We start from the raw sequence: 72,089 nt of genomic DNA, 5'->3' as shown, positions 1-72,089 counted from the left end.
AGTTGTCCTATATATACAATTGTTTTTCTTTTAATAATATTCTAGTTTATCATAGTGTGAATTCATAAATGGGAAACAATATCATGATTGGGTGAAAAATGACATATTTATTTATAGATACATAATGAAATTGATGGATGTGTAGGGTGCATGCAATGGATGTGTGGGATGGGTGAAAAATGACATATTTATTTATAGAAACATAATGATATTGATGGATGTGTAGGGTGCATGCAATGGATGTGTGGGATGCATGTTGGGTGAATGAAAAATGAGAAATTTATTTAGAGAAGTTATAAACATAATGCCTGTAAGTTTTTAATAGAGTGAGTTATCTTTAGTAGTACTATGATTATAAAAAATTATTGTGAAAATTATTAGAATATTATAAAACTTGGAGTATTGGAGGAAATTAAACTAGATCAATTTAAACTCCAAATGGTGATATAACATCATCTTGCTTTCCTTATATTTTGTTAATGCTTTTTTATTCTATTAGTGGCTTGGTTTTATAATTTCTACTTATAAATTACCATATATGCCTTAGTTTATGGTTTTATAATTTCTACTTATAAATTACCATATATGCCTTAGTTTATGGTTTTATAATTTCTACTTATAAATTACCATATATGCCTTAGTTTATAATTATAATTTTTTTTAACTAACTACTTTTTGTAATTGTTTTATCGCAGTGAAGCATGGGTTTATCCTAAATAAATAGTAGAAATATGAGTTACCCTAAATAAATTAATTAGATGAAGAAAACAAATTAAATGACAAGACTCAGATCACTATCCCTATCAAAGTATATGGATGCATAAGTTTCATATAGAATTTTTTTTTTTTTGTCAATTTCAAAATTCAATGTTGCATGGTAACATAATTTTTTTATTTGTGTTTTTAATATATTAACATGTTATATCGTAACATAACATAACACAACTAACCCGTGGTATCATATTGTGTAAAATTAAATAGGGCTTCAATATGAGAATTAACATTAAAGTATTTCATAAAATGCAAAACCTTACTAATTAATCATTAAACTTTGTTTAGTTATTGTTCTCTGTTTCTAGTTTTAAAAACAAAGTAAAATAGATAACAACTTTTAGAAAATAAATATCAATTATTTTCAATCATTTTTAAAAACAATACAAAAACACATGAGTCTATTATTTTTTTTCTTTTTTTTCTTTATATATATATATATATATATATATATATATATATATATAATCATTATTTTTTTCACTAGGCAAGTTAATTCTAAATTAAACAAAATTTAATGCATTAGATTTATTAACAAATCTATTAATTTTTAAAAATAATTTAAAACTTAAATAATAAACTCATTAATACCATAAATTTATGAACAAAAATTAGTTTAAAACAACTTATAACATCATCTTGCTTTCCTTTTTTTTTTTTGTTAATACTTTTTTATTATATCATTCACTTTGTTTTATAATTTCTACTTATAAATTATCATATATGCCTTAGCTAATAATTATAAATTTTTTTTAACTAACTAGTTTTTGTAATTGTTTTATTCCAGTGAAACATGGGTTTATCCTAAATAAATAGTGGAAATATGAGTAACCTCACTATCCGGCTTTGAAGTAGCCCTTCAGCAAGATAGCCCACCCTTTATAGGGCTAACTTCTACTAAACTCACATCCTTCTCTTCCAAAAACCATAGCCCAATTGATAAAGGAATGTTGAACTCTGCTTGAAACTCTTCTACAAAACTTGATGACTTCATCTTCTTCCCTTTTTCTTTTCGACATGATTAAAACAAACATAGATATAAGAACCCTAATAACTATAAATGTAAAACAAATGTAGAGTAAAGAAGGTCTTACCAGACCGGAACCACAACGGTTAAGAAGCAAACGGTCACTAGATGGAAGAGAGAAAGATGGAGAGATAATTAAAGCAAAAAATGGCGGCTTTCATTGGGGCCTGATCTATCAGATGACGTGGCAACATCTTGACCATTTGACATGGTACACCCCATTAATTATCAGGAGAATTGTGTTTTGAGCCCAACTAAGCCGAAAAAAATGATATAAGATGTTAAAAGACCAATATATCCTTCAAATTTCTATATATTACCTTTTAAGAATATAAAATAGTGATGGACTAAAATACCCGATGACCTTTCACATAAGCTTTTTTTTTTTGTCTTTATTGCACCACTATTTATGCAACCATAATAATTCTATTTGAACAATTTGGATTTTTCATTGCTTTAAAAAAAAATTTATAAATAATTGAAAATCAGCATTATTTTCTATTTCAAAATTATAAATAAAGAAAAATTATATTAAAAAACTATTTTAAAAAATAATTTCTAAAGAAATGGTAATATGATTTATGTTTTTTATATTTTCTTTTTGAAAAAAACATTTAATTAAAAAATGAAAACTATTTTTTAAAAAAAATTGAAAACCTTGTTTAGTACTATTTTTTATATGAATTAATAAAAAGAATTAAATTTCATTCATTGATTATCCATTTTTATTTTTTTTCCATTAGTTATTTTAATAAAAAAATAAAAAAATAGTATGTTTACAATTAAAGAAAGAAATTGATCAATTATGTGTTTTTTTGTCATCAACGACTCAAGAATCTTTTCAACGACCAAAACATCCTCCTTGTCCTCATGAATCTGCATCTGATTGACAATTGCCATTGTCTGATCCTTGAGAAGAAATCATCAATTGATTCTCCCAACTTCATGTGCAAAGCAGCGAACTCCTCACGAAGTGCTTGAAGTTGTACCCATTTTGACCTCGCGTTCCTCTGATACTTCCTTCTCATTGAATCCCGGATATGCTTGGAGGCATCTTTGCAAAGAACTGTCTTCAAGATTGATCTGTCAATGCTACTAATTCAGCTTTCTACCTCTGATGCGAACAGCTGGTAAACGACACCGTGAGGAGAACCATGTTAGTGATGCGGTGCGTTTTATGCGAAAGGAATGGATAGGCACGCCAGCTAGCACTTATTTCATTTCTTTCTGTCATTTCCTTATCTTTTCCTTTCTTTATTTCTGTTATTCCTGTGAGAAGCGGCTTAGCGATATTCTCGGGAGTTTGTTAGAGAAGTTGTTGCAATTTGTTATAGAGATAGTATATGAGTGTGAGAGAGATGAAGGGTCAGGGATGTTGTGGGAATTGTGTGAATTGCTCATCTCCTCTCTGCTCTGTTATCTTTCATATTGTCATCAATAAGATTGCCTATTCTCTCTCCATCCGCCTCTCTTCTTCTTCTTATGTCGCATTTCATTTAAGTTTGCATCAGTTGGTATCAGAGCCGACGTTTCTTCGCCTGTGGAAGGAATGATGGCAGAAGCAACTCGTTCACAGGAAGTCAGACGCGAAATGCTTGAGATGATGAAAGAGTTCGAAAGGAAACAGGAGTTGTGGCGTCGCGAATCAGAAGAAAAAGCTGTCAAATCTTTTGCTGATCTCAAAAGTTTGATCGGAGGCTTGAGCCTTCAGAACCAGGAGGTGATGACCAATAGGGGAGAAGAACGTAGGTGGGAGAATCAACTCGGTCATTCGACCAAGGTGGACTTTCCAAAGTTTAATGGAGGTGGATTAGATGGTTGGTTACTTCGGGTGGAGTATTTCTTCGAAGTCGATCGGACTCCTCCGGAAGCTAGAGTGCGCCTGGCAGCTCTTCACTTAGAGGGAAAAGCGATCCAGTGGCATCAGGGTTATATTAAGACTAGAGGTAATGAAGCCTACCTTGATTGGTCTGAATATGTCATTGCTTTGAATGTTAGATTTGGGCAACATGTTTTTGATGATCCGATTGCGGATCTGCGCAATTTAAGGCAAACAGGTTCACTGCAGAGCTATATGGATGAATTTGATGAATTGTATCCTAGAGCTGATATCAAAGAATCCCATGCCTTAAGTTTTTTCTTGTCTAGTTTGATTGATGAACTCCAGATGCCCGTTCGAATGTTCAAACCACAAACACTTGCTGATGCTTACTCTCTGGCCAGATTACAAGAAATAGCAGTAGCCGCTTTGCAGAACAAACCAAAACCAGTCTCCAAAGGACCTAGCCTATACTCACCCACCACTAACCATTACCACAAAGCCACGCCAATCACCTCTATTTCCCAAAATGCTACCAACCTCAGTAACACCACTTTCCCGAAAACTACAAATGCCGGACTGCTACCCTTACCACCATCAACCAATATACCTAAAACCAATCCTGGAATCACCACTAGAAACCATCGAAATTTCTCTAACAGAGACCTAGACGAGCGTCGGGCTAAGGGTTTATGTTTCTGGTGTGATGAGAAATTTACTCCTGGCCATAAATGCAAAAGGAAACAACTGTATGTTATGCAGATTCAGGTGGAGACAGATGGTGAGGGGCCTGAAGGGAATTTACAAATGGAAGGCTTGGGTGAGGAGGATGAACAGATTCAGCTGTCTCTTAATACTCTTATGAGGAATGAAGACTCTCAAACTATGACCTTGAATGGAAATTACAAGGGGCGCTCCTTATTTGTGCTAATAGACTCAGGAAGCTCTCATAATTTCCTGAGTTCTAAGGTGGCAAAAAGGGTTGACTGTTGTTGGCAGAAGGCTAGAGGGATAAGGGTGACCGTAGCAAATGGGCACGAACTTCACTGTACAGCTTTATGTTCAGACTTCAGGTGGAGAATGCAAGGGCAAGAATTTATTGCGGAGGTTTATGTTCTGCCTCTGGAGACTTATGATCTTATCTTGGGAACTCAATGGCTTGCCACTCTGGGAGATATCTCGTGGAACTTTAATACATTGCAGATGGGTTTTGAATTAAATGGCAAACCATATCTCTTGCAGGGCAAAAATAAGCTTCAGGAAAGGATGTCACCTTGGGCAGATAAGCTAAAAGGCTTGGTAGAACAGCCTGGCTTGTTTGCAATACAGGACCTTTCAGATGCCACTCTCTGGGCTATTCAGGTGGCTGAAAACACTCATTTAGAGGAAACTCTCACCCCGCAACAGTAGGAGGAGTTGCAAAAAATGTTGCAGGCTTTTGCGGACGTCTTTGAAGAGCCCACAGGATTGCCCCCGGTCCGGGATTATGATCACCAGATTGATTTAAAGGATGAAGCGGGACCAATTAATTGCAGACCTTACAAGTATGCTGCAGTGCAGAAAGATGCTATTGAGAAACTGATTGGTGAAATGTTACATGCAGGAGTAATTAGACAAAGCAGGAGCCCTTACGCAAGTCTGGTGGTTCTAGTAAAAAAGAAGGATGGATCGTGGAGATTATGTGTTGATTACAGAGCTTTGAACCAAGTTACTGTCAAGGACAAATTTCCAATACCTGTTATTGAAGAACTTCTTGAAGAATTGGGAGGTTCAACAATTTTCTCCAAAATTGACCTACGCTCTGGCTATTGGCAAATCAGAATGCATGAACCTGATGTGCCAAAAACTGCCTTCAAGACACATGAGGGCCACTACGAATTTTTGGTGATGCCTTTTGGCCTCACGAATGCTCCATCCACCTTCCAGAGCCTTATGAACAATATCTTCCAACCCTATCTTCGGAAGTTCATTCTAGTGTTTTTTGATGACATTTTAATATACAGCAGAAGCTTCTTTGACCACATACATCATTTAAGTATTGCCTTGCAGGTCTTACGGGAGAATTTGCTTTATGCCAAGAGCAAAAAATGTTTCTTTGGCCACTCTAGTATTGAGTATCTGGGCCATGTGATTTCCAGCGGGGGAGTTTATACTGATCCTCAAAAAGTTGCTGCTGTTAGAGACTGGCCAACTCCCATTACACTTAAGCAACTTCGTGGCTTTCTCGGCCTCACGGGGTACTATAGGCGATTTGTAAAGGATTATGGAAAAATTGCAAAGCCACTGACAGATCTGCTTAAAAAGGACGCTTTTCACTGGACAGAGGGAAGTAATCAAGCTTTCATGGCTTTGAAACAGGTGATGATAACCGCACCAGTGCTTGCCCTGCCAAATTTTTCAAAGGAGTTCATAATAGAAACAGATGCTTCTGGTCAGGGTATTGGAGCAGTCCTAATGCAAGAAGGACATCCCATTGCATACATCAGCAAGGCCTTATCTGATAGGTTTCAAACCTTATCCACTTATGAAAAAGAGATGTTGGCTATTCTTATGGCCATCAAAAAGTGGGAGTCATATCTGGTAGATCGCCATTTTGTAATCAAAACAGACCACCAGAGTCTGAAATATCTTCTTGAACAGCGAGTAACTACACCTACTCAGCAAGCTTGGGTTGCCAAGCTTATGCAATACGATTACGAAATTCGCTATAAGCAAGGAAAAGAGAATGTTGCTGCGGATGCTTTGTCTAGAATCCAACCAGCAGAGTTGTTTGTTCTATCTACAACAATTTTAAACACTCAGTTGTATGACTTGATCAAAGAATCTTGGGGTGTAGATCTTGAATTACAGAAGATCATTAAGGCTAAGGAAGCAGACCCCTCTGCTTATCCTAAATATTCTTGGCGAGGAGAGGAACTTCAGAGAAAGGGGAAATTGGTAGTTGGAGTCAATGAACAACTGCGACGAGAGATCTTAAACAGCTTTCATGATTCGCCAACTGGAGGCCATTCTGGCTTGTATGTGACTACAAAGCGAATATCTGCAGTAGTTTATTGGAAGGGTTTGAGGAAGTTTGTCCGAGAATATGTGAGAAATTGCTCTGTATGTCAGCGCTTCAAACCAGAAAATAAACCTTATTCTGGCTTACTGCAACCATTGCCTGTTCCAGAGGGAGTCTTCACAGACATCACAATGGACTTCATCGAAGGCCTCCCCAAATCTAATGGTAAAACGACAATTTTTGTTGTTGTGGACAGGCTTACCAAGTATGGTCACTTTATGCTGCTACCACACCCATATACAGCCAAGATGGTTGCCCAAGTGTTCCTTGACAGTGTATATAAACTTCATGGTCTTCCTCACTCCATCACATGTGACAGAGACCCTATTTTCACCAGTGTTTTTTGGCAGGAATTTTTCAAATTACGGGGCGTCTCATTGCAGCTATCTACTGCGTACCACCCTCAAACAGACGGTCAGACAGAAGTGGTGAATAGGTGTATTGAAACCTATCTTCGGTGCATGGCAGGCGATAACCCAGGCCAATGGGCAAACTGGATCTCATTAGCAGAGTTTTGGTATAATACTTCATACCATTCCTCTTTAAAGATGTCACCGTTTGAAGCTTTGTATGGTTATGCCCCTCCGCTAAAAATTCCCTATTTTCCAAAGGACTCAAATGTTGAAGCTGTTGATAGAGTGTTAAATGAAAGAGAGAGTTGGCTGCAACTGCTTAAACACCATCTCTCCAAGGCACAGCAGAGGATGAAAATTCAAGCCGATAAGAACAGGTTTGACAGAGAATTCAACATTGGAGATATGGTGTTACTAAAACTCCAGGCTTATAAGCAAGTCAGTATGCATTCAGGAGGTCCCAAACTCCAACCCCGCTATTATGGCCCGTTTAAGGTGATAGACAGAATTGGAACAGTGGCTTATCAGCTCCAGTTGCCTCCTGATGCTCAAATACACAACGTATTCCACGTGTCCCTTCTCAAGCCAGCTCATGCATCAATTCAAGCTTGCTCATCTTTACCTATCTCTAATACCAGCACCACCTTGCTCCCACAAGCTATTCTGGACCGTCGTTTAGTCAAAAGACACAATGTCCCAGCTGTTCAATTACTGATACATTGGGTTGATAAATCACCAGTTGATGCGTCTTGGGAATTTGCAGATGATCTGAAGAGGAGGTTTCCTGCTTTCTTCCTTGAGGACAAGGAAGTTTCTTAGAAGGGAGTATTGATGCGAACAGCTGGTAAACGACACCGTGAGGAGAACCATGTTAGTGATGCGGTGCGTTTTATGCGAAAGGAATGGATAGGCACGCCAGCTAGCACTTATTTCATTTCTTTCTGTCATTTCCTTATCTTTTCCTTTCTTCATTTCTGTTATTCCTGTGAGAAGCGGCTTAGCGATATTCTCGGGAGTTTGTTAGAGAAGTTGTTGCAATTTGTTATAGAGATAGTATATGAGTGTGAGAGAGATGAAGGGTCAGGGATGTTGTGGGAATTGTGTGAATTGCTCATCTCCTCTCTGCTCTGTTATCTTTCATATTGTCATCAATAAGATTGCCTATTCTCTCTCCATCCGCCTCTCTTCTTCTTCTTATGTCGCATTTCATTTAAGTTTGCATCAACCTCTCTGTCACTACGACACCACCAACTGGTTCTGCTACTCCAGAAACGTTGACTATCCAATACTCTTTGGACATGAGAATATTCTCCATCAAAATGCTTCAATGGTCATAGTGACCATCAAAGCGAGGAATGGTTGGTTGTACGAACGGTTCGGAGGCCATCTATTACTCATGACACGTACCAAACAAAATAAATAAATATAAGATTGTCAACGAGCATGGAAGGCATGCAAAATGGGAGAGGGGTGGATGACCGGTCAAACTCTCCACCATGCCTTTTGGTTTGCTAACTTCCTTTTTAAGTAAAAACGGATGTTTATGAAGGTTTTGAAAGTTGGTTTGTTATATCTTTAATTACATTGCAAAGAAAAACTTATCTTGAGTTGTCCTACATATACAATTGTTTATCATAGTGTGAATTCATAAATGGGCAACAATATCATGATTGGGTGAAAAATGAGATATTGTTTTTTATAGAAATGATGTGTAGGGTGCATGTAATGGAAGTGTGGGATGCATGTTGGGTGAAAGAAAAATGAGATATTTATTTAGAGAATTTATAAACATAAGGCCTATAAATTTTTAATAGAGTGAGTCTTGTCTTTACTATTGGTAGAGTACTATGATTATAAAAAATTATTGTGAAAATTATTAGAATATTATAAAACTTGGAGTATTGGAGGAAATTAAACTAGATCAATTTAAACTCCAAATGGTGATGCAACATCATCTTGCTTTCCTTATATTTTGTTAATGCTTTTTTATTCTATTAGTGGCTTGGTTTTATAATTTCTACTTATAAATTACCATATATGCCTTCGTTAATAATTATAATTTTTTTTAACTAACTAGTTTTTTGTAATTGTTTTATCCCAATGAAACATGGGTTTATCCCAAATAAATAGTAGAAATATGAGTGACCCTAAATAAATTAGATGAAGAAAACAAATTAAATGACAAGACTCGGATCACTATCCCTAGCTATCAAAGTATATGGATGCATGAGTTTCATATTGGAAATTATTTTTTTGTCAATTTCAAAATTCAGTGTTGCAGGGTAACATAATTTTTTTTATTTGTGTTTTTAATAGATTAACATGTTATATGGTAACATAACTTTTTTATTTGTTTTTATTTTTTATAATAGATTAACTAACCGGTGGTACCATATTGTGTAAAATTAAATAGGGCTTCAATATGAGAAGTAACATCAAAGTATTTCATAAAATGCAAAACCTTACTAATTAATCATTAAACTTTGTTTAGTTATTGTTCTTTATTTCTAGTTTTTTTAAAAACAAAGTGAAATAGATAACAACTTTTAGAAAATAAATAATAGTTATTTTCAACCGTTTTTAAAAACAATACAAAAACACATGCACTCTATTATATATATATATATATATATATATAAAATCATTATTTTTTTAATTTTTTTTACTAGGCAAATTAACTCCAAATTAAACAAGACTTAATGTATTGAATTTATTAACAAATCTATTAATTTTTAAAAATAATTTAAAACTTAAATAATAAACTTATTAATATCAGAATTTATGAACAAAAATTTGTTTAAAACAACTTTATTGTTTCCCTTCTATATAAAATTATAATTTCCCATTTTTTTTATTAGGAAAATGAACTCCAAATTAAATATGACTTAATATGTTAAATTCATTAACAAGTCTAACAATGTTTAAAAATAATTTAAAATTCAAATAATAAACTTATTAATACCATAAATTTATGGAACAAAATCGGTTTATAATAACTTCATTATTTCTTTTGTGCACATAATCATACTTTTATAAAATTTCTACTAGAAAAATGAACTTCAAATCAAGTGATATTTTTTTATTAAATTTATTAATGAGTTTAATAATTTTTAAAAATAATTTGGAGATGATAAATATATCTATTCATTGGAAAAAAATTTACAATAATTTTAATAATTTAAATTCTTTAATAAATTCTTTAATTTTAAAGAATAATTTACAATAAAAAAATCGATCTAATTAATTATAGATTAAATAAAAAAATTCTAAAATATTATGTTTGAAATTGTGTATTAAATATATGCATATATAAAAAAATATTGGCTTATTTATATGTTAAAAAATCTTTAATAAATTCTTTAATTTTTAAGAATAATTTACAATAAAAAAAAATTGATCTAATTAATTGTAGATTAAATCAAAACATTCTAAAATATTATGGTTAAAATTGAGTACTAAATATATACATATATAATAAAAATATTGGATTATTTATATGTTCAAAAAGTAAAACTTCATTCATTATTCATTTTAAATAAAATAATATCCACAATTAGTATTATTCAATTTTAATTAAAAAAAAAAGGCAAAGATGTTAATATCCTTTTTTTTTTTTTTTAACAAATAATAAAATAGTACATTTTCTACTAAAACTATAAATTATGATTTTATTATAATACTACTATTTATGTTTTACCAAAAAAATGATTTACTTTTTAATTTATTTATAATTATAAAATTATTTTCATTTTCAATAAAACTTCAATTAAATTTAATAATTAATATTATATAAATTGAATTTAAAATGCTTTTACAAAATCAAAACAATTTTCTTTAAAAAAAAAACAATTTATTCTAACAAATCTTTTTATTTTTTATTTTTAAAATCCTTTTATATAAACGACTTTCCAAATATCCTTATTTTTATAAAACATTTAAAAAAAATATTTGGTTCTTTAATTTAAAAACAATTTCTAAAAATAAGCATAAGAAATCATGGTCAAACAAGAATATTTTTTTTTAAAAAAATATTAAAGTACTTATTTGACTTGTATTAAAAATAAATATTAAAATTATTTTTATTTTATTATTTTTGTTTCACTAGAATAAAAAAAAATTATTTATCTTTAACTCATATATAATAGTAAATTTAATTTTTATTTTTTAATAAGATTTAACTTCAATTTGATTTCTTATTATTACAAATTAAATTTATAAAATTTTTATAAAATAAAAGCAAGACATCGTTTTAAAAACAAAACAAATTCTTTCATCCAAACAAGTTTTTTGTTTTTTATTTTTTCATTTTAAGAAACTATTTTTTTTTAAAAACATCTTGCCAAACATTCTTGTTTTTAAAAAATAAGTTTTTGTTCTCTATTTTAAAAACAATTTTTTTTAAAAACACAGCCAAACAAGCCCTTAGATTTTCAAAACTCAAAAACAAAAACAATACAAGATATAATACCAATATTGTCAAAACTTTGTTAAGAAAAGCGTGATATATATTTATATATCATCATAAAATAAATCTCAGACTTAAATTGGGAAACAAATATTTACATTCCAAAATCATGAATTTCAGAATTTCAGACTAAAAAGAAATCATGATTTCTTTTTGCAAACTAGTGTTTTAGGATTAATTTTTGACGAAAAACCTTTTTACCCTTATTAAATATGATTTTGAAAAATTATTTTCTCACTAAAGACAATTTACAAGAGTTCTATGGAAAAAGACTTTTCAAAATATGACACCTGAAGAAGCTTGGAATGGACATAGTCCTGCAGTTGATCATTTCAAAATTTTTGGGAGGATTGCATTTGCCCATATTCCAGACCAGAAGAGAATGAAAGTAGATGACAAAGGTGAGAAGTGCATTTTTCTTGGTGTGTGTTAGTGATCAATTAAAAGCCTACAAGTTGCACCATCCTATCACTAAGAAAATTATAATCAGTTGGGATGTCGTATTTGATGAAGAAACATTCGGGCCATGGAGTAACAATGAAATTGAAAAAGACTATGAAGTAAAACAAGAATCCAGAGCTTGGTATAATCGTATAGATGCATATTTCGTAAATGAAGGTTTTCAATAATGTCCATATGAGGATACTCTTTATACAAAAATTGGAAGAAAGTTGCTTGTGATATGTTTTGTTGAAGAGAAAATGAAGAGAACAGGGTTGTAGCAGAAAAATAGAGTATAACGAAGAGAAAACAGAGTATTGGAAATTTTGGAACTGAAATGTGTTCTTGCTTTCACTAACTCATCTGATTGATTTACATTTGTTTTTATATCAAAACTTTTGGAATTTAACTTTGGTTACCAACTGACTTTAGTTACTAACTGACCATAGTTACAGGTTAGCTAACTTCCTAACTGAATTTGGTTAGCTTAACACCCCCCCTCAAGCACAACCTGGAGAAACAGCAAGGTTGAGCTTGGTAAGCAGATATTGAAACCTAGGAATAGACAAGGGCTTAGTGAATAAGTCAGCCTCTTGTTCTGTAGAAGGAACACAAGATACCACTAGTTTTTGATCTAGCACTTGCTCATGAACATAATGGACATCTACTTCAATATGCTTAGTTCGGGAATGAAATACCGGATTTGCAGCTAAGGCACCAACACCTTGATTGTCACACCATATGACAAGCGTGTTGATAAGAGAAATTCCAAGTTCTGAAAAAAGAGAACGTAGCCATGCTACTTCAGTTGATGCATGAGCGAGGGCACGATACTCTGCTTCGGTTGAGGATCTTACAACCACAGACTGTTTACGGGAGCTCCATGTGAGAAGATTGGTGCCAAGAAATACACAGTAGCCAGTTATAGAGCGACGATCATCAATTGAACTTGCCCAATCTGCGTCGGTGTATACTTGAAGATGTAGAGATGAAGCCGAAGTGAAGTGTAGTCCACGATGAACTGTACCCTTGAGATATCGTAATACTCTTTTACATGTTGTCCAATGGAGCTCAGTAGGTTTCTGTAAGTATTAACTGAGTTTGTTTATAGCAAACACTATGTCCGGTCTTGTGTAAGTTAAATATTGGAGAGCACCAATGGTGCTTCTATAAAGTGTGGGATCAGAAAATGCAGGACCCGAGGCTGCATGAAGTTTGAGGGTTGCACTCATGGGAGTAGGAACTAGTTTAGCTGAATGCATTTTGGTCTTAATGAGGAGATCAGTCGTGTATTTTGATTGTGTAAGATGAAGACCAATTGTTGTGCGAAGAGCTTCAAATCCAAGAAAGTCTTTCACAAGACCCAGGTTTTTTAGTGCAAACCTATTCTGAAGATCCTGAATAAGAGTTTGAATAAGTGGAGCATTATTGCCTGTAATAAGTAGATCATCAACATAGACCAACAACAAAAGAAAATTGCCATTGTGCTTGTAGATGAATAGGGATGTATCTGATGTGGAGGAGATGAAGCCCCAGGTATGAAGAGCTTCCTTGAGCTTGTGGAACCAGGCACGTGGTGCTTGTTTAAGACCATATAACGCTTTCTGTAGCTTACAAACATGTTGGGGATGAGATGTGCTAACAAATCCAGCTGGTTGGGAAAGATAAACAATCTCAGCAATTTCTCCATTGAGAAATGCATTGTTGAAATCAATTTGTCGAATCTCCCAATTATATGTTACAGCCAATGTAAATATAACTCGAATAGTAGAGGCTTTGATCACTGGACTGAAAGTATCAGTAAACTCCACACCTGCATATTGCTGAAATCCTTTGGCTACTAGTCTGGCCTTGTAGCATTGGATGGTACCATCAGAATTATATTTGACACGAAAAATCCATTTTCTATCTATGACATTCATGGATGGATGAAAGGGAACCAAGGTCCAAGTATTGTTCTGGACTAAGGCTTGATATTCTTCAACCATAGCTGTGTGCCAGTTAGGATTTTTCAACGCTTGACTAACAGTGTTAGGAAGTTGGTCTGAGGGTGAAACAAAAGTAGACAGGAATGTGATGTGGTCTGGGAGTAGTTTGGGTTTGAATGTACCCACCTTTGAGCGAGTAGTCATGGGATGAAGGGAAGGAACTGAAATAGGAGGTGAGGGTATAGAAGGGGACATTGGTCTTGATACAATTGGACACATGGAAGGATGAGAAGAGGTCTATGACATGGTTTGTAAAAGGGGTATAGAGAAAGATGTGGAGGAAGTGTGTGGAGTAGGGCTGGAATCATTCATTGGTAGAGATGAGTAGGGAAATGTTTTTTCATCAAAAACAACACTTCTTGAAATGTAAACTTTCCCGGAAGGATGCAAACATAGGTATCCTTTATGGGAAAGACTATATCCAATAAATGTGCATTGAGTTGACTGATATTCTAGTTTATGGTTTTTGTAAGGTCGGAGATAAGGATAGCAAGCACAGCCAAAGGTCTTCAAGAATAAAAAATCAGGTGATGATTTAAACAAGAGTTCATAGGGAGTCTTACAATGGAGAACTGGAGTTGGTAGTCTATTGAGAAAGTAAGTTGCTGTAGAGAAGGCATGCCACCAGAAAGTAAATGGCAATTGAGACTTAGCTAACAAAGTCAATCCAATTTCTACAATGCTTCTATGTTTTCGCTCCACCTTCCCATTTTGTTGATGAACATGAGGACAAGGATGACGGAAGAGGATGCCTATCTTCTGTAGAAGAGATTGAAGGGGACGAACCTCTCCACCCCAGTATGTTTGTAGACACTTAAGTTTGGTGGGAAATTGTCGATCTACCAATGCTATGAACTGCAAGACAATTGATGTTGCTTGGGACTTTTGTTGCATGGGATAAATCCAAGTATAGTTTTTAAAAGCATCTACAAATGCAACGTAATATTTGTACCCATCACATGAAGTTGTATGTGCAGGTCCCTACACATCCGAAAAAACTAGTTCAAATGGAACTTGTGTTTTATTAATAGTGGTAGGGAGTGGAAACTATTTTGCCTTGCCTAAAGGACAAGCAGTACAAAAACTGAGTTCATTTTGGAGCTTGGATTTAATGCCCAATCTGTCAAGTACTAGAGACACAATTTTGTTGCATGGATGACCCAATCTTTGACGCCACAAGTGTCCAATACCCGTGTTGTTGTCTTCTACACATCTTGTAGACTCAATTTTATTTACTTGCAGGCTATATCCAACAGATGGAGCAACTGATTGTTTGTTGATAGTAGACGGAGTAGTAGCTAGATGAGGTAGGAACACATTTGTATCTTCAGAGAAACCTGCAAACTGCCGGTTAGATGAGACCTTGGAGATATCCAGCTGATATAGGCCTTCCTTAAGGTTGCCTTGGAGTAATATCTCTCTGGACTTCTTGTCCTTAACAAAACAATAGTGAGAGTCAAACTCAAGGATAACATCATTATCTTGAGTGAATTTAGCTACACTGATAAGATTTTTAGTGATCTGAGGTACATGAAGTACATTGGCAAGATGCAATGACTTGGAAGATTTATGTGAAGGAAAAGAAGTATGACCAATACTAGATATATCTAGTGTTTGTCCATTGCCCACCACAACATTACCTGTGCCAGAGTAGTGATCAAAGACATCAAAAGTATTGGAATCAGTGGTCATGTGGTGAGTAGCACCACTGTCAACAAACCATGAAGTGTTTGAATCAAGATCCTGAGCAACAATATAGGCATGAGGAGAAGTGTTTGTTGAATCAAGTTGTTGGTGTGAATTCTGAATTGGACGTGATGGTACCAGTGGCCCTGTGGAATAATATTGAGGCTGATGCAGTGGAGATGGCCGAAGTTGAGATTGTTGTGGTTGATGAATAGATGAAAACTGTTGATTTTGTGCACGTGGTGGAGATTGGAAGTACACATCAAAACGGTGGAAGCACTTCATAGCAGTATGTCCCATTTTTCCACACAATTGACAAACAATTCTTGAAGTTTGTCGATTACGTACATTTCTAGGACGAAAATTCTTCCTGCTTGAGCCTCTGAACTGTCCACCATTAGTGTTAGAGTTTTGAACACCTCCAACTGTAATATGTGTTGCTGGTGGAACATCAATAACAAATGTTGCTGAAAGTTGCTCAAGACGAATTTCATGACTTTGTAGTAGATAATGGACCTCTTGTAGAGATATTGCCTCAGATCTAGATGTAATATTCACAACAATTGTTTCAAATTCTAGTCCTAATCCACCTAAGATGTAAAAAATTAAATCTTCATCTGGTACAGGTTTTCCAGAGGCAGAGAGCATATCTGCTATGTTTCTCATTTTCAGCACATAATCATTTATGCTTAGAGCACCTTTCTTTAATGATTGTAGCATGAACCGTAGTTGAAGAGTTCTTGCTTTTGAATCCGAGACAAAAAGTTTTTCAAGAACACTCCATACTTCGGCTGATGTTTGACAATTAACCACATGACCATACATGGCTTCAGATATGGAAGCAAGAATCCAACTCAACAAGAATTGATCTAAAATCACCCACTGATCATATTCTGGATTGGATGCAGGTTGAGATGAATTAACTGATGTTGATTGAGAGAATCTTAGAGGTTTTGGTAGCTTACCAATGAGAATTTGATCCAGTCGATGTGCTCTAGCTGCTGGTAATACCTGAGATCGCCATATTGTGTAATTGTTCCTCTCTAGCTTCACCGAGATCGGATGAAGCGTAGAAGAAATTTGTCCCGCAAGAATTGAAGAAACTTCCGACGAGTTTCTTGCCGGAGATTGGAGTCCTTGTGAGGACATCTCTGGTATAGAGGAATCGATGTGATCAGTCACCATTTTGGACGTGTGTCAATGGAGCTCTGATACCATGTTTTGTTGAAGAGAAAATGAAGAGAACAGGGCTGTAGTAGAAAAACAGAGTATAACGAAGAGAAAACAGAGTATTGGAAATTTTGGAACTGAAATGTGTTCTTGCTTTCACTAACTCATCTGATTGATTTACATTTGTTTTTATATCAAAACTTTTGGAATTTAACTTTGGTTACCAACTGACTTTAGTTACTAACTGACCATAGTTACAGGTTAGCTAACTTCCTAACTGAATTTGGATAGCTTAACATGATACGTCTATATGTAGATGATCTGATTTACATATGAAATGGTAGGGCCATGCTTGAGAATTATGCTTGGGTTTGATATGTTTGATCTTAAAATGATGCATTATTTTCTAGGTATAGAAATTGTGCAATCTGCCATTGGAATTTTTCTTTGTTTGTCAAAAGAAATATGTGCAAGAAATCTTAGACAGGTTTGGGATGAGGACTATAACTTAGTAACACCACTAGCTAAAAAAAAGATTAAAGCTTGAGAAGAATCTTGCAGTAAGAAGAGTTATAGTATATATTTGTTGGGAGCTTAATGTATTTGATAGAAATATGACCTGATATAATGCCAACAGTAAGTCTTGTAGGTAGGTAAAAGGAGAGCCGAAAGGAGATTCATCTCTTAGCTACAAAGTGGACTCGTAGGTAGTTGTATGGTACTACAAAATATGGTTTATTCTATAAAAAGTGTGAAATTATATTTGTTTGGTTTTACTGATAGTGATCATGTTGGAGATTTGGATGATAGAAGCACTTTTAGGTATGTTTTTATGATGGGTTCTGCAACTGGTTATGTTATCAACCATTGAAGCTGAATTTGTTGCTGCAACATTTAGTGCATGTCAAGCTCTTTGGCTAAGAAATATTCTTGAAGTACTTCAATTCATGCAACAAGGTTCCACTAAGATTTTTTTGTGTCAAAAGTTCAACAATAAAACTCTCAAAGAATCCTTTTTTTTTTTTTTTTTTTTATGGAAAATGTAAGAATATAGATATAGTTTTTCTGTTATCATAAAACTATATTTGATGCAAAACATGTAAATGTTATCATAAAACTTTACCATACCAAACACATATTTACCTCGAATCGGTGACTCTTGATCCATGAAGTCCAAAGTTATCTACAGAGAGATAAGATTCAAGAAAGTAAGTTCTATCTAATTAATAAGAAATGAAATAAAATTCCCAATTAATACACAAACCATCTCCCATTGAAAATTTTGTAATAAAATGTAAAGATTACAATGAGACATCGAACTGGACATGACCTTGGGTTGAGGCAATTAGAGAAGGGATTGTTTGGTTGAGTGGTAGAGGTAGTTATACTAAACTTGCTGGCAAGAGGCATGCAAGGGAACATCAAATAGGCTTGTGGTTACATGCAACATGAGGAGACACCTTTAGCTGAATGAGTGTGATTAGTTAGGTAGTTATGGTGGTTGCATAACCACCACTCCAAGCTCCTATTTTGAATTCAAAGGTTTAAATTCAAAATTTAAATGGATTGGCATCATCTATAAAAACCTCTTCATTGCAGAGGGAGAGGGTGAATTAAATTGTCAACTTCAAATTGACATGAATTAAGTTAAAACAAAGCAAAATTTTAAACTTTTATAATTTATATAATGAATCAAAGACAACACTAAATAGAATTCAGATTTTTTGAACGAAATAAAAAAAAATACTGAATTAAACCTAAATTAAAAAGAGAACTCTAAAATTTTTAAACTACAGTAAATGATCAAAACTAAGTAAAACAAAAAAATAATAATAATAACAAAAATCAACTTTTCAATCTAATATTAAAAAACCAAACAAAATTAAACAAAGCCGAACTTCTTGTATCTCTGCATAGTGAAAAATACTAAAATGAAAGCAAAACAAATTGTTCCAACTTATATAAGAATTGACAACTAAAACAAAAGGAATTGAACTTTTCCATATAGGATTAATTATATTGATGAATCAAAACTAATCTAAAACACTTTAACTAAACAAAATAAATCAAATTTAACTCAAGGTAAACTAAAAGTATGGACTTTCAAACATGGAATTGAATTAAAAACTAAAGACTTTTAAGATAAGTAAACTAACACAAAATCTTTCAAGAATTATTAATTAATAAAAACAATAGATAAACTAATGGATCAAAATCTAATTAAAAAAAAACAACAAATCCAAATCAAGCGTCCTGAAAATAGGAACTCACCTTCAATCTCTTCGGTGATGTAGTTGGTTTTCCATCAAGGTGCATGTCATGTCCTAAAAGTGGCAGTGTGGTCTCTTTCCTTGAAGGGGCGAGCGGCTGATGATGAACTCCAATTGTGTACAGTTAACAAATAGCGCATCTATGGGATGGGTATGTTGCTGAATGGCATGTTGGTGGAGAGAAGTTTCTAATTAGCATGCACACATGTGCCCCTGGAGATGCAAGTGGTGATTCACCTCTCAAGTCATGGTGCGCTCTTGGAGATGATTAAGCTAGTGATGCCTCAAAATCGTCTAGATGCTCATGGTGATGTGCCCCTCCAGTTGTGGTGTTGCTGATCATGCACCAATCTAGACTTTGTTGATGATGCGTCCCTCTGAATGACACCCACGTTGGTGAGTCAAAGGAGTTGATGCAGATTTCTGATGTCCCAATGGAGATAATGGCGTGTTCTTAAAGTGGGGATGCTAATGGTGGGTTCTCAAAGTGACCCTCGATGATGCATCTTATGGTGCGTGGCAGCTCCTCCAGAATCCTATATTCTCCTATTCCATGTTGCATAGAATATCCCCTCATATATGCAGCCGTGTACATCAAGGATCTTCTCCAATGTGTGCATTCAAATCTCATGCCATAATGAAATAAGAATTAAAATAAGTAAAGGTCAACTAATTAAAATTAAGCAATTAAAAACATTATGTCTATTATAGGTACACAAAAAAATAAAAATATTAAGACATCAGTCTATGCAATTAATAACATCAATTTCATGCAATATTCTATAAAATAAATAACTAACCAAATAATAATAAATAAATAGATAAATAAATAAATAAGAAATCAAGTACATGTAAACGTTAAAAATGCAAATCATGCAAATTATGTAAGTCATATAGGAATTACCTAAAAGGTGACATAGGTGGGCCAGGATGCCTAAGTGGACCTAGCGAACCTAAGTGGGCCTAGATGTGCCTAAATGATCCTAGGTGAATCTAAGTGGGTCAAAGTGGACCTAAGTGGGCTAAGTGTGCCTCAATGGGCACCTAAACGGGCCTATTTGCACCTGAATAGGCTTAGGTGAACCTAAGTGGGTCTAGATGAACTTAAACGAGCCCATGTAAATTTGAGTGGTCCTAACTGAACCTAAGTGGGCCAAGGTGAACCTAAGTGGGCTAAGATAAACCTAGGTGAGCTTGAAAAGTGCATAAGTGACCTAAGGTGATCTAAAAAGTGGCTAAAATAATCATAAAGGTATCTAAGTGAATCTAGGTGAAGTGTAATGTGCCTAGGTGAATCTAGGTGAAGTGTAATGTGCCTAAATGACCTAAAGTGAGTGTGTATCATTTGGAAGGTACCTAGGTTACCTTGAGTGAGTGTGTGCAAGCTAGAAAGTGCCTAGGTGTGCCTAAGAAGTCTTTAAGTGAACCTAAATGATTTAGGATGCATGTATGTGTCCTAAAAAAGTGTGCCTAAATATGCCTAAGTATGCTATCTTAAAGGTGTACCTAAATGAGCTATCCTAAAAAAGGAAGGAAAATCCTAAGTCTGATTCGAGGCTACTAAAAGTCACAATTGGGCTAGATAAGTCCCTTAACAAGAATCTCCAAGGTGGCTAAAAAAGATGGGTTGTATAAGTAGTAATGGGCCACTAGGGATGTGCTAAATGGACAAAATTGAGGGTCTACACCTAGTAAGATCATCTCCCATGCCTAATGGCGTGTAACTAATCAAAAACCTAACCCGATGCACTATTTGACTTATTATTATTCCCAAACTCAAGCGGGTTAAAGGTTTGAATTCCTAGCTTCAGATGCTCTTCACTCCAACCGAGCACATACGCTTTGTTTTGGTTCTATTCATCACGGGCCAAGAGATCACTTGTTAATTAGTTTATATGGTCTAACACCACCATCGACATGATTAAGCGGACAATATTAACATAAAATTCATTTGTAGCCAATTGCAAATGATGAGTGAGATCTCTAAATAGCAGTGGGAAAGCCAACTTTAGCCCCGCTGCGAAGTAGCCCTTCGGCAAGACAACTCACCCTTTATAGGGCTAACTTCTACTAAACTCACATCCTTCTTTTCCAAAAACCATAACCTAATTGATAAAAGAATGTTGAACTCCGCTTGAAACTCTTCTACAAAACTTGATGACTTCATCTTCTTTCCTTTCTTTTTCGACATGATTAAAACAAACACAAATATAAGAACCCTAATAGAATAAATGCAAAACAAATATAGAGTAAAGAGGGTATTACCAAACCGGAACCACAACGATTAAGAAGAAAGCGGTCATTGGATGGAAGAGAGAAAGATGGAGAGATAATTAAAGCAAAAAATGGTGGCTTTCATTGGGGTCTGATCTATCAAATGACGTGGCGACATCTTGACCATTTGACATGGTGCACCCCATTAATTTCCTTGAGCCATGAAATCCATCAAGTGTCTTAAACTATCACAAAACCTTGGCAAAAAACCCAAGTCAAATGCTTACACTGAATACCGCACCACAAATCCCGAAAAAACTCACAACCCGAAGCTTCTCTGTAAAAATAAACTTAAGGTTGGGGGGCGATTGGTAGACCACATGAATCTTGCCATTTACCTTATTTTTATTAAACAAAATTATAATTAATTTACTAATTGCGTAACCAAAGTCAAAATAGTTCATATAAAAAAATAATTATTACATATTATTTTATATATTAATCAAATCCTTCAACAATCCTAAAACCACCCTCAATGAACTAAGTAGATGTTCTTGATTACACGGAACTGTTGTTAAACCCAACTTAGTTTAATTTCCCCCAATACTCCATTTTTATTTTTATTTTTTTGTTTAACAATTTTCCCAATATTTGTTTTGTCGTTAAAGTAATAGAAGAACAAAAAAACTTGTAAACATTTAAATACACATAATATCATGTTTATAAGTTGGATAAATCAGTATCTCATTTTTCACACAATATGCACATGTGTTGGAAGTCATGATATTGCTGCCCACATAAAATTGCATAATATTAGCTTCTTCTTTTTTTCTTTCTGTTTGTTTAAAAAAGGAATCACTTGTATATCTAGGACAAAACTCAAGATAATTTTTTTTTATTTAATTAAATATATGACATAAAGACTAGTTGCAAAAAAAAGGAAAAAATGATTTGAAACCTAAATTTAAAAAATTGGTGACAAAGTCTTGTTTGGATAGCTAAATATATAAAAAAGAAAAAAAAAAAGTGTTTCAAAGAATATAAACAAATGTATTTGAAATTATAGTAAGTTAATAATGTATACATCAAGTTTTGAATTAGTAGTTGCTACTATGTGCAGTTTATATCTTAGTTTCAGACTTCCATTCGAATTTCCATTGATATTGAAACTTTAGAAATATTCAATATTTGGTTGAGTTTTAGCAATCATTTTTAATATTTGTGTTGGATTTGAGTTAATTTTTATTTTATTTTATTTTTAACTCAAATTCAATTTTGGTTGGACATAGGATAAGTCTCAAACAACCCAAACCAAACTATATCCCAATTTAACATTTTAATAATATTTATAATTTATATTACTTTATATAATAATATTTATTTTATTTGACTTCATTTTAGATTTGAAAGGAAAAACAAAAATAATAATTATATCATGTAATTTTTATTTTTGAAAAGATATATAAATCCATTTTTATTTTTTACTTGTTTGTTATCTTGAAATTTTGTCTCAATCATTGTTTCAATTTCGGTATAATGGATCTTTAATCATACTACATGATTAATTGTAACCTAATTCGATCAACCCAATTCTAGTCTAACTCCAATTCAACCCAAGTTTAGAAAAATAAGACTGAATTGAGTACCTCATATAAGAGATTGGTTAGATTGGGCACATGTTGATTGTTTGGCCTGAACTTGGTTCAACCTAAGACACCCAAATTACAACCCTAGTTAGAATTGTTAATATTTTATCCAAAATAACTCTAATTTTAACTCCAATCTATACACACACATTTAAGATAATGTCAATCACAGATACCTTTGACTTGGGAAACAACAATCAGTTGAATAATAGAAAGGTTAAATGTTAGTAAATACACACAAAAATTTTATTTTATATTTAGACTTTAGATTATTATTTTAAAGAATGTTTTGCTGATGAGGAAACTTTTCAATCATTCAATTGGTTCATAAGCTTGCAAGAATGTCAAGACTTCATGCTTGTTTGAGGAATTTGATGTAGACGATTGGACTTGTTCTTTACACGAGGTAGGGAAGAATGAAAAGGCCATCGATATTAGACGAAAGCTGAAGATCATTATCACCAAGAGCATAAGGAAGGAGTACTTATGATACTGTTACTGCCCTTATTGTTGATCCCTTTGTTCTTGGACCTTCTATTCATCCTGATATTTTTGAGACACACAAATAGTCCAGATGCCTGAGTCTTCTGCTAGGACTACTATCAGTTTAAGCCCTTCTACTTTTGTGGCTGGATTTTTGTCATGTTCTTATATTTTCCTTAAAGGTTTAGAGTATGTTCTTCATGGTGCTAATATGGAATGGGATAAAGGGGTTCATGGTTTTGTGGATAGAGATGTTGATACTTTAGGTTTTGGATTGTGAAGTTTGAATCAATTTTGTTGCTCTCACTGTATGTTTAACCTTATTATGATTTTGGTTTTTTTAGAGAGTGTGCAGCCCCAATTGAGAGGAGTGTGAGAACTTCACTATTATAACCCTTATTTTATTTTAATTAGTAGATTCTTGAGTGTTGATGCACTTCATGGATATAGGGATCACATGCATTGATTATCAAACCACATTAAAAATCTCATGTTTTCTTTATTTACTATTTGTATGTGTGCATGGTTTGGTTAACATTAATTAGGGGAGGTTTATATTGTTGTATATTATGGTACTATTAGGGATGTTCATGATAATAGTGTTGAGGATGAGCTAAAGATATGGATGTTGCTATGGATAGTGTAGAGATTGATTCTCTTGATGAAATTTGGGGAGCTGATTCTGATAAAGTTGAGATTACAAGACTACAAATGAATAGACCATTAGAGATGTAAATGTGGTTTTATTGATAACAATGAGGGGGACAATAAACAGGAGGATAGTATTGCGGCTATTGATGATCATGCATGTTAAGGGCATGACATAATGATATGATATAATTGAATTTGTTTACGTTTACCTTTTTATATCTATGGATGTTGATATCATTGTTAGTTAGAAGTCTTGGAAATCTTCAAATTAGTTGACATGATGATATAATCTAGTTTAATTGGTTTGGTTACCTTTCTATACCCTTAGATGCTGATATTGTTAGTTTGAGGTCGTAGAAATTTTCATATTAATTAGTTTTTTGAGGTTATTTCTTATTTGAGACTCAAATAACACAATATACGCAATATGTACTTGTGATATCTTACTTGGAAAGTGACCCTTTGGCTTAAGAAAAATTGTTTTAAGGTTGAAAGATATAATACCAATGAAAAAGCTAATGAGCCAAAGAAAATAAAAATGAATAAAAAGATAAGAGTGCTTTGATTGGTTGATAGCTTGAACAGAAGGGGATCATGGCATTCTTGTTATTAAAACCTAATGTCAAAAACCTAGTGGCTAGGAGCCATTGATAATGTGTTTTCTATATAAACTAAAAATTAGTTATTATTTAAGAAATTAAGGGGAAAAAAGCCGAGAAATTGGCCTTTAATGGTCCCCAATGCCTAATACCTTGAGTGAAATACTTGGGAGTAGTCAGTTGATCCCTTTTGAGTTTTCAACGAAAATGATATATAAAAAAAATTGATTTATGAGTAAATAAGATGGAAATTAAACATTGAAGTATGTTTAGGTATCCATTGGTAAAGTAAAGGGATGGCTCGGAACTATGTTGTTGTGCTGTGAATTGGATTTTTTAAACATTTTATGACCCTAATGAATTTAAGATGAAACATTTATGATTTTTATAATACTTTAGCCCTCGATGACGTGCATTACTAGAGAGTGCCACTTAGCATGTTTAGTACTATAAATAGGTAGATTTGAATTTGTTAATAATTAGCTTTTGGATAGCTCATCTTTGAGTTTCCAAAGAGCTTTATTCTTCTTTAGAGGGAGAGAATGTTCTAGATGCTATTTTGAATTTCAATTTCAAATTCCCTTTTTTACTTTTCCTTTCAATTTATTTTATTCCATTTTCTCATCAATATGAGGGGAGATCTTCCAAGATTTGTGGCCCTTGATACTTCTTTTTTTGAGAAAGAAGTAAGGGAGAAGAAGATATCACTAGAGGCAACTTAGATTGATTATATCGTTGCATTTTAAACTTTTGATTTATAACCTATTTTGTTGTATAAAGTTTCTTTCCCGTGGTTCTCTCTAAATAGAGAGACAATCAATGTTTACTTGGTTCCATTGATGTTTGATCATCCTTTAATTAGTAGATAATTCATTTGGTTGGTTGGTTGTGCATGCAATTAATGAGGAATTTCAAAAGATGAATTTGTACATAAACAATTGAATCGAGCATAAGAGAAAAAGAATAATCATGTAAGAGTTTTAGATTTGAATTTAAATGTTAAATCTTGTTTTTGAATCAAAATTCATCACTTGATCGGAGTAGTCTCAACTTAGCCTTGATTTATAGTTGAGATTATCTAGACCCTTTCTATTGTTCTTAACTTCAAATTGCAATCTTCTCTCGTGTTTTCTTCATTTTTTACTTAGTTTTCTCTTAAAGCTATGGTCCCTTGATCTTTGATCTTAGATTCATAATTGTTGATGATTATATTAGTTTTAGAACAAGAGATCAGTTTAATATACACAATAAAACACTTAAAACTTGATTTTGCCATTTCATATTACGGCGATGATAACTTGGTTTACTATCGGCTATAATATTTTTTTTCTCTAATTTTGGATTGATATTTTTGCATTTTCCAATATTTGATCCTGGATGGTAGCAACTATACCAACCTATAACCCAATTGTTTGGATTAAAAAAAGTAAGGCTAAAACGCATATTTAGAAATACTATTTATTAGCTTTATAGTTTTTGTTGTATAAAATATTTTGAAGTCACTCCTTACATAGAAGCTATGTTTAATTTTTCACTATATAACACATGTATAATAAATAATAAAACCAACTGTACCAAATTTTTGTACTCAAAATAATAAACCAATCCCCATTAGAATTATCTTGATTTTTGTTCCAAAGTAAATCTTCTTTAATTTCCTCCAATAATCCAATTTTTATAACAATTTTTTATACTCCAATACTTCCATGTTTATAATAATTTTCATTTTTTTATAAATAATTTTAGTAATAACCACTTGTATTTTTATAACTATTGTAAATAAAAGTTTCATTTTTCACCAAACGTGAACCCTACACATCCATCAATATCATTCTTTTCTAATTCTCCACCCAACATGCACCAATATTGTAAGTCATGATATTGGTGCCCCATTTATGAATTAAAACTAAGATAACTTTGAATATTATTAAAAATAAAAATCAATCTTATATGCACTACAAAACTCAAGATAAGTTCTCTTTTAAATGTAATTAAAGATATAGTGTAAAAGATTGCTTATATGAAAAATAAAAATAAAAATATGTCATTTGAAATATGAATTAGGTAGAAAATATCATGACAAAGTGTTGTTTCTATAGTTAAATATAAAAATATTTAGTTTAGAAACACAACTTAGAAAATATTTATTAAAATTATAATAACTCGATATTGTATTTCAAGTTTTGAATTAGTACGTAGTTCAGAGAGGTGCAATTTATATTTGACGATTTTTTTTTTTTTTTTGTAGTCTTGATACACGAAATTGGGTAAAGTAGGGTGAATAGTTAATCATGAGTTCAATTTGTCCTGTTCAATTGATTATTTATTGAGAACAAACAATCTAATATACAAATAAACAAAATTGATCACACAAATGAACACAAGGATATAACATAAAAAAAACACTTAGCAACCTACAAGATATAAAAAACCATAAACTGACTACTAATAATCCATTAACTATAGCAAAAGGGTAAACAATTTCACAATTGATTGCATACACTTACTCTCTAAGATTTTATAGTGGAAGCACCTATGTTCACTCCTTTTCAGTCTCAACCAAGCACTCCTATGTGCTCGGATCTTTCGAAACTCTTATTAAAGTTTTATGATAAGATCTCAAACCTTTGGTGGAGTCAAATGTACTTTCAATACACATCTTCAAATGTCTAAATGTTTAAAAGATGGAGGTATAAACTTTCTAAAGGGGAATTTCTCTCTAATGATCCTCTTTTGGAGTCAAACTAATTTTTAATCAAATAAATTTTTTTATACTTGAAAAATCTAAAATCCCATTATAGATAGTTTCCAATTTTAAAATATTCTAAAAATCTTATCAATCAATTAGGAGAGTTTTCAATTTTTAAAACCTACAAAACAATAGTTTTTATTTTAAAAAAACAAACTGAAGTTAGAAAACTACAAAGCATGAAGAACAGTTTGAATGGTCACACCATTCCTCCCAATTTCCATGCTTTTTGAGCTCCTTTTTCATGTCATATTCAACCCAGAGCATATAATTGTTATTCTAAGATCTTTACCAACCAAGCATACGTACTTACCTTGAAATTGAGGACTCCAAATCAAATCAAATCCAAATCTCAAGAAGTTTAAAGTTATTTTGAGACAAATAAGGCTCAAGGAAGGAAGTTTTATCCCTTCAATAAGAAATGACTCAAAATTGCCAATTAAACTAATACAAAAACAATTTCCCCGTTTAGCAATTTTGTAACAAAGCACAAAGATTACAATAAGGTCCCAAACTCTTGTAAAAATCTCATTGAGTCCAATATTGAATCATGGTCTAAAATTTTCATTTGTTACACTTTTCTATTATTCGCACACTTAAAAAACAATTATGTGAAACACAAAATGTGGCAAAAAATAATAACATATAATATGATAAAAAAAAGATTAAAAAAATTACTCTTACTATCAAGTTTTTACTCTCTTTTTATAACAAAAATGATAAACTTAAGAAAATAAAGTCTAAAAAGAAAACAAGGAGGAACATTATCCAAAAGATAGACACAAAGTAGAAAAATAATCAAAAAATTGTTGGGAAGTTTCTCATATTCCTAATTGGTGTATTTATATTTTTTTTGTAAAATATAAATAGTTTAGGTAGCAAGGGAAAAAGTTTTGAGAAAGATGGACTTGTGAGGACTACACTGATGGAGCCAGAGGACTCACCAAGATATAGATGTGAGGAGAAGTGAGAGACAATAATCAAAAGATCTCCTAGTTCAAGGTGAAAATAATCAAAAGTGGGATATTTTGACATTTAAATAGTTTCATTAATAGTCATGGTTATGGTTATGCAAAGGGTGAACCACTGGATTGCTGTTATTTCGCATCACTGGTTTCATACAGCTGTTCATTATGCAACTTCCAGATGGTTCAATCCGTACAGGAAGCCTCTGGATTCTGATTCGGCTACTGTTACTGCAGACATTGAATTCTGGCACTTTTCGCCTCTTGATGATTCAACTTCAGACAAACTGGTTAAGGTAGATTTCAATTTGGGGGCAGTGAAGAGTTCGTCCATTATGGAATTGAACCTTCTCTCAGCTTCTCCAGCCATTGTGTCAAATGCGTGCTTGGGAGTGGCTTGGGAATCCATGCTCCTTCTAACAGTTTGCACCAGATTTTGCATGAAAACAATCCACTTAAACATCCTCCTCCCAGTGAGACGTGTTCTTAATCTTTTCTGCCTCTGAAAACACACCGGAGTGCGTCATCAAGAGCATCAGAACCGATAGAGTGGAATATGCATTTCAGGCTCTCTTTCTGAACAACAACAGCAATGAGTTCTGCATTCAGGCTGAAGTTTCATCAATTGCTGCTTTGATGGCAGATGTTGTGACTGCTGCCCTTGTGTTGCCTAGTTATCTGCTGAGGAAGGGTCAAACCACCACCCGTTATGAAAGCTTTCAGATTTGGCCTTTGAAACAGCCCCAAAAAGCTTCTTTCTGATTCCTGATCCATGTAGGCCAATTTCAATGGGACAAGAGTGTGTCCTATTTGCGTATTGGACATTTTGTTACCAAGGCCAAGAACTTCCAAGGTATTTCCAGGTTGCCACTCTCTTTGCATGATGCCATTGCTAATGTTCAATCCTACCTTCAAAGTGGCTTTTCTGCTAGTGGGTTCTGCCCTGTTCCAAAAATATTGCTAACAGAACAACTTTGAAAATATTCATCCGATCCATCAGCACCTTGAATTCAAATCTGATTGCTGGTTTCAAAAATATTTCTAACAGCTTCTCCTTCCTCTGACTTACTAAGGTTCCTTAAAACACTAAAAACCGTTGAACCACTTTTAAGGTACTCAGCTGATTCATCAGTAACCTGGACTTGATTAATGGTCACATGAATGTCTTCCACATCTTCTCCTTTGACATCTTTCTCGCTCTGAAACTCGTTTGCAACACTCTTTGGTCCGTGAGTCAGCAGGTACTCAGGCAGGTTTAAGGAATTGTAAGAGGCCCTCCTATTCTTCCTATCAAATCTCAACAATCTGCTGTGCAGAATCTCCATAATTCTCCCACAATCAGCTTGTGAGTATAAATTTGCCATAATGACACTGTTACTTGTGTTTTCAGGCTCCATTTCAGACAAATGATCACAAACAAACTTCCCAAGTTTGACATCACCAGCAACTGAAACCCCATTCAGCAGTGCACCTAGACTTAGGCATTTGGTTCAATTGACTTTTTAGAAATGAATTTTGCTGCTTCAGAGAGCATTCTAATAACTCTATGGGGGATTGTAGGAAGAGAGTAAATCTGAAAAAGCGTTTTAGCGAATTTGGCTAATTTTTACAAAATTCGAAATATTTTATTTATTTATTTTTTATTTAAAATTTTATTTTGTTTGACTTAGTCTTATATTTTTGGGAAGACTCCTATTGGGATTGTGCTAGTGGAGTCTCGTTCCACTTATAAGTAGAATCCCGTTCCACTTTGAGTCCTGTTCTTATTACAAGTAGAGTCCCATTAGGATTGTGATAGTGGCCTATAAAAGCAGGTCACCTTTCACTATCTTAATACCAATTTTTCAGAGAGTTTTTTAGAGAGCCTTTCTTAAATCTATCTGGAGGAATTTTTTCAAAACCTAAGCTGTACACGTCTCGCTTATAGAGTGCACCTAAGGCGAGATTTGGTTGTTGAATCCTAGAGGTAGACCACTGGTACCCTAGTGCATCGAGTTTGTCTTCAAGGGGAGTGGATATATTTCAAGGACAGTGTTTATCATACCTTAACCGATAAGTTTTTCTTATTCATTCTATTCTTTGTTTGTGTCTTTTGGGCTAGTCCTTTGTTTCCATACCCTTAAACCAACACTCTCCAATCAATTGGTTTCCGAGTACTCTCTTGAAACAGATCATTTTCTACAAAAGGCACCTTCTGGGCAATCGTTGGACATTATATCAAAATTTCCATCACAAATGAATTTCTTGGTAGCACCATTAATAGTCTCAGTAGTCAAGCTCACCGAATCAACTCCTTCACTAGCTTATTCAAGTGCTCAATAGCAGCTAGGAATTCCCCATAGTCTATTGTTCCACTATTGTTAATGTCGGCTACATCCAATGGTGTGTCATCCTTGAGAATCTTTCCAAATGCAATCAACCGATAACACAGCTCATACAGTGTCCATTGACCCAGCTTGCACAACCTTGGCCAGAGGTACTTTTGAATGAACTCTAGCATAGGGCACGGTTCCAAGAGATACAACCGAAACGACTCTAGTAGTGGTTGGAGAGGGACCCATCCTAATCTCTCAGCTACTCGACCAACGTTTGTGTCCCTAGAAAAGAAAACCGATGCAGTGCTAATAGCCTCACACTTTCCACACTTTGCATACATATCAACCAGTGCATTCTCCAAGAACAAGCCTAAGACCATTTGTCATGACCTAAATTTTGGGTGACCCAAAATTTGGCCCATGACCCTAGGTCGAAGGTTTAAGCCTAAGGGTTCCTTTTAATCCACACCGGTAGTAAACCAAAACGCTCTGAATTTTTTTTCCTACATGCATACATCACACTAGAGTTCCCACCAACTAACAATATACCAATCACTACTCAAAAGCAACAAGATATAATAATTACCATAAAAGTCCATAAACAAAAGTTCACAGTTGAACAATTTAATTAGTTCACAGTTTGCTAAAACAAGTTCCAATACAACCAGCATAACAAATACACCACACTCCACTAGGCCACTCCAAAACCTCCAAGGGCATTCTAAAGTCCTCGTTGTCCCACCTGTGGATCCTCAAGAGTGATATTTGCATCTAAAAAGATGTAAAAAGGAAGGGATGAGCATTCCACATTGCTTAGTAGGGTGCCTAACACCCAAGGGGTTAATGGGGATTACTAAGTTTCAAATGAGCACAAAAGAAACATTCATCAAAATTGATCACCCACATTTTTAATCTCTATAATTATAACAATTTTCAATAATTAAATAAAATGCATATGAACATGTGACATACAGTCATACAATGCATTGTCGTTCTCAAGCTTTCATCAAAGGATACGCGTCATTACCCAAATACACTCCCCATTCAGAGTCTTCTCAATGTAAACTTTTGGGTCTTTCACCCTTGGGATCTCTCTCCCTTCTTAATTCGCCTCACATGGGCCTTTACTTTTCATCACTATTTTATTTTTTTCTTTCTTTTTCCATTTCATGCACTTTTCACAGTTTTTATCCTTTCTTCACACAACCATGATACAAATGAATGCCATGAGGTTAATTACCCTCATTCACAAGTATCACCTATATCACCTATATCACATAAATTTCCAACTAGTCCAAATATCATTCGAATTACAATCATACCACAATTCCAAAATTTCCCAACAATTCCAATAATTCCAATATTCAAATATAATTATTTTCTCCACACTAAAATTACCAAAAACAACCAAATAAATTTCCAATAATTCACATCTCAATTAAACATAATCTACATCAACATTCTATAATTTTCCACAATTCCAATAATTTTCAATAATCAAATATAATTATTTTTCCACAATAAAATTACCAAAAATATTCCAATAATTCTAAAAAAAACGCATATCAATAAATTATAAATTATACCACAATTTCATAATTTTCCAATAATTTTAGCAACCCAAAAGCAACCATTTATCAACCAAAAAAAAATTCCCGAAATCACAAAAATTCACAAAAATAGTTTTGATGCTTCACATTCCCATCAAAACTGCCATTTGTAGGTGGTAAAGTTGGTATCAACTTCATTAGCAATACCTGGATATTTCTCATTTGCATCAAAACAGCCATTGTCATTGCTCAAGTTTGCAATGGTGGTGGTGGTGAATGAAGGATCACAAACCATGGATGAGCAAATCTTGAAAATGTGTTGTAAATTTGTAATAAAATGAGAGATAGACAATTTTGGAGAAGACATGGAATTATAAATGAAAAGGTTATGGAAAAAAAATTAAAAATAAATAAATAATAGATTTAAACTAAGCAAGATTTTGAATTCTTTCCTACCCTTTTTCCTTAGTACTGTTTATGATTCTAAGGTTCCTTAAAACACTAAAAACCATTGAACCACTTTTAAGGTACTCAGATGATTCATCAGTAACCTGGACTTGATTAATGGTCACTTGATATGTATTCCCAAACAACCTAACAAATATATATAATTTTGTTATCTTGTCAAATATATTTAAAAAAGGATAGATATTTACCATAAAATAACCAAATATCAAGTAGTTGTACATGATAACAAAAACTTATGCGTGATCTTCTCCTCTAAAAACTGCAGCTACTACAAATGTCACCTAACCTCTGGGAAGAAAGAAAAAAGTAACATTATTTTATGTTTATTTTTGAAAGTTTATTAAAAATTAAATGGAAAAGAATCCATGTCCAATATATATTAAACATGTCACCCAATCTCTTGCAAGTATGAAAAAAAGACAACATTATTTTATGTTTGTGCTTGAAAGTTCATTAAAAATATATAAATATGTATCCTAAATATATCAAAATGTATCCACAAACAACCTAGCAAGTATACATGGTCTTGTACTATTATTGAATATATATATATAAGATATTTACTAAAAAAGAACCAAAAATTAAATAATTATGCATGATAACAAGAACATAAACATGATCTTGTACTCTAAAAATTGCAAGTGCTACAAATGTCACCCAACTTCTTGCAAGTAAAAAAAAAACAACATTACTTTATGTTTATGTTTCAAATTTTTTTTAAAAATATATAAGCATGTACCTAAATATATCCAAATGTATTCACAAACAACCAAACAACTATACATGATCTTGTTCTCTTATCAAATATATATAAATGACATAGATATTTACCAAAAAATCCAATAGCTATACATGATGACAAAAACTTATGCATGATCTTGTACTCTAAAAATTGTAAATGTTGCAAATATCACCTAACCTCTTGCAAATAAGAAAAAAACAATATTAGTTTATGTTTATATTTAAAAGTACTAATTAAAAAGATAGAAACAGGTACCCAAATACATAAAAAAATAAAAAATAAAAAAAATCTAGCAATGAACTTTTAAGGAAAAAATATAGATAAGATATGTATCTAAAAATATCCAATAAAAGAAAAAACTAATTGCAACTTTACATACATGATAGCGAGAACCTATGTTGATGTTGTATTCTCAAAATTGCTACTACTGTAAATGTTATTCAACCTTTTGCAAGTAGATAAAAAAACTACATTACTTTAAGTCTATATTTGAAATTTTACTAAAATGATATTAACATGTACCAAAATTTATGCAAAAAGAATCCAACAGACATACATAATAATAATAATAAAAAAAAACATGAATTCGTACTTTCATCAAATGTATCTTTTAAAAGATATAGGTATGTACCAAAAGTATCCAAAACTTTAGCATCTATGCATGACAATAAGATCTTACGTATGATCTTGTAATTTCAAAATTGCAACAACTGCAAATGTCACCCTGTACCTTGCAAAGAGGAAATATGCAACATTAATTAAAATTTATGTTTGAAATTTTATTAAAAAATTATAAAATCCACATACCCACTATACTTGGTCTAAGATAAGAGTGCTTAAAAATGAGACCCATTCAAATCTCACTTCATTTAACTTAGCTTGTGAATAGGTTTTTTTTTCCTTCAAACTAAAATATATGACAAGAGAAAATATGTTAATGTGAAACATTAAATATATGTATAAGTTCTCATGTACTTATGAAAATACATAGGCAGATAAACCTGAGATGTTAAGAGACTTCTATTTGTAATTATGTCTCGCATGTATCGCATGACAAAATATCCGCACATGACACTATCCAACTGTTTGGGCCCCTATGAGCAAAATTATATCAACAAAATTTCACGATCAAATATGACATCATATAAATTTGGTCAATTTTTTCATCATTCACATTTTAAATTTAAAAAAAGAATGAATGACATAATGTTAGTTTCAAGTAAAATTTGCACCTAAATTATACTCAATACATGTCTAGCATAATACCTTAAGCTCCCATGTTTACAACTTGGAGGGTTAAATTGGGTAAAATATAAGAATGTCAAATAACATGTATATGTGAAATATGGACAAAAAAAATGAATAGATAAAGGTAATGATTAATTATATTTATTAAGAATAGTAATTAACTTTAGAAAAAGAGAATAGTTAACTTTGGTCTGTGTGAGAATATCCCTTAGAAAAGATCATGACTTTTAAGACTTCATTAAGGTAAATCAATCAAGCTTCAAGAGCAATTATTGATAATATATTTGGAAATATGTAGTATTAGCCGCCTTTTACATCTCATAGATTGACATTATAGAAGAGAAATGCAATTAGTAATTATAAGGAATAAATGTTTTACATATGAATAATTTGATTGAAGATGGATAAAAGAGTAAAGAGTGATTAAAGAGAGAGAGAGAGAGAGAGAGAGAGAGAGAGGTTGTGCCTAACAAGAAACGTCTAAACTAAATATAGGATGTATATAAGACATACTAAGGCCAAAAGAAAGATATAAAGAACAACTCACACCTAAGTAACATGATCAAAGCTATCTAAAGGATCCCCATTGCTTTCTTCCCCACACACACATCTAAATGGCTCTAAAGGAATGTAAATGCTATGGATATAGTGATCAAATTTTAATAATTGTTCTTCCTATGACCAACATTTCAAATTAACTAATTATGTATACATTAATTTTTTTTATGCTTGAATTTTCAATGTTGATAACAAAGTGCTTGCATAGACTAATTTTATTAAAGTAACAATCACAATAATATTCAATTTATAATATAAATGTTAGTAAAGGAAAAAGAACATGATAAAGATATGCTTAATTACTTAATTGAGATAAGGATTAGAGGTCAACGACCACACACCAAAGAACATCAAATCTCTTAAAATTATTAGATCCATCCCTAACAATGGTGATACAAATTGACTAAATTCTTAGCCCAAGCATAGCTAATGATATAAAATAGTGACATTCCCTATTTTCCAAGAACTACTCTTGTTTTTAAAAAAAAAAATGTGGAACTAATAGAAAAAGAAAAGTTTCATTTCAGATTTTATATGTTATGCTTTGCAAACAATAATAATCTTTTTAAACTCAAATTTTTTATTACTTCTAACCTTCTGTCATGAACTCAATAGGGCATAAAAGTATTCTTTACCAAAACCTAATTGAAAATAATCCATGAAATCTATAAAGGCACGATAGCCCTAAGAAAAAAGAATTATATTCTTATAAATTTCAACAAAGGTTAACATCAAAAGAAAGAACCTTAAGAAGATTACCACCTAAATCATTTACTACCTTAAGGTTGAAACACTTATCATCTCCACGGTGTTACATCAAAGGAAGAGATTGATAAACTAAGGTAAGATGAATTGAGGGTTGAGAAGGTGAGAAATGTTAGATGCGACAATTGAGAAGGTTAGAGCTAAGGAAAAAAACTTAGGGTGAAAGTAAAATTATTATATATATATATATATATACCTAAATTAGGGTTGCTTATGGGCTAGAAGTATGCCGTCAATGGGTTGACCAAAACATAGCCCATTATTTAAGTATGTTTAACTCGTTTAATAAAATTTTGACCCAAATCTATTTATGATTAGCCCAAACCTTTTTTTTTTTGTACAAGTTCTAGTTGTCTTACCTTTTCCACCCATACACCAAATTAAGTGAATAAATTTTGGAGGAAAAAAAAAGCCTAAGTTTGTTCAATTTGGTTTAGTTACTTGGGTTCTCTTCTACTTGGGTCTATTCTGATTGAGCTAGAAATCTGTTCGCTTTTAGGCTCGAACAAAAGTATATAGCCTAAAATAAAGTGAATGACTAGTGACATGATCTAAAACGATAATTTCACTTTATTGGGCTAGCACAAGGGCTCAATATAAAGTCCAAATCCAAATATTGAATTATATGTTTAACAACTATGCAGTGGTTGATACTATGCTTGAAAAATTCAAAATTCTCAATTAAATATTTTTTTTTTTTACTTTTCTAACTATATTTTTTTGAGATAGTTAAAGAATTATGAAATTTTATATTATTTAAATGCTTTGTATAAGAGTTGGAATTGATTCCAATGTCTCATACAAATTGGTTATTCACATTAGGTTTAATTTAAGTTTACTCAAATTACTTGTCTAACTATAATTTTTTGATATGGATAATGAATTTTGAAATTTTATAGTATTTAAATTCTTTGTATAAGAGTAGGAATCGATTATAATGTATCATAGACATTGGTTGTTCTCATCGCCCTTTGTTGACTTTTTTGTTAGTATTGGTAAAGTTACAATTCATGGCAACAAAGACAAATCTTTTTTTGGCTTATACTATCAACTTGGAAAGGCACATAAGCTTTCTTTTAACAATTCTACATCTATGACAACTAAACCCTTAGAGGATGGTCACTTGTGCTTTCTTTAAATTTAATAGAATACTATATTCATTTCATTGACAACTTTATCTTATGTATTTGGATGTTAGGGAAGATGTTTTAGCCTTCTAACAATTAGAATAATTAACTTATAATTCTCGTAGTTGAATTCCTGATCTTTCACAAGGTGACCATTTTTTTTTGCTATAGAGGTCAAGTTAGAAAATAAATTGAAGAGGGGTAAGACATAGGAAGCAATGAAAGAGATAAAATATTTATGTACACTAGTGATAAGTACAGATTTGAAGCTAATCCTATACATTTAAAGCTAATCCCTTAGAGAATGATCAAATCCCTATCTTAGAAAAAAAAATGGATCCAAGAGAGCACTATAAGGCTTTGCCATTGTTTTTCCATCTTATCTAAAAACTAGTTGATATTCAAAAAGGTATACTAAACTTTTAATTGAATTTAATGTTATCCATATCTTTACACCCATCTCAAACTAGAATTAATTTTCATAGTGGTATCAATAAAAGAGTAAAATGTTAAAAAAAAAAAAAATAAAGATTTCAAATCTAAGTTTACAAACTTAAAAAATAAAAAAATAAAAAAATTGAGATTTCATCCAAAAGGAATCTTAAGGAAAATGTAGTATTTATGTGAACTGAAATATAAGGAAAATTGAAACTTTACGTAAAAGTGTAAGTAAAAGCTAATATTTATCCTTAATTTAAATATGAAAATTTATTTATTATTAGTTTGAATTAGAGTAAGAAATAGACTTGTGTTTGAATTAAAATAGAAGATAAAGTTTGAATTAGAGTAGGACATAAACTTGTTCTTTATTTAAATATTTATCAATCATCAATAATAAGGTTATGCCATATTTTCTATATTTCCTTCTTTCTCCATATGATATATGGCATTAGAGCCTCCGAATCCTAAACCATAGCCTCAACATCCATGGCTAACAATGAAACCATTACTGCCATGATCCAAAATACCAACACAACACACCCAACTCTAATCACCCTTAATGTCACCACTCCTTGAAGTAGGGCCTTCTTTGTAACCTGATCCTTGACAAGAAAAAATTTAGGACGGAACTCAAAGAAGGTATCATTGTCAGTACAAAATTTAGAAACATTAATGAGATTAGTAGTAAGACGAAGAACATGAAAGACCTTCTTTAAGTGCAAGACCTTGAGAGTGGAAGGAAAAGATTTTGTGCTAACATTGAGGATGAAAATTTGCTTACCATTACTCACAATCGCTTGATCTCTTCCCTTGTATGGCCAAACATTGAAGAGAGCACCAAAATCTTGGAGTGAGGTGATACATAACCCCAGTGTCAAAGAACCAAGCTTCATCATTTGTGGTGGATGGGGATGCAAGCATGGGTGCATTTAGGTGGTGTTATTGTTGCCAGATTTATGAAGGGTATTAGAATTATTGGTGGTAATGAATCCTTGAAAATCAATATCAAACCGATGGTAGCAACTTATGACAGTGTGACTGAACTTTCCACATAGCTAACATTGTGGACGTTCAATATTTTTATTTTGATATCCTTGATTTGGTCCACCACTTAAGCTTCTACTTAGTTTGTGTCTATAGCCATTTTTGTTGGAAATGAGATTATTTTAATTGTGACTTTGGCCACCATTCTTGTTGTTGTAATTCTGGTGTTGTGAAGTAGCAATATTTGCAGCAATGACATCATGAGTAAGTAGTGAGAATGTTTGAAAGCCACCACACTTTTTAGTAGTGAGAGTCTTTCATATATATAATCATTTACAAATTGTATAACGACTTAATTACACATAAAGATTGATTATAAAATAAATCAATTTAGCTCCTATGATTGAGGGTCAATGGATGCACATATGGAAGGCCTTAGATTAAGACAGAGGATCCTCAACACCCCCCCACAAGCTAAGCGTCGGATTGGAATAGACGTGGAGCTTGGAGCGAAAAAATTGAAAAAGAGGTCGAGATACACTTTTGGTGAAGATACCAGCAACCTATAAGTGAGTGAGTATGTACTGAGTGTGAAGTTTGCCAGCAACAACAAGTTCACAAAGAAAGTGGTAATCTAACTCAACATGCTTGGCCCGTTTGTGAGAAACGGGGTTGGAGCTCAAAAAAATTGCACTTTTGTTGTCACATAGGAGAAGAGGTTGCTGTAGAAGGGAAATTCTAAGGTCATGAAGAAGATGTGTGAGCCAAAGAAGTTTAATAGTAGTGAGAGAAAGAGCATGATACTCAGACTCATAGCTAGAACGAGAAACAATAGGTTGCTTTTTGGCACTCCAAGAAACCAAGTTATTGCCAAGATAAATAGAATAACCGGAGGTAGAGCGACGAGTATCAGGACATCCGACCCAGTCTGCATCAGAGTAAGCAACTAAAGCACCAAGAGCAGCAAATGAATGGAAAGTGAGGCCAAAATGTAATGTGCCTTTAACATAGCGAAGAATGCGCTTGACAGCAAAAAAGTGGTCTTTAGTCGGAGAGTGCAGAAATTGACTTACAGAGTTTACAACATAAGCAATATCAGGACGCGTGGTAGTCAAATACTAGAGAGCACCAACAAGAGATCGGTAAAGAGTAGGATCCGAAAACAGAGAACCATCAGAAGACAGATGATGAGAAACAACCATAGGGGTGTGAACAAGCTTGCTGCCAAGTAACTGAGCTCGCGTGAGGATGTCCCGAGCGTATTTCAGCTGACTAAGAAAGAGACCATTAGTAGTGGATGTAGCTTCTAGACTAAGAAAGTAATTGAGAGAACCCAAATCCTTAGTAGCGAACTTAGTATTAATCTTATGAGTAAAGCTATCAAGAAGAGATGAGTTGTTGCCTGTAATAATGATGTCATCAACATAAAGAAGCAAATAAATAATGTCAGACTGCTTGTGAAAGACAAAGAGTGAGGTGTCAGCACGACTGCAATAAAAACCAAGTTGAATGAGAAAAAGAGCTGAAGTGCTAAAACCAGGCACGAGGAGCCTGTTTGAGGCCATAAAGAGCTTTCTTCAACTGATAGACATGATTAGGGAAGTGGGAGTCAATATACTCAGGAGGCTATTCCATATAGACATGTTCAATAAGATGACCATTAAGAAATGCATTCTTAACATCAAGTTGACGAAGAGACCATTTGTTGGTCACAATAAGAGAGAGGACAACACGGACAATTGTAGCCTTGATAATAGGACTAAAAGTGTCAGTGTAGTCGAGACTAGGTACCTATGTATAGCCTTTGGCAACAAGGTGAGCTTTGAGATGCTCAATTGATCCATCGGGCAAGTATTTAGTCTGAAACACCCATTTGGAACCCACAATGTTGGTATTGGCAGGGCGAGAAACCAAAATCCAGGTACGATTAGTTTGTAGGGCTTGAACTTCTTCATCCATAGCAGTGAGCCAAGTTGGATTCTTAGTAGTAGATTTGAATCCTTTGGGCTCAATGGATGCATTGAGAGCAAAGAGAAAACCAGAGGATCCCAAGAGAGGAAGATTCGCCGAATGGAAATTTGAGAAAATACCACCTTTGGCTCATGTAATCATGGGATGAGAAGCCATCGGAGCAGCCGCAATAGGAGTAGGGGTAGGTAGCTCGGTGGTGAGCTCAAGAAAAGTGGGACTAGGATCCGAGTGTGGTAGAGATGGACCTGTAAGAGAATCATTAACCTGTAAAGGCTCATCCACTAGATTAGTACAAATACCACACGGGGTAGATCCGGATTGTGTAATATGTCGGGAATGAGGCATAGGGGAAGATGGGAGCATGGCTGGAGGGGGAAGACTGGGTTTTAGAAAATTTGAGAATTTGAGGGAGGATAAGGGTTGAGCCTGAGAGGTAGTGAGAAAGGGAAAGTGAGTCTCATCAAATTGAGCATGGTGAGTGATATATAGCCTAGAAGTGGTAGGATCAAGACAACGAAACCCTTTGAAAGAGGAACTGTAACAAAAAAAAATGCAAGGAATGCTATGGGGGGGGGGGGGGGGGGGGGGGAATTTGTTAGGCATATAATCGCGTAAACAAGGATAAACACGACAACCAAAGGGATGAAAATTTTCATAATTTGGAGATGAACCATATAGAAGCTCAAAAGGGGACTTACCTCCAAGAAGTGGTTCGGGCAATTGGTTGATGATATAAGCTGCAGTGCTAAAGGCATCAACCCAGAAGTGAGGGGAAGTGTGGGAATGGAAAAGCAGAGCCAAGCCGGTCTCAGTTACATGACAGTGTTTTCGTTCTACACGACCATTTTGGGCGGGAGTATATGGACAAGAGAGTTGATAATGAATACCAGAGGTACGAAGATGGGTTTTAAAGTAGTTGCTAGTAAATTCTGCACCATCGTCACTTTGAAAAAATTTAATACGAGCAGAATGTTGATTTTCCACAAATTTTTGGAAATGAATAAAAGTATCATAGAAGTCAGATTTCAGTTTCAATGGATAAAGCCAAGTGAAACGAGAATAATCATCAATGAATAAAACATAGTAGGAAAATCCCACATTTGATTTGACTGGGGAAGGACCCTCGATATCACAATGAATAAGATCTAAAACACTAGAAGATCTATGTTCATTATGAGAATAAGGCAAATGGTGATTCTTTTCAAGTTGACATGTATCACATAATTTAGGAAACGACAATAAAGAGGTAAGATAAAACTGTCTTTTTTTATTTAAAAAAGAGATAATAGAATGATTCACATGTCCAAGGCGAGAATGCCATAAATCATATGAAGCATGAAGAGATTTATTTTTAAGGATAGAAATAAAAGCGGAATGTCCGAGCTCTACCACATATAAGCCTCCATCTCTTTTACCGGTTGCCACCACCCTTCCTGTTTGACGATTCTGAATAGTGAAAAAATTATTAGTAAATGTAACGGATAATGGAAAATCATGCGTTAATTTACTAATAGACAAAATATTTTTAGTGAGGTGAGGAGCGAGCAAAACATCTAATAGATAAAGATCTGGGGAAGGAGAAAGTTTACCAGTGTGGGTAATAGGTAGGGACGCACCATTCCCTACAATCACACAATCCTTACTTGTGTAAGTAGCGGACTAGTCCAAAGTGGAGTGGGCTAAAGTCATATGGGCCGAATCCCTTGTGTCTAAGAACCAATCAGAGGCTTGGTTTCCAGACATAGAGCATGAAGTGTTGAAAGCTTCTGCAAGGTGTGCTGAGGGATCATATTGGGGTCGATCATAGAGTTGCCTGCATCAATCAGCATAGTGGTCGTCCAAGTGGCAAATCTAGCACCGTGGTGGTCGGCGACCTTGAATGGGTTGGGCACGACCCTGTCTGTGATTGGATGACTCGTGGCTGGAGCCATTCCTGCGACCATGTTTAGAATGAGAAGAGCCACCCCACATTGAGAAGAGCCACGACTAGTAGTGAATGCTGTAGCTAAAGGTGTCGGAATTTCAAGAGACTTTTGAAAAAGTTCAAAGCTCTCAGCTTTGGACACAAGATCCGGGAAGCAGGGAAGGTGAGTCTGTACCATGTAGGCAGTAGAAAAACTAGAGAAATCGGGTCCTAAGCCACGAAGAAACCAGTGGACTTTGTCTGTTCCATCAATAGGGCAACCAATGGCAAGAAGCTGATCGCATAAGACTTTTAAAGCACGGGCGTAGGCAATGACTGGACGGGTGCCACGCTTCATCAATTGGAGGTCATCTTTGAGGCTCATTTCGTGGGCTTTAGAGCGGTGGCTGAAGGTGTTTTCGAGAGCAATCTAGACCTCACGGGATGTGGAGAGGCTGACGGCTTCAGCCATGGCTTCCTCTATGAGAGATGAGAGGAGAAGACTCATTAGGCGTTGATCAGTGGCTTTCCATGCCAAGTGTTTGGTATTTAGTGTGTGAGAGGTGGGAGGATCAAATGGAGGTGGCGGCTCAAGAGAACCGTCCACATGACCCAATAGACCTTGGCTCTCGAGAAGGGGAAGAAGTTGGCACTTCCATAAGAGATAGTTGGAGGATGAGACTTTGATAGTAACCATGTGAATCATGGTGTTGAAGGGAAGGAGGGTGGAAAAAGAATCAGAGGCCATTGGGGATCCTAGGATGTTAATCCAAGTATGCTCTAATACCATGAGAATGTTTGAAAGCCACCACACTTTTTAGTGGTGAGAGTCTTTCATATATATAATCATTTACAAATTGTATAACGGCTTAATTACACATAAAGATGGATTATAAAATAAATGAATTTAGCTCCTATGATTGAGGGTCAATGGATGCACATATGGAAGGCCTTAGATTAAGGCAGAGGATCCTCAACAAGTATAGGTGTTATAATCATATGAAGGTCTTTAGTTATAATCCTCAACAACATATATATAATCATATGCATCTGCTAAATGGAACCATTTGATGAAGAAGTTATAGGTGTTTCTCTAGCTTGTAGGCTAGAAGATTGGGTTGAGGTTGCCATCAATGCGACTGAAGGTATTTAGTTGTCTAGAAATATTCTAGAGCTAAGATCTTCTCACAGAAGATTCAAGAGATTGTCGTGGCTTTACTACCATAAAAGAAATTTCATAGAGGAAAGAATTTCTTATGCATTTCATTCATTAACCAACCAATGTATTCAGTTTAGATATGCCTTATACTAAACTGACTAACTAACCTTTAACTGTATGAAACTAATCTACTGTTTGTTACAATATGGAACTGATCTTCTAATTGTTGCATAACTAGTATAACTCCTTAAGTGCTTAACCAACTTCAGTTGAGGTTATTGTAGCTTTAACCATGTGATGGTTATTAATGTCAGTTTGAAAGGTTGAAGATTCATGTGCTGCTGATATGGATTTTATATTGATTTGAGTTGCTTGATATCATTTTCCAATTCAACACTGAGTTGTTTGCTTTTACTGAATGACTAAAACTAAGAGTTTTGAGGACAATTTGTAATTTTAACCCTGGGGCTATTAAGGATGAAGCATTTATGATTTTTATAATACCTAATCTCTCAATGATGTGGCATTATTAAAGATTGCCACTTAGCATGTTTGGTACTAAAATTTACCAAGAATTGCCAATGTGCATAGATGGTTTGTTAAGCATTCCCTTGTTTGTTTGTTTCAACTAAATTCTTAAAGAAAATTGTTTTCGAATTTAAAATAAAAGTAAAACATTTTTTACTTCTTTCCATTAAAATAAACTTATTTTAGAGAAAGTGATAAATTTAAAAACAAACTATTTAAAAATGATTTTAAATTAGTGGCTTTTTTAAGATTTAAGTAAAAAAATATATATTAGAAAAGAAAACAATTTAGTGTTCATTTTGATACACTTCATGCTTTTTATATTTAAAATCAAGAAACACATACTAATAACTTTTATATAAGATAAAAGAACTTTTACCCATGTAGGTTAAAAAAAGAATAGTTTTAAAAATGAACATATCAAAAAATGTGTACTACATCAAATTTTAATTTTTACGTGGATTTATTCTTTTTATATATATAATTTATTAATATTTTTTATTTTAAAAAAGAAAAGCAAGAAGTGTGTCCAAATAAGACACTTAATATTTAATACTATTCAATATTATTTAAACTTAAATTAAGATCTATTTAGATTTAAGAAAAATTTAGCCACCTAAAAGTTTTAAGGTTTATGACTAAATTAAAATATATAATATGAAGGGATATGTTAATTTTGTGTTGCCATCAAATTTAGGGTTCATGATTCAATTCAAGGAATTAAAATTGAAATTCCTATAATTGAAGCTAATGAAACATACAGGGAAGTCTCACCCAAAAAAACCAACCATTAACCTACAAATGTTGCTATTGGATTAGAATTATTTAACTGATAATATATTATTGACTGGTCACCTTTTCTGTCATACTTTCTTAAAATTAATTATATTTCTTTTAATTACTAGCATTTGATGTCATATTTATCATTAAAACTTGTTATGAGATTTTTGTTTGAACTTTGAATCATTTTTTCTATTTCATTCTTAACCTTTTATGCCACATTTTTAATGAGTCATACAAATGTTTTCTATGAGGTTTTTTTTCCTTTTCATTTAAATTTTCTTTATATACAAATGTGTGTGTGTGTGTTAAAAACAATGGGACTTGTCTTTCATTTCTTAATTCATAAATAGGCCAAAATGTTATGATTTCTTTCACATAACTGAAATGTTCACTAACATATTGTTTGAAGAATGAGATACATGATTGCCAAAGTTATAAATATCATAACTTTTGAAGCATATTTAATATGTTTATTGGGTAATTCAATTCAACATGTTCATTATTAATATAATATTTGAGTAAAGATTGAAGTAGTGGAGGAAATTAAATAGAAATGGTAAAGTTATAAACACTATAATACTAGTTAATATATATTTGGATCATAGTTAATATATACTCTTTGGACATGAGAATATTCTCCATCAAAATGCTTCAATGGTCATAGTGACCATCAAAGCGAGGAATGGTTGGTTGTACGTACGGTTCAGAGGCCATCTATTACTCATGACACGTACCAAACAAAATAAATAAATAAATATAAGATTGTCAACAATAGCATGGAAAGCATGCAAAATGGGAGAGGGGTGGATGACCGTTCAAACTCTCCACCATGCCTTTTGGTTTGCTAACTTCTGATCCTTTTGAAGTAAAAACGGATGTTTATGAAGGTTTTGGAAAGTTCGTTTGTTATGTCTTTAAGTACATTGCAAAGAAAAACTTATGTTGAGTTGTCCTACATATACAATTGTTTTTCTCTTAATAATATTCTAGTTTATGTGTGAATTCATAAATGGTCAACAATATCATGATTGGGTGAAAAATGAGATATTTTTTTTATAGAAATGATGTGTAGGGTGCATGTAATGGAAGTGTGGGATGCATGTTGGGTGAAAGAAAAATGAGCTATTCATTTAGAGAAGTTATAAACATAATGCCTATAAGTTTTTAATAGAGTGAGTCTTGTTTTTGCTATTGGTAGAGTACTATGATTATAAAAAATTATTGTGAAAATTATTAGAATATTATAAAACTTGGAGTATTGGAGGAAATTAAACTAGATCAATTTAAACTCCAAATGGTGATGTAACATCATCTTGCTTTCCTTATATTTTGTTAATGCTTTTTTATTCTATTAGTGGCTTGGTTTTATAATTTCTACTTATAAATTACCATATATGCCTTTGTTAATAATTATAATTTTTTTTAACTAACTAGTTTTTTGTAATTGTTTTATCCTAATGAAACATGGGTTTATCCTAAATAAATAGTATAAATATGAGTGACCCTAAATAAATTAGATGAAGAAAACAAATTAAATGACAACACTCAGATCACTATCCCTAGCTATCAAAGTATATGGATGCATGAGTTTCATATTGGGATTTTTTTTTTTTGTCAATTTCAAAATTCAGTGTTGCATGGTAACATAATTTTTTTATTTGTGTTTTTAATAGATTAACATGTTATATGGTAACATAACTTTTTTTATTTGTTTTTATTTTTTATAATTGATTACTACTCAAAAAGTGCTATTTGATAGCTTGTAATTAACTCTTTTAAACACTTTTGAGTAGTAGTTATCACCTTTTAACCCAATTAACATATTAAGGACCTTTGCAATCATTTCTAATCAAATTGTATAAGTTTTGGTGTTTTTGTTAGTAATTTGATCACCAAAGCAATCCAAGATTGAGGAGAGTTCTTTGGAATCGATGGAAAGCTTAGAAACATGAAGAACCAAAGCTTTGAAGCTTTAAAGTCCTTTGCCATAAGCAAATCCGGAATGCAAGGAGGGGAAGCAAAGAGAAATTTGCCATGAAGCATTCTAGATGACAGTCACTGTCAGTCACTTTTGGAGCACTTTATGGAGTTCGATTTATGCATACTATATGTCGTTTCGAAGCTCGGGAAGTTAGCAATCCAATGCTTTAAACGGTATGCGATTCGGAGTTGAAATGAAGGAGTTACAGCCATTGGAAGCCAATCACTCCAAGCTGAAGGCAAATTTCGCACGACTGCAAAATTAGCCTTGGGCTGCGAAATGGTGTCCTTTTTGCTGTGAAATTTCGCAGCCCTCTTGCACGGCTGCAAAATTCTCCTAAAGCTTCCCGATATCTACGACCGACATTTTTTGAGATATTTTGCTTTAGATATTTGATGTCTAAATCCCCAAATTCTCCTTGTAATCCACCTATCATAGGATTCCTTAGTCTTTAAGCAAGAACAAAGGGGAAGTAATCCCATATTTAATGCTTGTAAGTTTCCATTAAGAGAAACGAAAGCTTGCTCGCAGACAACTTTTGTATAGTTTTGAAAGAAGTAAAATTCAGGGCTTTTGCTCTGCCTTACCTACTTGTTTTGATTGTATATATTTATTAAAATTTTTCTTACTAGCCAAACAAGCTCTGAGGAAGTTTCCTCAGAGAATGAGTGGCTAGGCTTTTAGTTCCTTGGAGCTAAGGTTGCCGGGAAAGGTTCCAACTGCAAGAATTGGTAGTTTTATTGTTTCAGCCATTAACGAAGAGAAAGTGTGACCCATTAATGATTTCTATGTTTTTAGTTAACTAAAAACACCTTCAATTCACCTGAGCCAACACTTGGTAAGGCAAGTGATCTCAGTCCATGGAGATGCACTAGTTTACCTCTTGCGAGCTTTTGGGAGGTGACTTGAAGGTAGGATTTTCTAGAATTTCCAACACTTGGTAATCTTTTGGACTCCAAAGAGACATCCATTAGTTATCTCTTGCGAGCTTGAGAAGGGAAGTCCAAGGTTAATGATCACCTTGAATGGCAAATGCTAGGTGAGAGGCACGAGCCATTGCAAGTTGCATCAGTGAGAGGGAATTAGTGCTGAAATCCATTAAAGGGAAGCAGCTGTACAGCACTGGTTAGAGAATTGACTCTATGTTAATTCTCTAATGCGACAAAATGAACCAAGTGACCGGAGCTCTGTTTTTGCATAAGGAACCTCCCCTATGAACCTAAACTTCCAAGGAATGTTTTTCTTCATAAGTAATTTTCATTACTTTCTTTTTAGTTAGCTTAAAACAAAACCTTTTTTTTTTTTACAAAGTTTGTGTTTCCTTTCTTAAGCTAACCTTGAAATGAAAAAGCACCAATTTAACTATGAATTGGTATCAGTTGTGAGTTGAAAACCCTTCCCTGTGAACGATCCTAGAGCCACTATGCTATACTAGCCAAAGCTAACCCAATGCATGGTGATATAGGCTATAAATTTTGTTGATTACTCCCTCAATCAAGGAACACTAGCTGGACATGAATCAGCTGAGACACCAATTGGGAAACACGAATCAAATGGCGCCGCTGCCGGGGAAGGTGCCAACTTCACAGTGATATTATTTCAGCATACTTGTGGTTTTCATCACAAGTTTGGTGAATTTTCTTTCATTTTACTAACTCTTTTAATTGTTTCTTTTACTTGTTCATATTCTAACATAGCTTTTAATTTAGTTTTAGTTAATCTAAGTTTTTTTAGTAGTCTTGTTTTTTTTTTTTTGTGTTCCTCTGTTTTTGTTTTTTTTTCTTTGTTACAGTTGATACTAGTTGTGTATGCCAAATTGGATACGAGATAGTGGAGGAAGGCTTGTTAAACATGAAACACCTCATAACAAGGAATTGGAGTTGGGCTTGAACATCATGGAAACTACACCTAAAGATCAGCATAGTCACCATGGTCATCAGGACAATCCCAATGAATTTAGATCAATGAGGGACCACATGCATCCACCTCGTATGAGTGCACCATCATGTATAGTGCCCCCTACAAAGCAACTAGTGATCAGACCCTATATTGTTCCACTTCTACCAACTTTTCATGGAATGGAAAGTGAGAATTCCTATGCACATATCAAGGAATTTGAAGATGTTTGTAATACATTCCGAGAGGGAGAAGCTTCAATCGACTTGATGAGGCTTAAGCTATTTCCTTTTACTTTAAAGGATAAGGCCAAGATTTGGCTTAATTCTTTAAGGCCAAGGAGTATCTATACTTGGACTGATTTACAAGCTGAATTCCTCAAGAAGTTTTTTCCTACTCACAGAACAAATGGCTTGAAAAGGCAAATTTCAAACTTCTCATCTAAAGAGAATGAGAAATTCTATGAGTGTTGGGAAAGATACATGGAAGCTATTAATGCTTGTCCTCACCATGGTTTTGATACATGGCTGTTGGTGAGTTATTTCTATGATGGGATGTCTTCCTCAATGAAGCAACTCCTCGAAACAATGTGTAGAGGGGATTTCATGAGTAAGAATCCTGAGGAAGCCATAGATTTCTTGAGTTATGTAGCTGAAGTCTCAAGGGGATGGGATGAACCGAACAGAGTAGAAGTGGGAAAGATGAAGTCTCAACCAAATGCTTTTCACGCTAAGGCTGGGATGTACACCTTGAATGAAGATGTTGATATGAAAGCAAAATTTGCAGCTATGGCAAGGAGATTGGAAGAGCTAGAACTGAAAAAGATGCATGAAATGCAAGCTGTTTCTGAAACACCAATGCAAGTAAAGCCATGTTCTATTTGTCAATCGTATGAACACTTGGTGGAGGAGTGCCTTACAATTCCAGTTGCTAGAGAAATGTTTGGAGATCAAGCAAATGTCATTGGACAATTCAAGCCCAACAACAATGCTTCATATGGCAATACTTACAACTCAAGTTGGAGGAATCATCCAAATTTTTCATGGAAGCCAAGAGCACCTCAGTACCAACAGCCGGCTCAACCATCTCAACAAGCTTCAAGTCTTGAACAAACAATAGTGAATCTTAGCAAGGTTGTGGGAGATTTTGTTGGAGACCAAAAATCCATCAATGCTCAACTCAGTTAAAGAATTGACAGTGTAGAGAATACTTTGAATAAAATGATGGATGGGATGCAAAATGACTTATCTCAGAAGATAGATAATCTCCAATACTCAATCTCAAGGCTCACTAATTTGAACACAGTGCAAGAGAAGGGTAGATTTCCTTCTCAACCTCACCAAAACCCCAAGGGTATCCATGAAGTGGAAACTCATGAGGGAGAATCTTTACAGGTGAGAGATGTTAAAGCCTTGATCACTCTAAGGAGTGGTAAAAAGGTTGAGTCACCAACACCCAAGCCACATGTTCAAGAGAAAGAAGAAGAAGAGACAAAGAAGAGGGAAGAAATGAAAGGAAAGAAGAAAGATATTAGTGAAGGGAAAGAGGACCATGATTCAACAATGAATGCAAATCCGGAGAAAGGGCTTATTAAGAAAGAACTGATGAAGAAACACACATCTCCACCTTTTCCTCAAGCTTTACATGGGAAAAAGGGGATAAAAAATGCATCAGAAATCCTTGAGTATTGAGGTAAGTGAAGGTCAATATTCCATTGCTGGATATGATTAAGCAAGTTCCAACATATGCAAAATTCCTAAAGGACCTTTGCACTATAAAAAGAGGGTTGAATGTGAATAAGAAAGCCTTCTTGTCTGAGCAAGTAAGTGCCATCATACAATGCAAGTCTCCTTTGAAGTACAAAGATCCGGGATGTCCTACCATTTCAGTCATGATTGGAGGAAAGGTAGTGGAAAAAGCTTTGTTAGACTTGGAAGCAAGTGTGAATTTGCTACCATACGCTATCTACAAGCAATTGGGACTTGGTGAATTGAAGCCAACATCAATCACTTTATCTTTAGCTGATAGATCAGTGAAAATTCCAAGGGGGATAATTGAGGATGTTTTAGTTCAAGTTGATAATTTCTACTATCCAGTAGATTTTGTTGTTCTTGATATTGATCCTTTTGTTAAGGAAGCTAATTATGTTCCTATCATCCTTGGAAGGTCATTTCTTGCTACTTCAAATGCAATCATAAATTGTAGGAATGGACTTATCCAACTCACTTTTGGCAACATGACACTTGAGCTTAATATCTTTTATATGTCTAAGAAGCTAATCACTCCAGAAGAAGAAGAAGGTCCAGAAGAGGTATGCATTATTGACACCCTAGTGGAGAAGCATTGCAATCAGAATATGCAAGACAAGTTGAATGAAAGTCTTGAGGATCTGGAAGAAGGGTTGGCTGAACCCACTGATGTGCTTGCTACTCTACAAGGTTGGAGGAGGAAGGAAGAGATTCTACCTTTATTCAATAAAGAGGAGGCACAAGAAGATGATAAAGAAGAGATCCTAAAGCTCAATTTGAAACCTCTGCCCATGGAGTTGAAATATACGTACTTGGAAGAAAATAACCAATGCCCTGTTGTTATATCTTCATCTCTTACTACTCATCAGGAGATTTCTTTACTTGAAGTTCTCAAGAGGTGTAAGAAAGCAATAGGATGGCAAATATCTGACTTGAAATGAATCGGTCCTTTGGTTCGTATACATCACATATATATGGAGGAAGAAGCTAAACCAATTCGTCAACCTCAAAGAAGATTGAATCCTCATTTATAAGAAGTAGTGCGAGCTGAGGTGCTGAAGTTACTTCAAGCAGGTATTATTTATCCCATATCTGACAGCCCTTGGGTGAGTCCTACTCAAGTGGTACCAAAGAAGTTAGGGATTACTGTGGTTCAGAATGAAAAAGGAAAAGAAATTGCTACACGCCTCACTTCAAGTTGGAGGGTGTGTATTGACTGTAGGAAATTGAATGCTGTGACAAGAAAAGATCATTTTCCACTCCCGTTTATTGATCAAGTGCTGGAGAGAGTCTCTGGTCATCCTTTCTATTGTTTCTTGGACGGATACTCAGGGTATTTCCAAATTGAAATTGATGTTGAAGATCAGGAGAAGACCACTTTCAGATGTCCATTTGGAACATACGCTTAGAGAAGAATGTCTTTTAGTTTATGCAATGCACCCGCAACATTCCAAAGATGTATGCTTAGTATCTTCAGTGATATGGTGGAGCGAATTATGGAGGTTTTCGTGGATGATATCACCATATATGGAGGTACATTTGAATAATGCTTACTTAATTTGGAAGCGGTTCTTAACAGATGCATTGAGAAAGACTTGGTGCTCAATTGGGAGAAATGCCACTTTATGGTACATTAAGGAATTGTCCTTGGCCATATCATCTCCGAGAAAGGCATTGAAGTTGATAAAGCAAAGGTGGAACTTATTGTCAAATTGCCATCCCCAACCACTGTAAAAGGAGTAAGGCAATTCCTTGGCCATGCAGGGTTCTACAGGAGATTTATACAAGACTTCTCTAAGCTTTCAAAGCCTCTTTCTGAACTTTTAGCTAAGGATGCTAAGTTTATATGAGATGAAAGATGTCAAAAGAGTTTTGATCAATTGAAGTAATTTTTGACAACCGCTCCAATAGTGAGGGCCCCTAATTGGCAACTACCCTTCGAAGTAATGTGTGATGCCAGTGACTTTGCTATAGGAGTTGTACTTGGCCAAAGAGAAGATGGGAAGCCCTATGTGATCTACTATGCAAGAAAAACATTGAACAAAGCTCAAAGGAACTACACAACTACAGAGAAAGAATTGTTAGCAGTGGTGTTTGCCTTAGACAAGTTTCATGATTATTTGGTAGGGTCTTTCATCATTGTTTTCACTGACCATTCAGCCTTGAAGTATTTATTGACAAAGCAAGATGCAAAAGCAAGGTTGATTAGATGGATTTTTTTGTTACAAGAGTTCGATCTCCAAATCAAAGACAAGAAAGGAGTGGAGAATGTGGTAGTTGACCACCTTTCAAGGTTGGCTATAGCGCACAATTCCCATGTCTTACCTATTAATGATGACTTTCTTGAGGAATCACTCATGTTGCTAGAGAAAGCTCCTTGGTATGCTCGTATTGCTAACTATTTGGTTACTGGTGAAGTTCCAAGTCAGTGGAAAACACAAGACAGGAAGCACTTCTTTGCAAAGATTCATGCTTATTATTGGGAAGAGTCTTTTCTTTTCAAGTATTGTGCAGATCAGATCATAAGGAAGTGTGTTCCTAAAGAAGAGCAACAAGGGATCCTCAGCCATTGCCATGAGAATGCATGTGGAGGCCACTTTGCCTCTCAGAAAATAACCATGAAGGTCTTGCAATCAGGGTTTACTTGGCCATTACTTTTCAAAGATTCCCATATCATGTGTAGGAGTTGTGATAAATGCCAAAGACTCGGAAAGCTTACAAAAAGAAATCAAATGCCCATGAACCCCATCCTTATAGTTGATCTTTTTTATGTTTGGAGTATTGACTTCATGGAACCTTTCCCAATGTCTTTTAGTAATTCTTATATATTGGTAGGGGTGGACTATGTTTCTAAATGGGTTGAGGCAATCCCCTGTAAACACAATGATCATAGGGTGGTTCTCAAATTTCTTAAGGAGAACATCTTCTCAAGATTTGGGGTGCCCAAGGCCATAATCAGTGATGGAGGTACTCATTTTTGCAACAAATCGTTTGAAACCCTATTAGCCAAGTATGGAGTGAAGCATAAGGTAGCTACACCTTATCACCCTCAAACTTCCGGGCAAGTGGAGCTAGCAAATAGGGAAATCAAGAACATATTGATGAAAGTGGTGATTACAAGTAGAAAAGATTGGTCTATTAAGCTTCATGATTCATTATAAGCATATAAAACAACTTATAAGACTATTCTTGGCATGTCTCCCTATCGTCTAGTCTATGGCAAAGCATGCCATCTCCCTATGGAAGTTGAATATAAGGCTTGGTGGGCAATCAAGAGGTTGAACATGGACTTGATCAGAGCTGGGGCAAAGAGGTGCTTAGACCTTAATGAGATGGAGAAATTAAGAAATGTTGCTTACATCAATTCCGAAGTTGCTAAACAGAAGATGAAGAGGTGGCATGATCAACTAATCTCCAACAAAGAATTCCGGAAAGGGCAAAGAGTCTTACTCTACGACTCAAGGCTCTATATCTTTCCTGGGAAGCTCAAGTCAAGGTGGATAGGTCCTTTCATTATTCACCAAGTGCATCTCAATGGAGTGGTGGAATTACTGAATTCCAATGGCACAAACATCTTTAAGGTCAATGGTCATCGTCTCAAGCCATTCATTGAGCCATTCAAGCAAGAAGAGGAGGAAATCAACCTCCTTGAGCCATAAAAAGCCTGATCAGAGAAGGGTTAGATGGACTTGGTTTCACCAAAGTCCATACTTTTGTTTAAATATGTTAATTTATAAGCTTTGTAAATTGTTTTGATTTTAATTTTGGTCTTAAATTGCGTTAATTGTATGTAACTTAATCTTTTTGAATGATCAAAATCAGGAGGAATTGCAAGGAAATTGAAAGAAGGAAGCTAAGAATCAAAAGGAGCTCAAACACAAGAAGAAAGCTTAGGCTGCGAAATTTCGCAACCTAAAGTACGCCGCTGCGAAAATCCCCTCTCGTTGAGAAAAAATTTCGCAGCCCTAAGGAGCCACTACGAAAATCCCTCTCCTCGTTGCGAAAACCGATTTCCACTGTGAAACCATTTTGTAGCCGCCTTGCGCCCTTTGCTAAAATTTTCGCAGCTGCGAAGAAGCCCCTTGGCACACAAGTGCCATTTCGCAGCCAAGTACACCCGTTTCGCAGCTACGAAATTTCCACGCTTGGAGATCCACCGTTTCGCAGCCTATGCGCCATTTCGAAGGGTGTTTCACAGCTGCGAAACCACCCTTTGGCACATGAGTGCCACTTCGCAGCGCTGTACGCCCGTTTCGCAGCTGCAAAATGAGCTGTGAAATCGATGTCAAAATTCCTCTCATTGCGAAATCTCTTAGCCATTGCGAAATCCAAGCCTCCTCGCTACGAAAATTCCCCTCTGTTGTGAAAAGGAACAGTGACCCTTGGTGTCCCTTTTAAACGGTATAAATTCCATTTTTCCTATTTTAAATCATCATTTGAACTTCAAAAAGGTGCCAAGAGGAGCCAAGCTAGAGCACTCTCCCGTCTGCCTCCTCTGCCTGAGCATGCCGCACGCATCTTCGGCCGTTTTCGTTGATACCGCCATGGCCAGAACATGAGGAGCAAAGTCTTCGTCCCCATCGACTCGCCTGAGAATCCTAAGAGACGTGCTTGTCAAGGATTCCACCTCTGAGCCGCCGTGGCCTCGCCTCGTCCCACCTCCGGTCAAGGACGTACCTACCAGTCCTCTGGCCAGGCGCTATAATATAAGGAGATCACTTACCATTGCTGGTGCGAGCTCTTCCAAAGGCCAAAAATCAGGTACCGGTCCCCCAAAGAAGAAAGCAAAGGTTTCTGAGCCAATTGATTTGACAAAGTCATCTGACAGAGTCATCTTCAGAGCCTGAATCAAAGCCTATGCCATCTCCATTGCCTGCCAAAAAGTCTCCATTACTTGCCAAGAAGCCTCAGCCATCTCAGACACCAGCAAAAGAATCTCAAATTCTCTCAGGCATGACTCCTGAGGTAGCTATCAGACGCCCCATGGTTACACAGCCACCAATTGAAGGAAATTTGGATTGCAGAGCAAGGCCATTCCACTCCGAGCTCTGTTTCGACATAGCTAATTTCAGAATTCAGCCTGAGCTCAGGGAGTCCTTTCGTCTGCTACAGAGGTATCATATAGAGCATTTGCTGACTCCCAGTGATTTTTTCTATCCCCGTGTGGCATTGGACTTCTATCAGTCCATGACCACAAACCAGATCCGTGATCCTACAATCATCCATTTTACCATAGATGGACGACATGGAATTTTGGGAGCTCGACATATAGCAGAGGCACTCCATATCTCCTTTGAGCCAGCACGTCCAGAGGATTTTCGAGCTTGGACTCACCTTTCATAGAGTGACATCGTTCATACTCTGTCCAGAGGGGCATCCTCGCGCCATTACATCCTGAGAAAGGAGTTTCCCCCCAGCATGTTCTTCATTGATGCACTCCTCCGCCATAACATTTTCCCACTTCAGCATTGGGTGCAGAGGAGAGGAGTGTTCTGGAGACATTGTATAGGATCTCCGAGGGATACTTCTTTGGCCCTCACCATCTCATTATGGCTGCTTTTCTATACTTTGAAGAGAAGGTGCATCGAAAAAAGCTACTCCAAGTGAATGCCATTCCACTCCTCTTCCCCAGACTATTATGCCAGATATTGGAGCACCTGGGATACCCAGCAGAGCCTCAGCATGAGCGTAGACATATTTGTCGAGAGATTTTCACTCTCGACAAATGGACCAGTATGACTGCTTATGGTGGTGCAGACCAGGGAGCACCAACTGAACCAGAGCATCTAGAGTAGCCAGAGGAGCTAGTTGACATACTTGCTGACACTCAGCCACCTGCCCTTACAGTGGCCTTTAGTGATCCTATACCAGAGGTTCCACCCTCTGCTCCTCAGGCCACACCACAGCCTCCCCCTGTTACTCCACTTACATCAAAGCCATCTCCTTCAGCTGAGCCAAGGATAGCTATACCCATTATCGAGTATAGAGGCCTATGCCACACTTTCCAAGCATTGGCCACTTCTCAGAGCATCCTCACTCAGCAGATCACAGCCCTTCGTGCTCATCAGGAGCATATTGTTGCCACTCAGGCCCAACACACTGCCATTCTGAGGCAGATTCAGCATCATCTCGGCATTATATTAGCTCCTGAGCATGCCATTACCAGCCCACCAGAGCCATCATAGGCCCCTCCTTTCGTTGATCAGCCTATGCCTCCTGAGCAGCCTCCTACAGGAGAGGCGGAGACAACTTAGCCATTATCTCCACAGCATCCTCCAGCCACCATCTGATCATTTTCATATTTCCTTTATATTTCTTTTATGCATTTCGTTTATGTACTTCCTTTATGAAATCCCATGCTTTTGATATTGTATATTGGGATTACTTGTATTACTTGTTTTTCATTTTGTATTCACATGAATTAAAGTAATACAAATCTATCACTTTTTTTTTATCACTCTTAGCATTATTTTATTCTTATTTCCTCTACTCATATCTTTTATTCTTTTTTAAACATGTGGTTTCTACAATCAATATTCGAAATTGATATCACTTAGGAGGTACCACTTCCTCCCTATAATCTCAATCGCTCATGCCACATTGAGGACAATGCTCAGCTTGGTTGAGGGGAGAGTTGAGGAATGAAGTTTTTTGTTATTTATGCTAAGTTATTTTGGTAATTTAGTTGATTTTTGTTTAATTTTAAATTTTTTTAAAGTTTTCTATTCTACTCTCCATGGTTACTGAGGAAAAATTTTCAAATTGAAATGGGAGAAATTGAATTTTTGTATTTCACTTGACTTAGATTTTGTATTATGCTTACTAAAGTTGATGAATCGTTGAAACTTCTATTGAATTCAACCTTATGTCTTCCACTTTAAGCTATTCACACACTGTGCACAATAGGTTCCGATTATAAGATGAAAAACTATTTCCCTCTTGGCTTAGGAAAATTTTAGACTTGGTACCTTTGACCTCATTTAATAGTGTTAGGACACCTTATAAAAGGCCAATGAGCCTTTGAAAAAAAAAAATGTTTGCTTGCCTTGAAACCCGAGCAAGGTTTGAGGGGTATATAGTGAAAATCTTTAAAACCTGGTGCCCTAAGCCTTCATTAGTTGGGAGTCACCGACCTCAATGCTCGTTACAAGGGTGAATAGGTGGAGTTTAACATACTATAGGTGCTTGGGTATTAAAATGCATTCTCAAAAGTCCGGGGTAAAATCCGAGGAGTTAGTGGTTGAAAGATCCTTAAAGCTTGATGCCCTAAACCTTAATTGGTTGGGAGTCATCGATGGACCCCATTTACATGGACAAGTTAGAAAAGAATACCTTTAAGCCTTGTACTCCTACAATAAAAGAAAAGGTTGTGAAACAAAAGGGTGCGTTCTTAACCTATTGAATTTGGTCAGGTTGCTAAGTGTTGAAAAGAACTAGGTTTGGGGGAGAAATTAGTTTAGCATACTATATTCGGAAACTATCAACTCACACTTAGATTTTTGTGGAAGAGTAAGGTTTGGTCCTTTGAAAGTGGAAATGATTTTAAAGCTTCAATTTGCATAATGCCTTTTCTTTATCAATTGTGTTTAGCAAAGTATTTGATAACTCTTGTTGAAATTTGAGTTTATATTTCTTTAATGTTCCATGTGAGAGTTTGATCATCATGCCACTTAAATTTTTTTTTTTTTTAGAAGTGATAACCATGATCTTGTAAAGTATATTACTTTTTAGTACTTTTTCTCTCCTTTATTACTAAGGGACTAGCAATATGTCGGTTGGGGGGAGTGATTACTGTAGGACCTTAGGTGATACCAACTCTCCTAAAAGCAATTGCTTGAAGGAAAGGCGCATACCCTAGCCTTATAGTGCATTCACCCAAGCGCCCACGGGCGAACACAAGGGGAGTTGATGGACGCGGCCAACCCTCCGATCTGCTAACAATCTCCCTCCCAGCGACACCCCTAAGGTTCGAACCCGTGACCTCGGCTCTGATACCACTTGTAGGACCTCAGGCGCTACCAACTCTCCTAAAAGCAATTGCTTGTAGGAAAGGCGCATACCCTAGCCTTATAATGCATTCACCCAAGCATCCACGTGCAAGCACAAGGGGAGTTGATGGACGCGGCCAACCCTCCGACCTGCCAACAATTATTTCTCAAAAAGTGCTATTTGATAGCTTTTAATTAACTCTTTTAAACACTTTTGATTAGTAGTTATCACCTTTTAACCCAATTAACATATTAAGGACCTTTGCAATCATTTCTAATCAAATTGTGTAAGTTTTGGTGTTTTTGTTAGTAATTTGATCACCAAAGCAATCCAAGATTGAGGAGAGTTCTTTGGAATCCATGGAAAAGCAATGGAAAGCTCAGAAACATTAAGAACCAAAGCTTTGAAGCTTTAAAGTCCTTTGCCATAAGCAAATCCGGAATGCAAGGAGGGGAAGCAAAGAGAAATTTGTCATGAAGCATTCCAGATGATAGTCATTGTCAGCCACTTTTGGAGCACTTTGTGGAGTTCAATTTATGCATACTATATGTCATTTCTAAGCTCAGGAAGTTAGCAATCCAATGCTTCAAATGGTATGCGATTCAGAGTTGAAATGAAGGAGTTACAACCATTGGAATCCGATCACTCCAAGCTGAAGGCAAATTTCGCACGGCTACGAAATCAGCCTTGGGTTGCGAAATGGTGTCCTTTTTGCTGCGAAATTTCACAGCCCTCTTGCACGACTGCGAAATTCTCCTGAAGCTTCCCGATATCTGTGACCGACATTTTTTGAGATATTTTACTTTAGATATTTGATGTCTAAATCCCCAAATTGTCCTTGTAATCCACCTATCATAGGATTCCTTAGTCTTTAAGCAAGAACAAAGGAGAAGTAACCCCATATTTAATGCTTGTAAATTTCTATTAAGAGAAACGAAAGCTTGCTAACAGACAATTTTTGTATAGTTTTGAAAGAAGTAAAATTCAGAGCTTTTGCTATGCCTTGCCTACTTGTTTTGATTGTATATATTTATTTAATTTTTCTTACTAGCCAAACAAGCTCTGAGGAAGTTTCCTCAGAGAATGAGTGGCTAGGCTTTTAGTTCCTTGGAGCTAAGGTTGCCGAGAAAGATTCCAACTGCAAGAATTGGTAGTTTTGTTGTTTCAGCCATTAACGAAGAGAAAGTGTGACCCATTAATGATTTCTATGTTTTTAGTTAACTTAAAACACCTTCAATTCACTTGAGCCAACACTTGGTAAGGCAAGTGATCTCCGTCCATGGAGATGCACTAGTTTACCTCTTGTGAGCTTTTGGGAGGTGACTTGAAGGTAGGATTTTCTAGAATTGCCAACACTTGGGAAGCTTTTGGACTCCAAAGAGACATCCATTAGTCATCTCTTGCAAGCTTGAGAAGGGAAGTCCAAGGTTAATGATCACCTTGAATGGCAAATGCTAGGTGAGAGGCACGAGCCGTTGCAAGTTGCATTAGTGAGAGAGAATTAGTGTTGAAATCCATTAAAGGGAAGCAACTGTACAACACCGATTAGAGAATTGACTATATGTTAATTCTCTAATGCGAGGAAATGAACCAAGTGACCGGAGCTCTGTTTTTGCATAAGGAACCTCCCCTGTGAACTAAACCTCCAAGGAATGTTTTTATTCATAAGTAATTTTCATTACTTTCTTTTTAGTTAGCTTAAAACAAAACCTTTTTTTTTTTTTAAAGTTTGTGTTTCCTTTCTTAAGCTAACCTTGAAATGAAAAAACACCAATTTAACTATGAATTGGTATCAGTTGTGAGTTGAAAACCCTTCCCTGTGAACGATCCTAGAGCCACTATGCTATACTAACCAAAGCTATCCCAATGCATGGTGATATAGGTTATAAATTTTGTTGATTACTCCCTCAATCAAGGAACACTAGCTAGACATAAATCAGCTGAGACACCAATTGGGAAACACGAATCAATAATAGAATAACTAACCCGTGGTATCATATTGTGTAAAATTAAATAGGGCTTTAATATGAGAAGTAACATCAAAGTATTACATAAAATGCAAAACCTTACTAATTAATTGTTAAACTTTGTTTAGTTATTATTCTCTATTTCTAGTTTTTAAAACAAAGTGATTAATTGTTAAACTTTGTTTAGTTATTATTTGTTTAGTTATTAATTGTTAAACTAATATATAATAAAAATATTGGATTATTTAAATGTTCAAAAACTAAAACTTCATTCATTATTCATTTTAAATAAAATAATATCCACAATTAGTATTATTCAATTTTAATTAAAAAAAAAGGCAAAGATGTTAATATCGTTTTTCTTTCTAACAAATAATAAAATAGTATATTTTCTACTAAAACTATAAATTATGATTTTACTATAATACTACTATTTATGTTTTACCAAACAATGATTTACTTTTAAATTTATTTATAATTATAAAATTATTTTCATTTTCGATAAAACTTCAATTAAATTTAATTAATTAACATTATATAAATTGAATTTAAAATTCTTTTACAAAAACAAAACAATTTTCTTTAAAAAAAACAATTTATTCTAACAAGTCTTTTTATTTTTTATTTTTAAAATCCTTTTATAAAAACGACTTTCCAAATATCCTTATTTTTATCAAAACATTTTAAAAAAAATATTTGGCTCTTTAATTTAAAAACAATTTCTAAAAATAAGCATAAGAAATCATGGTCAAACAAGAAATTTTTTTTTAAAAAAAGAATATATTAAAGTACTTATTTGACTTGTATAAAAAATGAATATTAAGATTATTTTTATTTTATACTAATTTTTGTTTCACTAGAATAAAAAAACTGTTTCATAATCAAAAAAAAATTATTTATCTTTAACTCATATATAATAGTAAATTTAATTTTTATTTTTTAATAAGATTTAACTTTAATTTGATTTCATATTATTATAAATTAATTTATAAAATTTTTATAAAATAAAAGCAAGGCATTGTTTTTAAAAACAAAACAAATTCTTTCATCCAAACAAGTTTTTTGTTTTTTTTTTTATTTTAAGAAACTATTTTTTTAAAACATCTTGCCAAACATTCTTGTTTTTAAAAAAATTTTAAAAATAATTTTTTGTTCTCTATTTTAAAAACAATTTTTAAAAAAAACCACCACCAAACAAGCTCTTAGATTTTCAAAACTCAAAAACAAAAACAATACAAGATATAATACCAATATTGTCAGAACTTTGTTAAGAAAAGCGTGATATATATTTATATATCATCATAAAATAAATCTATGACTTAAATTGGGAAACAGATATTTACTTTCCAAAATAATTTTTAATTTTAAATAAAACCTAAAAAAAATCATGAATTTCTTTTTGCAAAATAGTGTTTTAGGAATAATTTTTTACTAAAAACCTTTTTAATCTTCTTAAATATGATTTTGCAAAATTATTCTCTTACTAAAGACAATTTACGAGAGTTATATGGAAAAAGACTTTTCAAAATATGACACCTGAAGAAGCTTGCAATGGACATAGTCCTGCAGTTGATCATTTCAGAATTTTTGGGAGTATTGCATTTGCCCATATATATTCCAGACTAGAAGAGAATGAAAGTAGATGACAAAGGTGAGAAGTGCATTTTTCTTGGAGTGTGTAGTGATCAATTAAAAGCCTATAAGTTGCACAATCCTATCACTAAAAAAATTATAATTAGTTGGGATGTCGTATTTGATGAAGAAACATTCCGGCCATGGAGCAACAATGAAATTGAAAAAGACTATATGAACTAAAACAAGAATCCAGAGCTTGGTATAATCGTATAGATGCATATTTCGTAAAGGAAGGTTTTCAATAATGTCCATATGGGTATACTCTTTATACAAAAATTGGAGGAAAGTTGCTTGTGATACGTCTATATGTAGATGATCTGATTTACATAGGAAACACATTTACCTCGAATTGGTGACAAAAAATCTATGTGGTTATTCTATGGTAAGAAGGAACTTCAAATAAATCCCTAAATTCGTGGATCCCAAAAATGTGTATAGTCATAAGAACGTTAAAATAACCTTAAAAAAGATGATGTTCAATGTTCAAATAACCTAGAAAAAAAATATACTCTTAATTTCAAACTTCCCAAGCTTTGGTAGTGGTGTCTTTAACAATTCTCCAAAATTAAATTTTATTCTTTAAACTATATTAAATACATCTACAAGATACTAATAGACAAAATGTGAAACTAATATTGGCTTAGTTTATTTAATTAATCCTCAAAAAGTGAATGAAATTAATCCAAACAAGTATTGAATATTTTTAAACTTATCTTGAAATGCATAAACTATGCATGATAGTTTTTTACAAAATTGTCATGAATTAAGTAATCCATATATAATAAAGCAAGAAACATTTTTCAACAAGCCATGAAAAGGAACAAAATAATTTAATTTCTAAAATTCAAAAAAAAGAAGATTAAAAAGAATAAAACATAATGAAAGAAGTAAAATTTCAATTCCATGGAAGAAAATCATTAATAATCTAAGATTCTCAAAGTAAAATTTTAATTCCATGGAAGAAAATCATTAATAATCTAAGATTCTCTTTCCATCTTACTTTGTTATTTCAACTAATAACCTAATATTCTATTTGAATCTTATTGAATCAAGTCCTATTTAATGCATCCTAATTTCTTTCACATAAATATTCAAACATATCATGTAACTATAAAATTCTTTAAAATTTTCATTTAATTTTTCAATCGCAATTTTCCTCTTTAGTGGGCCAATTTAAAAGTAAGGCCGAAAATTGGTCATATGATATTGATTGAGGAATTCAAATCAAATGATGATCAACAAAATCTTATCTTGTGATTTTTGAATATTTGGCGATCAACGATCATTGTGTACATGAGATTATGGAATAGAATTTTTTAACAAAGAAAGCACAATGATGAGTTCCTGTATAAAACATCAAGTCTTAATAATTTTGATTACAAAAAATTGAAGTACTATTTTTGGGTATAAAATAAACTTTACAGGAAAAGATTCAAACTAAAAAGTTATTTTTCCACTTAATATTTTTTTTTTTTTTTTGCCTTTTTGAACCGTGAAGCAAAATATATGGCAAAATGGTGGATGATAAATTATCACTTGTAGCTTCTAAATGAAAAATAATAATATATCACTTTAAGTTTATAAAAAATTGTACCAAAAAGTTAGCATGATGTCACAGGCATAAAGTTCCAACGTAGCAGCATGGTCTGTGTGGCAACCCCATGGGCAAGAATCGAAGGGGCTCAACCTGCACACCATGTGTTTTAATACCACTATGTTGATTGATTTCGTCCTACCATGGACTCATCATGAGAACAACTCTAGCTCCCGATCAGTTTGTATAGGAAATGGCCAAGCTCCTCTTCATCGTCAAGTCCTTGACTAGCGACAAGATCCCCAAACTTAACCGAGTCGGCCTGCCTAAACTTTGAAGTAGCATCCAACATCACATATATGCCCTTTCCCTGGAGCAATTCCCAATACATTTAGCTCAAACCAGCCAACATACTAATCTTGATCAATATTCTCGCTATGGTCAAGAACACCAAACAAATAGTTCATGACACTTTTCCCCACCCAGTCTCTTGTACGCCCTCATGCAAGGCTTCATGTCTTCACCAAATGATGCCCTCGAATGCTGCTGCTCTCCACAATCCATTAATCACCAAAGGTTCCTTGCTGAAACCCACTGGACCAAAGGGGACATCCATAGCTCAGACGCAACATCCACTTGCCGTGTTAACTCGGTAACACCTCAGAAGTGTGCACCCAAACACCAGCTTCCACCTTTAGTAAGCGACACCCGCATGCACTACTAGACAACCAATGACACCCCATGATCTAGATGTACCCATACTCTTTCACGGGTCCTCATAATTGCAACTTCGATTCATGCCATAGTGCCCTTCCTTGCATTGTTGCAATGTTAGGCTTCATAGACTACTTGCTTTGCCATCGGGAGAGATAATGCGTTGGGCATATATTGTCTGATTACTACTCAAAAAGTGTTATTTTGTACCTTGTAATTAACTCTTTTAAACACTTTTGAGTAGTATTTATTACCTTTTAACTCAATTAGCATATTAAGGACCTTTGCAATCGTTTCTAATCAAATTGAGTTAAGTTTTGGTGTTTTTGACAGTATTTTGATCACCAAAGCAATCCAAGATTGAGGAGAGTTCTATGGAATCCATGGCAAAGCAATTGGAAGCTCATTAACATGAAGAACCTAAGCTTTGAAGCTTTATAGTCCTTTACAAAAATCAAATCATGAATGCAAGGAGGGAAAGCAAAGAGAGAATCTAACATGAAGAATTCAAGAGGATAGCAACTGTTGGACACTTTTGAAGCACTTCTTGGAGTCCATTTCATGAATACTATATGTCGTTTTGAAGCTCGGGAAGTCATAAATCCAACACTTCAAACGGTACGTGAATTGGAGTTGAAATGAAGAAGTTATAGCCATTGGAAGCCAATCACACCAAGCTGAAGGCCAATTTCGCAGCTGCGAAATCAGCCTTTGGCTACGAAATCACAAGGTGATCGCTACGAAATGGAGGCCTTCAGCTTGCGAAATTTCGAAGCCCATCTTGCATGCCTGCGAAATCCTCCTAAGTGCTTCCAGATATTTGCGACCGACACTTTTAAGATTTTTTCTTCAGATATTTGTTGTTTAAATCCCCATTTTCTCCTTATAATCCACCAATAATAGGATTCCTTAGTTAATAAGTAAGAACAAAGGGTGAATAACCTCATATATATAGTTTGTAATTTTCTTCACATATATATCTCGGGATCTTGTTCTCAGTTACAACTTTTGTATAGTTTTGAAGGAAGTAATATACAAAGTTTTGCTCTGCCTTACCTACTCAATTTGATTGTATTTTTCTTACCAGCCAAACAAGCTCTGAGGATGTTTCCTCAGAGAATGAGTGGCTAGGCTTTTTGTCTCTTGGAGCTAAGGTAGCTAGGTAAGGTGTCGAGTGCAAGAATTGGTAGTTTTGTTGGTTCAGCTGTTAATGAAGAGAAAGTGTGACCCGTTATTGGTTTCTATGTTTTTAGTTAACTTAAAACGCCTTTAAATCACCTGGGCCAACACTTGGTAAGGCAAGTGATCTCTGTCCATTGAGATGCACTAGTTTACCTCTTGCGAGCCTTTGGGAGGTGACTTGAAGGTAGGATTTTCTAGAATTGCCAACACTTGGTAAGCTTTTGGACTTTAAGGAGACATCCATTAGTTATCTCTTGCGAGCTTGAGAAAGGAAATCCAAGGTTAATGATCACCTTGAATGGTAAATGCTAGGTGAGAGGCACAAGCCATTGCAAGATGAATCAGTGAGAGGGATTTAGTGTTTGAACCCATAAAAGAGAAGCATCTGTACCTGATTCGTTCCCAATTGGTGTCTCAGCTGATTCGTGTCCAGCTGGTGTTCCTTGATTGAGGGAGTAATCAACAAAATTTATAACCTATTACACCATGAACTAGGGTAGCAAAGACAAAGCTACTATAGCATAGTGGCTCTAGGATCGTTCACTGGGAAGGGTTTTCAATTCATAAATGATACCAATTCAAAGTGAATTGGTGCTTTTTCATTTCAAGGTTAGCTTAAGAAATAAAACACAAACTTTGATTGAAAAAGGTTTAGGTTTAAGCTAACGACAAAGGAAGTAATGGAAATTACTTATGAAAAAAAACATTCCTTGGAGGTTTAGGTTCACAGGGGAGGTTCCTCGTGCAAAAACAGAGCTCCGGTCATTTGGTTGATATCCTCGCATTAGAGAATTAACATATAGTCAATTCTCTAACCAGTGTTGTACAGATGCATCCTTTAAATGAATTCAAACACTAAATCCCTCTCACTGATGCATCCTGCAATGGCTCGTGCCTCTCACCTAGCATTTGCCATCCAAGATGATCCTTAACCTTGGATTACCCATCAAAAGCTCGCAAGAGATAACTAATGGATGTCTCCGTGGAGTCCAAAAGCTTACCAAGTGTTGGCTATTCTAGAAAATCCTACCTTCAAACCACCTCCCAAAAGCTCGCAAGAGATAAACTAGTGCATCTCCCTGGACAGAAATCACTTGCCTTACCAAGTGTTGGCTTAGGTGAATTGAAGGCGTTTTAAGTTAACTAAAAAGATAGAAATCATTAAAGGATCACACTTTCTCTTCATTAATGGCTGAAACCACAAAACTACTAATTCTTGCACTTGGAACCTTTCTCGGCAACCTTAACTCTAAGGAACTAAAAGTCCAGCCACTCATTCTCTGAGGAAACATCCTCAGAGCTTGTTTAGCTAGTAAGAAAATGCAATCAAAATGAGAAGGTAAAAGCAGAGCAAAGCTCTGTATTTTTCTTCCTTTGAAAATTATACAAAAGTTGCGTCCTCCCGGGAACAGGCTCCTGAGAGATATTTATATGAAAATTGCAATAATAATATATAAAAGGTTATTCATCATTTTTCCAAACTTAGTAACTAAGGAATCCTATAATTGGTGGGTTACAAGGAGAGTTTGGGGATTTAGACATCAAATATCTAAAGCAAAATATCTCAAAATGTCGGTCGCAAATATCGGGAAGTTTCAGGAGAACACCGCGGCACTGTGCAAAATGGCTGCGAAACTCTTCGGGTAAGCGCTATCAGATGATCCAGATATGTCTGACCAGGGAAGTTGAAATGCCCTCCTTTCCCATCCGGCATCAAACACCGGATGTGAAATATCCGGAGAAGGTGGAACGTCACTTGGCTAGAATTCCGGATGTGGGATATCTGGAGAAGATGGAAAGTCGCAAGGGGGACTGTCCGCATGTGCATTGATTACTACCAAAAAGTGCTATTTTGTAGACCTAATTATAATGGTTTTAAGCACCTTTGAGTAGTAATCATATTCATTTAACCCAATTAATTCATTAAGGTCCTTAGTAATTGGTTTTAACCATTTTGTGGCAAGTTTACATGTTTTTATCAGCTTATGAATCAATTCAAGCATGCCGAATGATGGAGGAGCTACTTGGACAAGTTATGGCAAAGCTTTTGGAAGCTCAAATTCATCAAGAACCAATCTTTGGAGCTCCATAGCCCTTTGCCAAAGTCGTTCAAAGTATGCAAGGAAAGAACAACGAAGAGAGGAAAAACAGAGTGAAGAAAACAGAGGACAGCAGCTGCAGTTTTCTTTCGCACTTTTAGAGCACTTCCCGAAGTCCATTTTCTACATTCTATATACCATTTCAAAGCTCAGGAAGTCAAGAATCCAATTCTTCAAACGGTATGCAATTTGGAATTGAAACGAAGACGTTAAAGCCATTTCAAGCCAATCACTCCAAGCTGAAGGAAGCATTTTGCAAAGTGTTGCGGAATCAGCCTTTTGTTGCGAGAATTTCGCAGCCTTTTTGTACAGTGTTGTGGATTTCCTCCTGAAGTTGCCCGATATATGCCGCAAGCTGGAAGCTGAGAACCTCAAGGTGGAAGCCAACTTCGCAGCCCTACGAGAATAGCTTATTGTTGCGAATTGATTTCGCAATCCTTTGTGTGCATCTGCGAAATCTCGTAGACCTCGTTTTCACCTGCGAAATGGTCCTTAATGCTTCCCGATATTTGTGCACCGACTCTTTTAGATCTTTTCTTCAGATATTTTTGTATAAATTTCCATTCTTCTCCTTGTAATCCACCAACCATAAGATTTCTTAGTTGGGAAGGTTGGAAAAACATCTCTATATATATTCCCTTGCATCCACTGTAAAATCATCATGTAATATAGATAGATATATCATATATAGAATCAACGAACAGAGCACTTGCTCTATTTTTCATATATATTCTTGTTTTCTCGTTAGTTTTCTTTCTAGCCAACCAAACTCTGAGGATTTTTCCTAAGAGGATGAGAGGCTAAGCTTTTTGTCTCTAGGAGTAAGGAAAGCCGGGTAAGTTTCCACATGCATAAATTGGAAGTTTTGTTGTTTTAGTTTTTAATGAAGAGAAAGTGTGACCCGTTAATGGTTTTTATTTTTTTAGTTAACTTAAAACGCCTTTAAATCACCTAGGCCAACACTTGGTAAGGCAAGTGATCTCCGTCCATGGAGATGCACTAGTTTACCCCTTGCGAGCCTCTGGGAGGTGACTTGAAGGTAGGATTTTCTAGAATTGCCAACACTTGGTAAGCTTTTGGACTCTAAGGAGACATCCATTAGTTATCTCTTGCGAGCTTGAGAAGGGAAATCCAAGGTTAAAGATCACCTTGAATGGCAAGTGCTAGGTGAGAGGTATGAGCCATTGCAAGTTGCATCAGTGAGAGAGATTTAGTGTTTGAACCCATTAATGGGAAGCATCTGTATAACACCGGTTGGAGAAGGAACTATATGTTAATTCTCTAATGCGAGGAAAAGAAACAAGTGACCGGAACTCCCTTTTTGTATGAGGAATCTCAGCCTAATGATCTGAAACTCCAAGAAACACTTTTCTTTGTAGTTAAAATCAGTTACTATTTTTGGTTAGCTTAAAACCAACCTTTTTCATTCAAACATCTTTATGTTTTCTTTTAAAGCTAACCTTGAAATGAAAAGGCACCAATTCAGCTTTGAATTGATATTATTTGTGAAGTGAAAACCCATCCCAGTGAACGATCCTAGAGCCACTATGCTATAGTAGCTTTGTCTTTGCTACCCTAGTATATGGTGTAATAGGTTATAAATTTTGTTGATTACTCCCTCATTCAAGGAGCACCAGCTGGACATGAATCAGCTGATACACCAATTGGGCCTGAATCAAATGGCGTCGTTGCCGGGGATCGAACCCCGAATCAGATGGTGCCATTGCCACTTCCGCTGCTAGGGATGAATCAAATGGCGCCGTTGCCGGGGAAGGTTCCAAGTGCAAGAATGCAGAGCTTTGTGGTTTTAGCTATTAATGAAAAGGAAGTGAAATCCTTTAATGATTTCTATGTTTTTAGTTAACTTAAAACACCTTAGAGTCACCTGGGCCAACACTTGGTAAGGCAAGTGATTTCCAATCATGGAAATGCACTAGTTTACCCCTTGCGAGCCTCTGGGAAGTGACTTGAAGGTAGGATTTTCTAGAATAGCCAACACTTGGTAAGCTTTTGGACTCCAAGGAGACATTCATTAGTTATCTCTTGCGAGCTTTTGACGGGTAATCCAAGGTTAAAGATCACCTTGAATGGCAAGTGCTAGGTGAGAGGTATGAGCCATTGCAAGTTGCATCAGTGAGAGGGATTTAGTGTTTGAACCCATTAATGGGAAGCATCTGTATAACACCGGTTGGAGAAGGAACTATATGTTAATTCTCTAATGCGAGGAAAAGAAACAAGTGACCGGAACTCCCTTTTTGTATGAGGAATCTGAGCCTAGTGATCTGAAACTCCAAGAAACACTTTTCTTTGTAGTTAAAATCAGTTACTATTTTTGGTTAGCTTAAAACCAACCTTTTTCATTCAAACATCTTTATGTTTTTTTTTAAAGCTAACCTTGAAATGAAAAGGCACCAATTCAACTTTGAATTGATATCATTTGTGAAGTGAAGGCCCATCCCAGTGAACGATCCTAGAGCCACTATGCTATAGTAGCTTTGTCTTTGCTACCCTAGTATATGGTGTAATAGGTTATAAATTTTGTTGATTACTCCCTCAATCAAGGAGCACCAGCTGGACACGAATCAGCTGAGACACCAATTGGGCATGAATCAAATGGCGCCGCTGCCGGGGATGGTGCCACTTTACATTGATATCACCTTTTTAGAGTACTTGTGATCTTCATCATAAGTTTGGTGACTTTTTTTTTCCTTTTACTAACTCTTTTTATTTCTTTATTGTTCATATTTTAGTATACCTTTTCTTTAGTTTTTAGTTTACCTTAATTTTCTTTTTTGAATTGTTTTTCTTTTGTTTTCTTTTGTGTTCTCTGTTTTTAATTCACAATTTGCTAGTTGTGCATGCCATATTGAATACCATAGCAGAGGAAGCCATGAACTTCATGAGTTATGTGGCTGAAGTCTCAAGAGGATGGGATGAACCAAATGCTACAGATATGGGAAGAATGATGTCTCAACCTAAAGCTAAGGGTGAGATGTATATTTTGAATGATGGTATGAACATGAAGGCAGAGATTGCAGCTATGGAAAGGAGATTGGAAGAGCTAGAAATGAACCAGATGCCAGAAGTGCAAGCCATCTCTCAGACACCATTGCAAGCTATGCCTTGTGCCATTTGTCGATCATATAAGCACTTGGTGGAAGAGTGTCCTACTATTCCAGTCGAGAGGGAAATGTTTGGTGCTTGCAACACCTACAATTCCAATTGGAGGGACCATCCAAAATTATCTTGGAAACCACAGCCACCTCAGTACAAGCAATATGTTCAAGCACTTCTGCAAGCCTCAAGCCTTGAACAAGCTATGGTGAATCTCAGTAAGGTAGTGGGAGATTTTGTTGGAAAGCAAGAAGCCACCAATGCTCGAGTCAATCAAAGAATGGATAGAATGGAGAGTATGTTGAATAAAAGGATGGATGAACTGCAAAATGATCTATCTCAGAAGTTAGATATTCTCCAAGATTCAATCTCAAGGTTTGCCAACCTCAACATAGTGCAAGAGAAAGAAAACTCTCCTTCTCAACCTTATCAAAATTCCATGAGTATCCATGAAATGGAGGCTCAAGAGGGAGAATCTTCAATGGTGAAGGAAATTGAAGAAGTGATCACTCTGAGGAGTGGTAAAGAGGTTAATCTGCCCACATGCAAGCTAGAGCATAAGGTAAAGAGTGAAACAGAGAAAGAAAAGAGGGAGGAAATCAAAGGAAAGAAAAAGGGGAAAAGCATAGAGAAAGATGATTATGATTTTGATATAGATGAAGAACCACAGAGGATAGTCATCAAGGAAGAAATGATGAAACACATGCCACCATCTTTCCCCCAAGCTTTGTATGGCAAGATCTTACAAAGCAAGTCTCAAGCCAGAGATGCAAACTTCATATGGGATCCGGGCAAGCTAAATCAGGATCAAATTTTTTGATGGACTTAGTCTTTTTAAAGACTAGCTAGTCCATATCTTTTTGTTTTGTTTTGTTTTTTTTTTACTTGTTTTAATTTTAATTTCTTGTTTTAATTTTGATTTCAATGCTTTAATTTTGATTTCAATGCTTTAATTCTGTTTGTTTTGATGTAATATAGGTTTTTGGATGATCAAAATCAGGAGGAATTGCAAAGAAATTGAAAGGAAGTCTTTCGGAGCAAAAACGGGTCAAAAACAGGGCAAAAACAGGGGAAAAACAGGGGTCTGCAAGATTTCGCAGCCTCTGCGAAATCAGCACTTTGCTGCTAAACCAGTTCGCAGCCACATGCCCCTCTCTGCGAAAATTTTCGCAGCTGCGAATCCAAGAATGGCACACGACTGCCACTTCGCAGCATAGGAGCCCCCATTTCGCAGCTACGAAAGCGGCTGCGAACCACCAATGCATGAAATCCTCCATTTCGTAGGGAGAGCTCCATTTGGAAGGGTGTTTCACAGCTGCGAAGCCGATTT

General features: G+C 34.8%; 1 pseudogene; it reads left to right on the top strand.

Annotated features, from left to right (window-relative positions):
- The first annotated feature begins 50,408 nt into the window (after positions 1–50,408).
- Positions 50,409–55,868, top strand: LOC132254288 (uncharacterized; annotated as a pseudogene).
- The last annotated feature ends 16,221 nt before the right edge of the window (positions 55,869–72,089 follow it).

Source organism: Vitis vinifera, chromosome 9, assembly GCF_030704535.1.
Source record: "Vitis vinifera cultivar Pinot Noir 40024 chromosome 9, ASM3070453v1".
Classification (NCBI taxonomy): Eukaryota; Viridiplantae; Streptophyta; class Magnoliopsida; order Vitales; family Vitaceae; genus Vitis; species Vitis vinifera.
Note: the sequence above shows the minus strand (reverse complement) of the source record. Positions and strands in the feature narration are given on the sequence as shown.